Below are 72089 nucleotides of genomic sequence, written 5' to 3'. Positions count from 1 at the left end.
AGACTGGACGCTGTGCCTAGGGCCGACACCCTTGGGAAAACCAGCAGCAGCCGGGACGCTTGTCCAGCCAGAGAGGAGATTGGGGAGGAGTAGGGTGGCCCGGAGGTAGAGAGGACCTTTTTCCAAATGCCTTCCCGATTGTAACCGGTAAAACTGTTACCATAAAGTATTTGTACAAAAATACCTTTACAGTGGAGACTTGTTGAGGAAAAGATGTTCTCTGTAAATATCTAGCAATGTGTTTGGGGTTTGAATGTAGAATATACACTTTGCTGCTGATTGCGTTGTTTACTACAACTTTTTTTTAAACAAATTGTTGCTTTGCCACTGACTTACCATAATGTAGGAAAGAAGCAAAATTACTCAACCGGGGCCCAGGCCCTCACACACGAGCACACACACACACACACACACACACACACACACACACACAACACGAGATTCTGGTCTGTGACTCAAGACAATAGTTCCAGGCTACCTTTTTACAAGCTAAAGTATTCTAAGAGTTAAAGGCAAAAGAAAATCCTAGATACAGCAGTTCATGAGTTTTTATGTCTATTTTTAATCCGATTTTGATAGTACTGTATCTGGCTACCTATATTTCCAGATCTAATTTAAGATGTAACTTAATCACTGCATTTAAAGTCTGCCTCAATTCGGATAGGCCTGGACTCACAGGGCCTACCATTTTCATTTCATGAATGTCCTAGCAAGGCCTTTTGTTCCTGGGTCCAATTGTCTGAAAGACCAGTTCACTTTTGGTCTGTTGGTATGTGTCTTGGGCCTTCACCTCAACCTCGCTGGGGCTATAAATACCCATCGGCTTCATTTCTGCTGTAATCCTTTCATTTTTTTCTTTCAGCTCTTAAACTCAGGCCTCTATGCTGTGAGTCTTATGCATAAGAAGCACATGTTTTGTAGTCCAATGTCTGCCCTGCTCTTCTATGAGACAGAAGTTGACTTTACCCCCCCCCCCCCCAAGTATTTAGGTTTGACTAATCGGTTTCATGAATTATAGAGCTTTTTTCAAGTTTGACATTTTTTTGGCAAAAAGAAAAAGTGGTTTTAGCATCATGTCATAAATAGAGATAACCAGGACATCAGTTCCATTTTAATACATAGCGGGGGCCTTATGTTATAGATGAAGCTTGCTGTTTTTAGCAAGTGATCCTGGGTTTCACATTCATCTCTAAATGCATTGGGTAGCTCCATACATTTCATAACACACTCTCTTTATTTGTATGCAAAAAAGTAAATACTGTATTATTAATAAAAAGCAGCATTTTTGTAACAGACCTGTTGGAGCTATTTGGTGCTTGAATGTGACTGTCCTTTTTACTTTTGCTAAGCCTTATTTAAATTTTGTATACTGTGGAACATGTAGAATTTGTCAGATAATTTTATTAGCTGATGTACTTTGTTTTGTTTGGTTCTTTTTTTGTTTTGTTTTTGTTTTGTTTTTTACTTTTGAGGAAAAAGCACTTGATGAAACAAGTACTAAGGCACTAAGGGAAAATCGACACAGATAAGTATTTTTAAGATGCTTGGGATTGATATCACAATATTTTTGCTCTTTTTTTCCCTACTGAGGAATATGCCCTCCAAGAAGTAATCAAGTCCCTCATCCCTGATGGGGATTTTTTATTTTCTCCAGATGATAAAAATCATTTGTTCAAAGCACAGTATAATCTGATGACCCAGAAATGTGTCTGGCCAGGTTGTGAACAGGGCTCTGAAAACAAAAGCATGACCCAATTGGTGTTCTTGGGTTTGCCTCATTCTGATGAATTGCTAGTGGATAGGAGAATAATCACTTTCCCATCCCCTTAATTTTTCACAAGACATGGCCAGTTCCTGTCCTCCCTTCGACACTTGTAAAGGAAACAAGCATTTTCCCTTTTTTACTGGTTTCAAATTATGGTCTCAACGTTTGCAATATGTATCTGTGTTTGGTGATCATAACCCCAATACTAATGCACTCAGATGTCATGACACTTTGATCGAGGAGGTATTTCATAGTTTACAGCCCTTGCATTTTAACTGTCCTATTTCCTTTAAAGCACAATTAGCTGCTTGTTTACAATGATATCCTTTTTATGTATATTTTGTATAGTGTGTTATCATTTCTGCCAAATATGGTTTTGCATTTTGGATGAGTAATGAGTAAATAGGGTTGTGTTCATGTAATACCTGTTTGTTGGTGTGAAACTCTCCAATCAGCTGGTAGAAATCTTCCTGCTAACTGTGTTCTATCCGGTCAGTCTTTGTGTGATTGTAAGATGTGCTCCTTGGTAGTACTCCCAGCTGTAGATTTACCAGCTTAAAAAAAAAAAAGTTTGTTAGGCTCTGTGCAATAAAGTGTTTGCAGTCTGATTTTCTGGAAGAAATTCCCTATGGATGTCATAATTGTTGTATATTGAACAAATATTTATACATATGCAATTGCATAACATTGAAATAAAAATTTAGCATGAAAAGATTAAGACTGGTAGGTTCTTACCTGCTCCCCCTCTCCCTGTCTCCTTCCTCCCCCAACCCCCCTGAAAGAAAGTTGCCAACTATAAAAGAAGTTGTTAAACATAGTTATAGGACTCTAGAAACTACAGAATTCTATAAATTTGTTTTATCAAGAGCAGTAAGGCTACCAAAAGAACAAACAACTAACCAAGAAATTGCTTGTTGAGATACTTCTTTAAATTCCCCAAACAATTCATTTTCTAAGAACAAGAAAGGAGAATTCTAAGATGAAATAATACACTCTTGGTCATGGTCAATTTTTGTGTTTATAAGGATAGTTACATAGGTTATTCTCTGCTTAAAGAAAATCTACACTTCTGGAAATAATTATGATACTGACCCTTTTGTGGTTTTTTGTTAATATGGTATGTAGGACTCATGATAAAGGATTTTCCAAGGATGTTAAAGACACATTCAGAATACACCTCACAAAACTGATCTCTTCATCAACCATTCATCTGGCAGTTATTAGCTCTTCCGCTGTGCCAGAAATTGTGGGAAGTGCTGGAAATACAAAGATAAAAATAAAACAAAGGCCATCCTCAAGGATCTTCTATAAGATGTTTCAGCATGAACATATGCTAGTATATGTTTTTTTTTTTTTCAATTTAAGATAGGGAGTTACTGGTGGAGGTAGAGGGAGAGGATCAAGAAAGGTTTCAAAAAGAAAAGTATTTAGCTGAACTCTAGAAAAAAATAGGTATTCTTAAAAAGTTGAGGGAATACTCCAGACACAGGGTAAAGACAACCTGTGCAAAGACAAGATGGGAGATGAGGGGTATGTTAGGAAGAGCAAGAATATCACTTTGGCTCAACTGGAGACTTTGTGAAATGGGAATAATATATAACTATAGCTAGCAAATATTGATTGATGTTGAAGATGCCCCAGAGCAGGACCTCCCTGAGAGGCAGGCCTCCCCCTAGACCAAGGTCTCCTGGCAGGGGATCAATAAAAGGACAGTTTATGGTTGAATGGCTGTCCTTAGGTTCAGGTCCCTCTATGTCCCCCTGAAATGAGAGTCCTCTTATCTGACTGTGGATAATTTAACTCAAGATAAATTAAATAACATATAACATATATGTTAATAATATATATATTATATGTTAACATATAATAAAATAAGTTTGGATCAGGAAGCTATCAGGGTAGAGGGAAGAGGGGTTCCCTATACTTTTTCCCAGATTGGATTTGAGTCTCTCTCAGCTTTTGAACTGAGGCCAGGCCTCACAGGCTGGTGGAGGGTTTCTTTTATTCCTGTCTATGCTAATCTGTGCTAGTTTTCTTAAGTTCAAAGTCTTAGCAGTAGATAGCAAGAGGAAGAAAAGGTTCTGACTTTCAGAGCTGGTTGGGCCTGTCTCTTCAGGCTAGCGCCCCTAAAGATCAGCCTTACAGTTCAAACTGTTCCCCTTAAATCCTTTTGTTTGATGACATGATCACAGGAATCCAGATGGAGTAAACAGTTGGTAAAAATCTGGAATAGAGGTACTTCTAACCTGATATAGGAAGAGAAGAGAGAACTCCTTCCAATCTGAGGGCCAAGAAAGAGTCCCTCGAAAGCAACTGTCACTCTCCCAGTCGCCCCTCCCCCTACCAACTGTCATCCTTGTCAATATCTTCTCCAACATTCCAACTGCTGTCAGTTTCACTTGAGAGGCAGAAAGGCCCAAAGTTTGATTCAGTTTTCCTTTCCACAGGGTCAACTTCAGTCCAAGTTACAAGATCTTCAGTGTTAATATGCCCACACATGACTATAAATTTCATTAGATTTTTTCAAATAGATTCAGAGCTGGAGTGGACATCCATAGAGTGTAACAACAAGCATGTACAAGGACAAGCACTAAGGCCACTTTGACTGTGATATCACTTCAGGAAGTTCCAAATCACATTAGGAAAATCCCGAGACACCTAGTTCTCTATTCCCTTATACCCGGGTCATTAAAATCCTTCTTGGTTTTAAATTGAGAATTTGTGGATGGGTGAAGAACCATCAGACAAGAAAACTAATCATTCCAAGTAATAGTATTCCTTCTAATTAATCAACAGGCAATTACCCACTTAATATATTTGGTTCATAGCACGGGAGAAACATGAGAGAGCTGAGCTATGTTAATTATAGAAATTTGCTCCCTGATGTGTAGGCCAGCCATTAAGCAACCATGGGATGGTTCCTCCATACATATAGTGCTTTTATTGGAATATTTTCTCCTTGAGGACCAAATCAACTTTATATAGTCTCCTTTTCCTTTACTCCAATTATGATCACCATTGAAGCCAACAAGAGGAGGTGAAGGAGGCTCAATGAAGAGAGAGTTGGGCCCAGAAGAAACAAACCAGAGTTCAAATCCTGCCTCAGATTATAAGTCTTGACAAGTTTAACATCTCTGCCTCAGTATCTTCATCAACAAAAATTGAGTGTTGTGAGGATCAAAATAAATATCTAAAGCACTTTGCAAACTTTAAAGTACCATATTAAAGCTATTATTTCATTCAGTCATTTTTCAGTCATGTCTGACTCTGTGACCCCATTTGGGGTTTTCTTGGTAAAGACACTGGTCTCTGACTCATTTGACAGATAAAACAACTGAGGCAAATGGGGTAAAGTGACTTTTCCAGGGTCATACAGCTAATAAGAGTTTGAGGTCAGATTTGAACTCAGGAAGATGTCTTTCTGACTTCAGGTTTGGAGCTCTATCCACTATGACACTTAGCTGCATGACGGTATTAGCAGCCCTTCCTCACACTGCTTCTGTCAAATTGCTTCCATCCTACAATCTAAACTTTTTATAAAGACCTCCTAGAGCTGCATTGGTGAAGGTTTTCAAGTTTGTGTGCCCAGACTGCAATTTCAAGCTGCTTGTGAGCCCCTCCACATTACCCCAAAGAGTAGAAGGAAGAAGTGCTTGCTTTGGGCAGCTGGACAGAGGTGCAGGGCATGCAAAAAATGTCCTCAGGCACTGGGAAGAGGGGGCATAGAGTAACTCCCCCACATGTTCCACAACTTTGCTAACACTGCCCTAGAGTTTTCAGGTTCCTAATCTTCCTCCCAGAACCAAGCCCTGGGAAAGAATTATTACAGTGCACTAGGATGCCCCACTCTTTGGCCATGTGTATAGCTCAGGATTTCAGTGGGAAGAATACAGTGGTACATTGTGGTACAATAGGAAAAAGCACTGGATTAAGTCATCAAACCCAGGTTCAAAGGCCACTTCCACAATACCTTATTTTTACATTGAAGAAGCCTTTTAGCCTCATCACTCCTGAGGTTCCTCACCTTGGACAAGACAACCTCTGAGGTCCTTTCCCCTCCAAATCTGGAATCCTATGAACCGCCTGCCCCCAACTATGAGTCCAATGCTTTTGCGATGGCAGGGTCATAAATTCAGAGCTGGCAAGGACCTTGGAGGTCATTTAGTTCAATTTTACAAATAAGGGAATTAAAACCCAGAGAGAGTTAGTGGTTTTCCCAATGTCTGCTTGATAAGTAATAGGGAGAGAGCTAGAATTTGAACAGTTTGAACACAGAGCTGCTCAACTAATCCACTGTTCTTGCTTCTCAACCAAGATGTTTCTGCTTTCCACAGGAAAGAGGTAGGTGCTTCAGTGGGTAGAGGACCAGCCCTGGAGTCAGAAAGACGTTTCTTCCAGAACTCAAATCCAGCTTCAGACACTGACTAGCTATGTGACCCTGGGCAAGTCACTTATCCTGTTTGCTTCAGTTTCCTCATCTGTACAATGAGCTGGAGGAGGAAATGACAAACCACTCCAGTACCTCTGCCCAGAAACCCCCCAATGGTGTCACAGAGAATTGGGCATGACTGAACAACAAAATAATAAGGCAAAGAGGTCCCGATTAGGGTCCTCTAAAGGATCAGGGGCCGGCTGGAGGTTGAGCGAGCTAGAGCTGTAAAAGGTAGAAAGTCTCTCTTCACAGCCCTTCCCATCCAATGAACCACTGCCATTTGGCTCCCTCTCCTCCGGTTACTGTGCGTCTATCTCCTGCGTGCTTAGCAGCATCGCGCTCGCTGGGCTCACGCTAGGCTTCGCTACCTTATGCATATTTGATGGCCAGCGTGGCCTTCGGTTCAAATCCATTAGCGCTTCGGTCACCTCAGGCATTTGTACAGGCAAATGGGACTCATTAGCGACGGCGCCTCGTAGCGTACACACAGCTGCGGCCCGGGGAGCTCGGCACCGGGCGTCCTGAAGAACAAAATCACCATATCTTATTTATAACACCACGAGGCGATCTTAGAAAGCCATCTCTGTACTTACTCTACATTTGACTCTGTAAGCCATGCCTTTCACTGCTTTGCATGAAAGCCCTTCAGAAGGCCGATTTGTTTCGGAGGCGGAAGCCCCGCCTCCGCGGACGCTTTGACACGCCACCCGGGGCCAGACCTGACTTCCAGTTGTTCCACTTGTCATTCTCTTCGTGGAAATGGATGGGAGGGGAATCTGTTGCATGCAGTTACTAATTATGGCTCCCCTCATGTTTGTTTTTCTCTCCTAAAAAAACCCCAACCTTATTAATACTATCCGAAGCTTGGAAAGCCTTCATAAATATTCATTGCACTTATCAGCCAGTCCCCGTTGGGAGACGACTGTGACCCTGAGGGCTGACGGGTGTTGATGTCTCTGGACCCTAAGCAGGCACCCAGCATCTACAGAGCCTTCATATGTCACTCTGGCTTCAGCATCTCCTGGGGTCCTAACCTGTCTAATCAAAATCCCTCATCTGCCATTTCTCTGCCTCCAGAATCTACATACGGTGATAAATGATGTTCTTGGGGAGCCATTCATGAAACTGAAAGATTCCTGCTCAGTTTGGGTCTGTGGCTAGTCCCGGGGCAGCCCCCATCTCCTTGGGAAGTGGTCATCCATAAAAATACACGGCTGGGAAATGTATTCGAACAGACAGCGCCCTGGAGACGAAATGTGGCCATGTTTACCAACACGATGGAGGAGGAGGAGGAGGAGGAGGAGGAGGAGGAGGAGGAGGAGGAGGAGGAGGAGGAGGAGGAGGAGGAGGAGGAGGAGGAGGAGGAGGAGGAGGAGGAGGAGGAGGAGGAAGGAGGAGGAAGGAGGAGGAAGGAGGAGGAAGGAGGAGGAGGAGGAGGAGGAGGAGGAGGAGGAGAAGGAGGAGGAGGAGGAGGAGGAAGCATTTTAAACAGCTGGCAGCATCTTTATTTTTAAAACTTTTATACAAATTGACACTTCCTTGGTTGGATTTTGGCATAAATCCGGGTTGTATATCTTCAATGCCTCTGTTGTGAGTTGTTGCAAATACCAGTTACAGTCATAGCTGGGGGTGTGCAGAAGGAGGTCTGAGTCTGGCTGATTTAGATGGGCATCTCTGAGAAAAATTATTTCTATACAGGCCTCACTCAGGACTACGCTGTGTATACCCGGGGGCCAAGTGTAATAACAGATGGAGGATGGAATGATCCATAGCTCAGTTCAAAGAACAGAGCTAGAGAATCACTGAAAAAGGCTCAAAAGGTTATCTTGTTCTCTAGCGACTTTAAAGGTTACTGAGGGCCAGCGACTTGAACCATTTGCCACAAAGCTGTTAACCATTTTTAAAAAAATGCCCCCAAATATAAGAAATAATTATAAATTTCTAGATGAGAATAAAAAGCCAGTTTGGGAATTCAATGGATTGGGGATTTTCCTTATGAATGAAGTGGATTCAAATGATTAAAAAAGCAGTTTTATTACAAGTTCAGACTAAATTTGGTTTCAGTCATGCCTGACTCTTCATGATTCCCATTGGGATTTTCTTGGCAAAGATAATAAGAATACTTTGCCATTTCCTTCTCCAACTCATTTTACAGATCAAGAAACCGAGGCAAATAAGGTTAAGTGTCTTGCCCAGGGTCACACAGTCAGTATATGTCTGAAACTAGCTTTGAACTCAGGAAAGTGAATCCTCCTGAATCCAGGCCTGGCACTCTGCGCATTATGGTGCCATGTAGCTGCCCTCAGACTAAATACAGAAATTTGTAAAGTGATGCAAAGTAGCAAATTGAAGAACTGGATTCCAACAGACTTGAATTCAAACTCTGTTTAAGACAAGTCATTAGCTGTGTGACCCTGGGCAAGTTATTAAACTTCTCTGAACTTCACCTCCTTCATCTGTAAAATGGCAAGGATTAGGGGTGGGTTTGATGTTCTCTAAATTCCCTTCCAGATCTAAATCTTTCATCCTTTGGTCTTGCCTTGGAATTAAGGGCCATTTGTTCTTTTTTTGGTAATTTTTTTTTAGTTCCAAATTCTCTCTCTCTCCTCTCTCACCTAAGGAGAAGGCAAGCAATATAATATGCATTATACTTATGAAGTCATACAAAACATATATCTATATTAGCCACATTGCAAAATATTAAATAAAAGAAAGTGAAAAATACATCCTGCAATCTGCATTCACTTCATCATTTCTCTTTCTGGGAGTGAATGGCATTTTTCATCATGAGTCCTTTGGGATGATCTTGGATCATTGTCTTTATCAGATTAGCTAAGTCTTTTACACTTGGTTATTGTTATAATATCGCTGAGACTATGTATAACGTTCTCCTGGTTCTGCTCACTTCACTCTGTATCAGTTCATACAAGTCTTCCCAGGTTTTTCGGAAATCATCCTGCTTGTCAGTTCTTATAGCACAATAGTATTCCATCACAATCCTACACCACACTTGTTCAGCCATCCCCCAATTGATGGGGATCCCCTCAATTTTCAACTCATTGTCACCCCCCAAAAGCTAATATCATTATGTACATCCAGGTCCTTTTTTTTCCTTTGATCTCTTCAGGACATAGACCTAACAATGGTATTGCTGGCTCACAGGATGTGCACAGTTTTATACTTTATAGTTTTATATCTTATTTGGTCCTAGTTCCAAATTGTTCTCCAGAATGGTCGGACCAGTTCACAGCTCCACATAAAGGGTATTGGGAGCAGTATACATCCAAGGCAATATTGATAAATAAGGTATCACTGGCTGAGGACTGTGTTTGCAGCTAGATTTAATCTTCACAATGCATAAAGAGGATTTGAGATGCACCTAATAAAGGCAGCAGTGACAGTGTGATGGAAAGAGTAATATAACTAAAGTCAGATCATTCAGGTTAAGTCCCTGCTCTGCATGTATGACCTTGGGCAAGTCACTTAACTTCTATGGACCTCAAGGTCCTTATTTATGAAGGGAGAGGGCTGTACTAGAAGGGCTAGAGGCTTTCTTCCAGCTCCAGAAGTAATAGAATCCTAGATGTACACTTAGAAGAGACCTCAGAGACTTCCTAGTCCAGCCCCCTTCTTTTACAAAGAAGGACATTGTGTCCCACAGAGGCTATGATTTACCCAAGATCATACAGGTAGCCAGTGTAGAGCCAGGGTTTTAATGATTGTATATCCAGGATGCTTTCCACTGTCCCATTCACAAATCAATGTGACCTTAAGGCCACTCTCAAGAGAATTGGAATACACACAGAAATAATTAGGGGAGAAGCAGAAGGAAAGGAATGGTGTCAAAAAGGAGAGCCTAACTAGGACAAAGGGGCCATTAGGTGGCACAGTGAATAGAATGCCAGGCCTAAGATCTGAGTTCAAATTTGAACTTGGACACAAGCTACGTGACCCTGGGTAAGTCACTTAATCTTTTTTGCCTTAGTTTCCTCATCTGTAAAATGAACTGGGGAAGGAAATGGCAAATCATTTCAGTACCTTTGCCAAGAAAACCCCAAATGGAGACATGAAGAGTCAGAAATGACTGAACACAATAGAACAAAAGGAACAAGGCTGAGGAAGAGTATCAGTATCTACTCAGGCTTGTGGGAAGTGGTCATCCCCAGAAAACTTGGAAAGAGTAGCCTTCATCCCTTGACAAGATGCACAAGAGGGGGTGAAATAATGCCATACTGAATGCCTACTTATGCCACAAATCCTTCAGCTGATCCCCTGTGGCCTTGACCTTGAAAAGGAGGGAAAACTAAGGACTGATCCTTTCCTGTCAAACACAGAACACTCCATTTAAAGGACAAGGACAGATCTCTGACATACTCTGCAGTCAGGAAACGGAAACGTGCTCCAGAGGCTGCTAGCACATAATGTGTTTTTTTAAGAATTTAATTTTCACGTAAACCTTTAAAATGCAGCTTCAAGCATCATCTTCCATATGAAGCCTTTTCTGATGCCCTGAACTGCTAGTACCCCCTCTCCTAAACTACCTTGTACAAAGAGTGTTTATTCACTTTATGCTGCCACTATTGTTGTTTGCATTTCTCTCCCTCATTAGAATGGGTGTTCCTTGCAAGTAAGGATTTCATTCTTTATCTTTATATTCCTGGCACCTAGCAAGTGTGAGGCACATCATAGGCACTCAATAAATGCTTGCTGATTAAGAATTAGGACAAAAAAAATCAACCAAACCCCTTCAGTTCCTCTAAGCTGATTCTCTGTTGCCTTCTGCTACATTTCCCTTCAATCACAGAGGGCAAATGAGTTGCTTAAAACATCATAGAGAATTGTTTTATAGATCCTCTATACAACTATAAAATACTAGTGGCGCTATCACTACCCAAAGACGAAGACTTTCTTGTTGCTATCTAATGCAATTGGCTAAAAAAAACCAAAATAAATAAATAAAAATCTTAATTTATCTCTTAGTCTGCAGCGATGGATGGAGAACAGAATTGTCTTCCTGTCCTTCATCTCACCTCTGAGGGAATATACTTGGGGAATGAAAAGAACAGACTTGAAAAGTGGTTTCTTCTGTGTTTTGGCAACCAAGAAATTTTCAAATGAAACTTACTAGAGAGCTGTACAAAGCCAAGGTGATGCCGCCATTTTTCATTTTTAAATGTTGAGACTTCCAAAGAAAAATGCACTCATTCCATAATTTGCTATTGAGTTATTAGTGATGAATGGAGATCTTGGGATGAGCAGAACTGGCTAGCTCACTCCTGGGTGCTGCAATTCATTCCTCAAGTCTCCTTGGATGGAGGCTGGCCAGCTTTTATGTACTACTGTGTTATTTGCTCAAACTCACTATGAAATGCAGGGTCAGCTCACTGAGCTCTGGCACACAATAATAACACATTTTTATAGGAGTAACTTGTCAGGGCCAACAACAACATGTGATACATAAAACCAATAAACACACCGAGTATACAGATTCTGGCCTCATAACCAAGATAAAGCAATAAAATTGACAGCAGCCATCAAAACACTCCCATTCTGACTTTGCACTGTGAATTTACTGTTGCTTAAAACAGAGCAGCTGTCATAAAATATTAGATTAGAACAAAGTTATGGAGTTACAAGTACATACAGTGGGCTGGGCACTTGCATGGTAAATCACATCATGGCGGAGAATTATAGATTCTTCCAAACTTGGAACACTTTGACACAAGCAGGATATTAAATCACACATCCATGCATATATATTATAGCAGCATTTATAATATATGTGTGTGTGTGTGTGTAATTTTTTCAAATTAAACTTAAAAAAACTATCTATTAAGTGGTGGAAACATTTTTAGTCTACTTAGTGCAAGAGGACAATTTCACCAATGGAATTATAGATCCTGATGAGTCTTGGGAATGTAAATAATGATTCCTCTTTCTAGTTTTAACTTCAGCAGGAACACCAAGTACATTAAAAACACATTCAGAATTCCTGAGTTCAAATCCAGCCCGAGACACTTATTAAATGTGTGACTCTGGTCAAGTTACCTAATGGCTTTGCCTCAATTTGCTTAGTTATAAAATGAAGATAATAATAGCATCTAGTAGGGCAGCTGGGTGACTCAGTGGATTGAGAACCAGGTTTAGATACAGTAGGTCTTAGATTCAAAATCAGACCTTGGAAACTTCCTAGCTGCATGATCCTGGGAAAGTCACTTAACCCCCATTGCCCAACCCTTCCCACACATTATTGATTCTCAGACAGAAGGTAAGGGTTTAAAAAAATGATATCAGCTAGCTTCATATTTTTGTGACAATCAGATAATTTTTTTAAAAATGCTTAGAACAGTGTCTGGCACATAATAGATACTATATAAGGACTTATGCCCTCCTTCCCCCTTTTCTTTCCATCTGAAGTCCAGTCTTCTTTTCCTCTACCTCCTATTATTCAGTTCTGGGTCTGGGCTTATTGTCCAGTTGTAGCAATCATCCCAGTTTTATTTGCCAGAACGTAATTCAATGGATTGACCACCCAATGGTATGCTGTAGTCTGAACAACAAGAATGTTCTTGTTTTCTTTTGGGGATTTCAAACTCCAATATTGTTTGCTTGCCCGGGAACTTCACGGAAGAAGTTCTACAGCTTTCCAGGAACTCATGCACCCAAGACAATGTCGCCCACCAACGGGAGCACCTGGAGACCCTCGGCATCTCTTAGAAAGCTTCTCATGGCAGGGGCGATCCCCTTTTGTGTGCATTCCTCTCTTGCATACTTTGCTCATCTTTGCTGATCAGAGGGTCAGTGGTTAGTTCTGAACTCCATTTTCAATCCAGGACTGTTTGCAAGCTTCCCCTAAGACAAAGGGATCGTCAGCCTTTTACAGGAATATTATTCTGGGGTAAGAAAACCCAGGTGCCTTTGAATGGACCAATGTGAACAGATCAGAAAAGGATAATTAGGGGGCAGCTGGGTAGCTCGGTGGATTGAGAGCTAGGCTCAGATGGGAGGGCCTGGGTTCAAATCTAACCTCAGACACTTCCTAGCTGTGTGACCCTGGACAAGTCACTTAACCCCCATTGCCTAACCCTTACTGCTCTTCTGCCTTAGAACCAATACACAGCATTGATTCCAAGACAGTAGGTAAGAGTTAAAAAAACCCCAACAAAAAACGAAAAGGATAAGTAGTGGTTGGTTGAATTCCTTAGGTGGCAGGACCTGTGTTGAATGAATTTGTTAGTCATTCAAGATTCTTCCTTCTTCCTTTCCTCGTGCTCTAGCCCGTGGGAGAAGGAGCCCTGTTTAAGCCACTCACTGTTGCAGAGAACCCGGGAGGACCCAAAACAAGGTGTCCTTCCATTCCTGAAAATTCACGACTCTCTCCCAGCCTCCTTTGTGGCTGTTAACCCTCTTCCGATGATTTTTCTGTGTGTTGGATTCCCCATTAGGTTTTGAGCTTATGCAAAGGCGTGCTTGGCACATAATAAGCAATCAGTATTTGTGGGAGTTAAATCATGCCGGAACTTAGGTCTGGGTGGTCCCAGGAACGTCCAGATCAGAAGCTAAGACACAGGGCTGCCACCTACTATGAAATCACAGCTAAGCAGGCAGGAGTCCAAATGAGAGGAAGAACAGACAGGTATTGAAGGTCTAACCAGGCAGGCTGGAGTCACTGCCGGAGAGGAGAAGGCAGCAGGAATTACAAAGTTAAAAGGAAGAATCCAAGACTAGAGAACAAAGCTAAGGACCAGGGCCAGAGGTCTGGGCAGCAATGGTTTCCAGGTAACAGGCCTGGGCCGCCAGCTGCAACTAGGGAGCCCAATACCAAGCTAAAAGGTTGCCAGGGGAAAGGCTCATCTTATGTTTGCCAGCCAGGACCAGGACTGACCTCAGAGAACACAGGTGAGCCTGGAACAGAGAGAGGGGCAGCAGCCGCCGACCTCCATCCACAAAAGTAAAATTGTTCTTTTTCCCAAATGAAACCAAGCTTTCCACGTGTGTGGGAACACCCAGAAAAGCCCCCAAAGCCCCCCAATTTCTGCTTTGGGCTCGCTATCTTGTCCGGACAGGAACTGTTTATATCCAGGCAAGATAAACTTAATTTGCTGATCAGGGGGTCCTGGGTCAGCTCTGAACTCCAGTTCCAATCCAGGACTGCTTACAAGCTTCCCCTAAGACAAAGAATCGGCAGCCTTTTACAGATACATGATTCTGGGGTAAGAAAACCAGGCGCCTTTGAATGCCCCAAAGTGAAGAGATGGGAAAAGGCTCATTAGAGTCGGGGCGAAATGGAGCCTGTTCTTGGGGTCAATTCTAGCCTTCTGAAAAATGTAGAGTTTGCCTGAAGAATTCAGTCACAGCAGTCATTAACATTATTGTGTTATATATATAACATATAATAACGTACTACGTCTACATAGGCTGGGCTTAAAATGAAAGGGAAAAGGCTGGCGGTAAAGGTCCAAAGGGCAGAGGAGGGCCACAACCCAAGAGCATTGAGGTGGAAGGCATTTAAAAAAAAATTTACAGGTGGTGGAACTGAGTTGCAAAAGCTTAGTGATTTGCCTGAGATAACACAGTACAAGTCTGAGGCAGGATTCAAATTCTGATCTTCCTGATTCCAAGTCCAGGGTTCTACCCAGTGTAGACTTAGCTGCCCCAGGCAAAATAGCACCATGGCTTCATCTCTAATAATAGCAAAAAGCTAGCCTTTGAATTGTGTTTTAAGGTTGGTAAAGTCCTTTACAAATAGTGAATCATGTTATTCTCACCACAGCCTTATGGTGAATGCCATTATTATCCCCATTTTACAGATGAAGAAACAAAGGTGCAAAGAAGTTAATCAACTTGTTGAAGATTCAGTCTCTGGAGCTAGATTTGAACTCAGGTTTTCCTGACTCCAGGCTCAGAAATCTACTAGGTCACCTAAATCTTGTTTTGTTGGTACCATAATCAATTCCAAGGGTACTGGGAAACATTCAAGAATTTAAAGAGAAGATTCACTCAATCAGCAGTTCTGAAGTGCCTCCTCTGTGTCAGGAACTACAGGGGCCTCTGGGACTACAAATTTTAAAAAAAAGGAAGAAGATGGTCCATTTTATCAGGGGAAATCGAACTTAAGTTGTTTTAATCTTAAGAGTATGTGGGGACCCCTAGGCTGGAGTTGAGTAAGGAAGACAAGGGTTCAAATCCAGCCTCAGAAACTACCTGGCTGTGTGACATTGGTTAAGTCACTTGGCCTCTACCACTGGAGAAGGAGATGGCAAACCAGTCCAATATCCTAGCCAAGAAACCCAAGCGTTGGACATGCCCCAAACGACTGAGGCACAGTCCAAGATGGAAAGTCCTCTAAAGCTTTACTCTCTACCCCAACCAGGCATTGAGGTGACCCTGGGTCCTCACCAACAGTGGAGACAAGCTTTGGCCAGCCTAGCAAGCTGGGAAGATGTCCATAGAGTCCTGGGGATCTATCTGTCCACCAGAGACCAGTCAGCGCCAGCCCCGAAATGACTGAGATCGTGGCTCTTTTGAAGCACCCAGGCACCTCGGAGCGGTAATAGAAGCCTGCACTGATCTGGCGTGAGAGGGCAGAACGGGGAGAGCACAGCCTGGAAGCCTCGGGGCGTTCAGGACGGCCGGAACTTCTTAGGGGCGCAGCTTCATCCGCAAAAGAGAAGGCTTCAAGCCCAGGGCACCGGCGGCTGAGGTCGGGGCTGAAGCTCTCGCAGAAGGGGTGGAAACGCTCAATTCTTTAGAAGGAGGGCTTTTGTTTGCCCCCGAGCAAAGGTTAAGGACTGAACTAGGGCTCCCCGCCTGGCCAGTTTGGGGAATCTCGTCTAGTGAACCTGGCCAAAGTCGTAATTTGGTCAGCTGCACACACTCTGCTTCTCTACTCCTGGTCCGTTCTGGGTCCGGGAGGGCGGCGGGGGGCGCGACGCACTGCCTTCTCCAGGACCGCGCCAGGACAGACAGACTCTACTTTTTCTCGATAAATCTAGACCAACTGCCACCATCCAAAGCCACAATTACATCATCAAAAGAGGAGTCACTCCTTCGCGACCTACCTCCCCAAACCCCAAGCAAACCCTTCGCCTTTGTTTCCGGAATTTAAGCCCCTTCCGGAACACAGAAAGAGACAAAAAGGATAGAAATGGAATCCGTGGAGTTTTTCTCTGAGGCCAAATAGGCAAGGGTTTCCTGTCTTGCCCTGCGTTCCACCAGCTGCCTCGTTATATTTTTCCAAGGCAATAACGACATGGGGAAGGAGGGCCAGGCTCATAAATGTGCTTTGGAAAGTGCTTTTGAAGTCAGATTGAAATGAAATGACAAATCAGGTAGTTGTTAGGCGACTCTAGGTTGGGAATGAGGTCTGGAGACAGGAGGTCCTGGGCTCAAATTTGGCCTCACACACTTCCTAGCCATGTGACCCTGGGCAAGTCACTTAACCCCCATTGCCTAGCCCTTACTGCTCTTCTGCCTTGGAACCAATATTTAGTATTGATTCTAAGGTGGAAGGTAAATGTTTTATTTTATTTTATTTTTTAGTGGAAAATTTTACTTAATTGAAGATAAAGGTTTTAAATAAAAAATGAAGTAACCATTTTAAATACTAAGAGTCTTGGGAGTTAGACACAGGCACCTGTGAAGAAGACCCCAAAATGAAAAGTGGCTGGTGTTCTTGCCCCTTCCCCCCTACACCCCAAGCAACCAAACTGATTATATTGATTGGGGACCAGCATTGGCAAAGGTCAGAAGTGCCAACAAACATTTATTAAGCACCACATGTGTGCCAGGCACAGCCAGAGATACAGAGAGGAAAGAGAATTGTTCTTGTCCTCAAGGAACTTACATTCTTGCAGGGGGGAGATATGTTCAGCAATAATCAACTAAAAAACAAAAAACCACAATATCCCAAGAATTGAGGGGAGGGAGGGGGCACTAGCAACTCGGATATCAGGAAAGGCTTCTTGTAGGAGGGGGTACTTGAATTAATCCAAGAGGCATAGGGGGGTACTTGGGGACAGCCTTTGCAAATGCAGAGATGGGAGGGAGAAAAAGACTAGATTGGTTTGAATATAGAGCACCCAAGAGGTAAGTAGTGTTCAGTTGTGCTGGAAAGTGATTCTGGAAATGATCAGCTTTGTCCCCCTCACATCATGCACACACCATAGTTGTCTTTTCCCTCTACCTCTTATAGATTCTAGCTCAGTTAATTTCATCCACGACTATCTCTCTTTCTCAGTACAAATTAAAAAAAAATCTTCTCCTTCCCCATTCTCTTCTAACTCTTGTCCAGCTAGTTTGTTGTCATATCTAACTCTTTATGACCCCATTTAGGATTTTCTTGGCAAAGATACTGGAGTGGTTTGCCAGTCCTTTCTCTGGCTCATTTTACAGATGAAGAACCCAAGGCAAATAAAAAAGATTTGCCCAGGGTCACACAGCTAGCAAATATCTGAAGCTGGATTTGAACTCACAAAGAAGAGTTTTCCCAATTCCAAGTCCAGTGTTCTAGCCACTGTACCACCTATCTGCCTATGGTCCACTTAGTTACCTCAGGAAAAACCTCTCTTTCTCTCTGTCTTCTTTCTAGTTGACCTTCGTCAAAGCCAAGAAATCTAAGAAAAGAACTAACAGCACCCCTGGGTCATGGAAAAGGAATGCTATCAATTTCCAAGCAAAATTAAATCAAGTAGGAGAAAAACAGTGAGGCTCACTCTAAAGCCCTGAAAAGTGCCCAAAGATCCTTCTAAAAATACTTTCCTAGTCCTTCCTCTATCTGCCTTTTCATTTTCGGTAAAGTAAGTGTTCTTATCCGCTAGTACTAAATATAAACAAACTTTTAATCAACTGTATTGTTTTTTTTATTTTATTGGGCAACTAGTATAGCAGCAATATTGGTTGGGGGCCATATTCTTCACTGTAAATGTCTTTCAGCTTCAAAAATTCAAGGAACCGTAACTCCATTTCCTTTGGGGATTAAACAGCTTGAGGAGATGATGGCTTAAGAATCTAATAATAATATTAGTTCTATGAGAAACAGTGCCTCCAGGGCCAAACGTGGCCTCTGGCAAGCAAAAGGCTGCCTGGACTTGGAGGGCTAGAATCTTGGTTGGGAAGCAATGTTCCTCATGATGTCTGGAATAATTTAAAGAGCTGGCCCTAAGATCAGCAGTGCAAGGAGGCTCATAACGAAACTGGCTTTCCACCACCGTAGAAGACTGATGGAGTCTGAATGCACACTGAGGCATGCCCTTCTTCGCTTTATTTCCTCCAGGAGTTTTTTACTAGTGTAAGTGATACGAGTCTTCTTTCACAATATGAAAATCATGGAAGTATGTATTGTATGATACCACATGTTCAACTTGTGTCATATTACCTGCCATCGTAGAGAGCAGGAAAGGTGAGAGGGAGGGAGAGAATGAACATGGATTACAAAATGTCAGAAAATGATTATTAAAAATTGTATGTATATATATATATATATATTGATAAGCAATTCCACTGGTATACATATATGTATATATATGTATACCAGTGGAATTGCTTATCAACTCCAGGAGTGGGAGAGAGGAGGGGAGGGAAACAACAAGAATCATGAAACCATGGGGAAAAATTTTAAATAAAATAAAATTTTCAAAAAATTGTTTCAACCTGTCAACTGGGAAAAAAAAACAATTAAAAAACAAAAGACATGATTAGAATCTTCATCCTCTTTGGGCATTTTACACCCTGGAACATTATGTCCTCCTGAGGGTATGAGTAGAACCCTGGAACTTCCTGGATAACAAGTTCCTATCTGTGACTTTTTCTTTGTATAGGACAATAGACTTAGATGTAGAACTGGGGGTGTGGGGGGAAGGGAGGGTCAGAGATCATTTAGTCGAATATCATCAATTTGTTGAGAAGGAGTCAGAATCCTGAAGAAGTAACATGATTTGCCCAATTGGGGTCATACAGTCAGAAGTGACAGAATCCTGTGATTACAGACTTAATTTTCTCTCCATTATTCCAAAGAGGCCTTTCTTTTAGTTGGTTGTGTTTTTCTAATTGAAAAGAAGTATTAAGGTGGGGAGGGGTAGCTGTGTGGCAACTGGGTGGCTCCCTGTATTAAGAGTCAGGCCTAGAGATGGGAGGTCCTGAGTTCAAATCTGACCTCTGATACTGCCTAGCTGTGTGACCTTGGTCAAGTCATTTAACCGCCATTGTCTAGCCCTTACCACTCTGCTGCCTTGATTCTAAGATGGAAGGAAGAAAATAAAAGAAAACAAGAGAAGAGAACAGAAGAGAAGCACTGAAGGTTATGGTTGTATGAAAGATGAATTGGAGAGGGGACAGATTGGAAGCAGGGAGCCTCATTTAGAGGCTATTTCAATAGTTCAGGAAGAGACCGAACCAGGAACTGACCTGGGCTATTATTGGTGGTGTGAAGAGAGAGACGGGGGAAGATGCCAGGAAATATTGAGAATGTAGAATCCAGAAGGCTTGGCAACTGATTAGATATGGTGGGTGAAAGAGAAGGATAGAGGCTGACTCCAAAGTTATAAACCTTAGCAACCAGAACAATGATGGCACGCCGACAAAAATAAGGGAACTAGGAAGAAGGATGTTTTTAGAGGAGAAAATCATGACTTTCTTAGAGTACATTTTGAAGAATGAAGAACTATTCAGGAAGGGATAGCAGTAGGCTGTTGAAAATTTAGAACTGGAGGTCAGGAGGAAAATAACCACCAGATAGTCAAGTCAAGACTGACTTGCATCAAAATGATAGTTGAATTTGTAGGAGCTAACGAGATAGCCCAGGAAGAGGGCCCAGGACAGGGCTCTGGGATACATTCATCAAGCAGAGGGTGGAGGACATGGGTGACGCTTTGGCAAAGGGGAATGACAAGTAGAAAGAACCATGGGGTGGTCAGAAAAACCCAGGGAAGAGGGAATAAGCAAGAGATGATCAACAAGCAAGTCTCTTTTATCATGAAGACAATAGCAGAAATTTTGAAGGTTTTTGAGCAGAGAGGGATCTGGTCAGACCTGTGTTTTAATTGGTACAGATGGTTTTAGCATCTGTGTGAAGAATGGATTGATGAGAAGAGAGAAGCAGCGAGGAAGCCAGTTAAGAAGCTATTTCTACAGCCTAGTTGAGGGATGATACAGTACTTTACCCACAACCGGTCCTTAAAAAATGTTTCTTGCATTGTTGAAGCTGAAAAGGTCTTGAACTAAGATGGCGGCTCTGTGAGTAGAAAGAAGGGAGAGGATAGAAAAGATGTAGTGAAGGTAGAACTGGCTAGACTTGTTAAGAGACTGGATACAGAGGAAGTTTAGATGAAAAAAGTTTCAAGCATGGATGGCTGAGAAGATAGTGAAGAGAGGAGAAGAGGCAGTTTGGGGTGGGGCTCACTTTGGGACATGTTTCATTTAGGGTGCTAGGGTGAGTCGTCCAGGTGGATAGGTTTAACACACAATTTTTTAAGGATAAGGACCTAATAAGGTTCAAAGAAGAGCTTACACTTGGATCTACAGTGAAGTTATTTGTGCAGACGTGATAATGCAATCTATGACCGTGGACGAGATCACCAAAGAAGAGAATATGAAGGAAAAAAAAGAAGGACCAGGTTAGACCCTTGAAAGGGACACCATTTTGTAAGGTCAGGGACAGGGGAGAGATAAGCGGAGCAGAAAAGATGAAAAGGCAGAAAAGGCAGACGAGTGTTCTAGGGAAAGGAGAAGAATCAGGAAGAATAATGTCATGGAAGCCAAGGGAGGACAGAAACAGTAACCAGGAAGAGGAGAATGGCAAAAGCTGCAGAGAGGTTGAAGAAGAGGAGATCTGAGAAAAGGCCCCTGGATTTAGCAGTTAAATTGTAGTGAGTAACCTTGGAGTAGAATCAATAGAGCAGAGCAATCAGAAATCAGATTATAAGGGCTTTGGGCATAAATTGGTAGTGACATAAGCTGGTCCTGGTTGGGGTACGGGTAGGGAAGTTCTGCCTTTATTTTCTGTGTTTTAAAGATTTTAAAATTTATATCACTTGGATATAACAGGAAACATATTGGCTCTCAGATTTATGGAAAGGAGAGGAATTTATGAGTAAAGAGATAGAGAGCACTGCAGTTATAAAATAGATGATTTTGACTTCATTAAAATGAAAAGTTTTGAACAAATAAAATAAAGGTTGCCAAGATTAGAAGGAAAGCAGAAAGTTAGGGGAAATTTTTCATAGATAATTTTCATAGACCTCTCAGATTGAGGTCTCTTATCTAAACTATGTAGAGAGTTTTGTCAGATATATGGGAATAAGAGCCATCCCCCACGGCCAACTGATAAATAGGCAAAAAAAAAATTAACAGATTATTTTGGGATGAAGAAATCAAATCCATATATAGGTATATGAAAAAATGCTCTAGATCACTACTGATTAGGGAAATGCAAACCAGAACAATTCTGAGATAGCATCTCACACCCATCTGGTTGGCTAAAATGACAAAAGAACAAGATTACAATGCTGGAGGAGATGTGGAAAAGCAGGGGCACTAATACACTGCTGGGGGAACTGTGAACTGATTCAAGCATTTTGGAGAGCAATTTAGAATTATGCCCAGATAGCTATAACACCCATTGCAGGATCTATTTCCCAAGGAGATCAGGGAAAAAAGTAAAAGAACCTATATGTTCCAAAATATTTGTAGAAGCTCTCTTTGTGGTGGCAAAGAACTGGAAAGGAAGGAGACACCCATCAATTGGGGAAAGATTAAATAAATTATGGCACATGATCATGATATAAAAATACTGCACCATAAGAAACAATGTGCAAGCTAATAAAAAAAAAAACTTGGAAAGAGCCACACTAGATAATGATGAATAAATGAGTAGAATCAAGAGAACATTCTATACAGCTACAGATTTAATATTTGAAGAATAATTTGTGAGACGTTTACCTCTAGAGAATGAACTGAAAAAAAAATGTCAACATGAAAGCCAATCTATATCTACATATCTATTTGCCAGATGATGACTTCTGTGGTGTGCGGAAAGGAGGGAGAGGCTGAGATACCTGGAAATAAATTATATTAATAAAAATAAATCATATCCCTGGATTCTATTAAATCTCTTTCCCCTAGGAAAGGATGGGAGGGTTAGGAGAGGAAGAGAAAGGATCTGATAACACGTCAATATAATGCATGAGTGCCAAGTGCTATGGAAACAGTTTGAACAGAGAGAGATGCTCATTGTTCTCTGGCCCCAAGATGTCTGTTATCACATCCCTATGAATGAGGAGGGAAGCTAAGTGAAGTGAGGGAATAGGAAAGGCATGAATTTGAACAAGAGAAAGAAAGTCAGTCTGTTGGGCATGAGGATTCGATTTTAAGGATGGAGAACAGAACATGGCAGCCTTGCCCAATGGTCCCTAGTCACATGATCTCCAAAGAGGCATAGACTCAGCCAATCTGGTTGAAAAGGTAGTTAAAGCAAAGAATAGTAACATTAAATTTGGCTAGCAATTGTGAATTTGCTTCAGGTCAATGAACGGGGCATAGAGAATGGATCAAAAGAGAGAGCGGGAGAGAAAGACAGACAGACAGACAAAGACAGAGATTGAGGTCATTGAACTGCCCAGAGGATGAAAAAGATGCCATAAAATTCACTATTAAGGTCTGAAAGATCTTTAGAGACCAGATAGGGAAGTTAGACCATTTCTTGTCTAACATAACAACAGGCTAGCACACGGTTTCCACAGGTTTCTGGGTTATAGGGAGAACTAGAAAATATGATACTAAATTTGGGTTAAGAGATTGTGGTTTCAAATCCTGCTTCTGACACTTATTTCTTGTTTAAAGAGGGAGTTGGATTTGATGGCCTCTAAGGTCTCTTGTAGCTAACAATGCCTTCTAGGATCCTACGAGCTATTATCCTAGGTCATGGGACTCAAGATCTTTTTAAAGTACAATAGTCATTTGTGGTGACTTTTGTAACTTCTCTCCCATGTCCCCTCATCTCTTCTGACACTGACCACTCTGCTATAGGCCCTCATCCCCTCATGCCTTGGACTGCTGGTTACTGGACTTGCTTCAAATCTCTCCCCATTCCCCTCCATCCATCTTCCACTCAGTCTCTAAAGTGATTTTCCTAAAGCAGGTCTGACCATGTCACTCCCTCATTAACCAATTCCAGGGACTCCCACTTATCTCCGACATCAAATACAGAATCCTTTGGCTGGCCTTCAAACCCTTCCTCACCTAACCCCCTCCTGCCTTTCCAGTCTTCTCACATCTTGCTCCTCACCAGATATTCCTGGATCCAGTGACACTGGCTTCCTGGCTGTTTCACCAGCAGAAATTCCATCTCTTGGCTTGGGGTACTTTTTCGCACTTGGAATCCTCGCCCTCCTCTGCGCTACCTCCTGGATTCCTTGACTTTCTTCAAGTCCCATCTTCTACAGGAAGCTTTTCATAACTCCACTTAATCCCAGGGCTTTCCCTCTCATTTCCTATTTATCTTGTATATAGCTGGTTCCTACATATTTGTTTGTTATTTCCTCTATTAGATTGGGAACTCCTTGTGGGCAAAGATAGCATTTTGTCCATTTTTTGTCCCCAGTGCCTAGCAAAGTGCCTGTCACATAGTAGGCACTTACTGAATTTTATTTTTATTTCAAAAAAATACTTGCTTTCTATCTTAGAATTAATACTTTATATTGATTCCAAGGCAGAAGAGTGGGAAGGGCTTGGCAATGGGGGTTAAAAGACTTACCCAAGGTAACAGATAGGAAGTGTCTGAGCTCACATTTGAACCCAGGACCCCCTTCTCTCTGCCAATATTTATTAATCAATTGATTGACAGTTGGGAAAGCCAATCCAAATCTATTCTATAGAAGTCTCAAATCTGAGTCAGTTTAACCCAGGAAAACCTAGGCTAGCTAATTCCCAAGATAAAATAGAGAATGAGTTTCGGTCACAAAAGAAGGGAGGACTTTGTGAAGGTTGAGGTCTGTATTCGAAGGATATTTGCAATAGATCTGAGATTTACTGAGAAAAGAAACTTGTTACTTTTCCCTATCATCTTTTGTATATTATAATATCACCTGCTGGGGCTGTCCCTGTAGCTCTTAGCAGTGAAAACTAAGCAGAACAGAAACTTTTAAAAGGCTGGAAAGTGGGCTGTGTGCTATTTAAATGGGGAGAAGAAGAGAGCTTGGGGAAAAAATGTGCTTCCTTTCCTGAAACAAAGCCATGGAAAAATCAGGTTTGGAGAGAAGTGGGGCAATGAGAAACCAGCAGGAGGAACCAAAGAGCCACATCTTGAGCCTCACTGGTGGAAGAAGAATGGGGGCAAGATGGCAGCCGGCCAATACTGCTTTATTCTCTAACTAGTATCTGTCCAGCTCACCCACCACCAGCCCTCCTGGATATGGTGGTTCCTCTTATGGGTTCCTCTTATGGTCTAGAGCACAGGAGCTCAACTGTACCACCACTACCACCAAAGAAAGGGGAAACCAAAAGTACCCAATCCCCACTGGACTCAGGAACCAAGCTGAGAAGGCTGGTTAGTTAGGGGAAGTGGGAAGTGGACACCCTCTTAGGGGAAGGTCAGCCAGTGTGGCTGCCTGTGTTGGAAAGCTTCAGACCTAAATGTTTTGGTATTTTCTAACTACATAACGCCGGGCTATGACAATGAACATGACTATAAGCATTAACACAAAGAACACCACAAAGAAGATTCCCACCCCTGAAAGAGCACAGGAGAGGGTCACAGTGGACAGCTTCGCCCCTCTCAGAGGTGGTGGATTGCCACACGTTGTCTCTTCAGGATCTGAAATTTTTTGTAGATTTTCCCTGAACCACTTCAGAAAGTCCATATTGGAACAAGTACAGTCTAGGGGGTTGTGACTTAAATCAATGATGCTCTGCTGGGAGAAGGCCTTTAGAAGGCCAGGTGGAATGATTCGGATACTGTTGGCTGCCAAGTTGAGGTGGGTTCCCTTGAGCTCGCTAAGAGCTGCCAAGCCAGACTCTGTTAGGTTGTTGTACTGCAGGTCCAGATACTGGAGTTTGCCAAGACTTCCCAATGCTTGCTGTTCTAGGGCTGTTAGACCACAGGATGATAGAATGAGGACCCCCAAGCTGGCCAAAGGCTGGAGCAGGTTGTCCTTTGGGAGAATCCCAGAGGGAAAGGAATTCCCACTCAGGTCTAGATGCCAAAGGCCTTGCAGACCCACGAGGAGCCGAGGATTGCTGGTCTCCACGAGGCAGTTGGAGAGATTCAGGACCCTGAGGAGATGGAGATTTTGGAAAGGACTTGGGGAAGCATCCGTATGAAGATGGGTAAAGGCAAAATCCAACAGCTCCAGCTGAGGGCATTCTCTGAAAGCCTCAGCTTGGAGAGAATGGGGGTCATTATAGCTCAAGTTCAGGTGCTGCAAATGAGCTAAGTTCCTCAGCTGACTACTACAGCAGGCCACCGACTCAACTTGACTGTGGCTTAAATCCAGATGCAGGAGGTGTTTTAGTTTCTCTAAGCAGCCGTTGCCCAAGTCCAGCTTCTGGAAGTTGCCTTTAACATAAAGATGAGTCAGGGAGGGGAAGTTGGCAGCATTGATTTGGCACAAATTGTCCATTTGGTTTTGATTCAACACTAATTTCTTGAGCTGATTCATTCCCTCAATGCCAGTGGGCAAACTGTCCCAGTGACTATGAGTCAGATCCAACTCTTGGAGTCCAGAGAAGCACTGAAAGATGGCAGCTGAGTCTGAGAAAAAGTGGGTCTGGAGGTTGAGGACTTCCACCGACATATTACAGAGCCCCTGCAGCATGGCTGGGCTTATATCTAGATTGTCTACATCTTGAAAGGTCCCAAGCCAGAGAGTATGAATGGTAGAATTCTGCAACCCATTTAAAACTATGGAAACATCATTGATCCCTCCAAAATTCAAGCTTTGGAAGGTCATGGAATGGAAAGCCCCATCCTCAATGTCCCAAATATTATTACCCTTCAAGTTAAGGGTTAAGTTGGTTGCCTGTTTTAAGGATGCTACATCCTTTTTATTGATGTGATGTATGGCATTCAGTTCTAAGTCCAGGACTTTCAGATTATGGGTGGGAAACGTTGAAGGGAGTCCAATAGATGAAAGATGATTGCTACCAAGATGGAGGGTTTCCAAGTTTCCCAAATTCTGCGTTGGAATAAATGTGACACTGGTCAAGCCTGTTTGGGTGAAGGTGAGATGCTTCAGGGCCTTAGGACCCTCAAAAGCTGTGTCTGCTATAAATATCAGGGGATTTCCAGTCAGTACAATGGTGCTCAGATAATCATTGTTTTGAAAAGCATCTTCATGAACCCAGTTAATTTCACACCTAAAAAGATGAGGAAGGAAAACAGAATAATTAATTCCATTTTTTATTTAATGGTGCAAAGATACAGACTATAGGACCACAAATTTGGAGCTAGGAGGGAACTTAGAGTCTATTTAACCTAAGCTTTTCATTTTATAAATGAGAAAACTGCGCCCAGAAACATTAAATAACTTGCTCAATGTCTCTCAGAGAAATAGCAGACTCTTTGTGACCCCATTTGGGGTTTTCTCAGGATTCAAACTTAGGTCCTCTGACTCCAAGTTCAATCCTTCCACTCTATCATGCTGCCTCCCAGACTAAAATAGTCCCATAGGTACATACTGAAGCATACCCACCCCACTCTCCAAACCCCACATAGGGAACTTGTCTTGTTCACTGTACAGGTGCCTGACTCCCTTCTGAACATTCCAAGTGCATGCTCTCCTCAAATGCCTTTCCCTTCTGCAACTTGAATTTGCTGGAGGGTTTTTGTTTGCTATCCAAGGTAAAGAAAATGTCATAGTCATATAGGCAGAAAAGAAACTTGTTGGAGGATTCAATAAGGTTGATGAGTGACACTAGGAGACTGCTGGAACAGCAAGTCATTTGGTAACGCTTTTATGTTTAAACAACACTTAAGTCAAAATAGTTAAATCCAAAGTCTCAAAGAAAAATATGAATTGGTCTCAAGACCAAAAAGAATTCCCAGGAAGAACTCAAAAAGCATTTTCAAATCAAATAAGAGAGGCAGAAGAAAAATTGGGGAAAGAAATAAGAGTAATATATGAGAGTCATTAAAAAATGAGCCAACAGTTTAGTAAAGGAAACAACAACAAGCAAACTTAAGACTCTGTGAACCAGGGAAACAACTCCAGAAGTGATCTACTAGGCCTAGAATTAGAAAGGAAGGTCTATAAGCCCAAACGGAAATAACCACCCCAATATGAGAGGATATGAGCTTTAAGGAGATAATAACTGGAATTTTCATTGCCTTTGAAAATCTTTGAAAAGCGTTCTATCAGCATTATTTCACAGGAGTTAGCTAAATGCTGAAGATATGATTAGTTCCATTTTACAGATAAGATCACTGAGACTCCTTCTGGTCAAACAGCTTATAATTGTAGTAGGATATGATTTATTTCAGTTCCTGTATTCTTTACATAGACCATTTTATAGATGGAAGGGTCAGTTCTATCCCAAAGCAAATGAGCATTAACTACTATTTTTGAAAAAATTGAAATATCAACCTGTTAAGGAAAGTGCTTTTAGTTTTATTGCTCTTTTCCATTTACATCACTAATAGCTCTTTTCCCAAGTGTGGTGATATTTTAACTGAAATGCCAGAGTAGTTATCTTCTTTCAGATCTCATTGTTTTGCTTATTCCACTTATCAAGACACTCCCATCTCTGGACTCCATCCTGACTCCAGGCCATTTTCATTCACTGACTCCCTTCCCTGGAATGTTTTCTTCCTTCATTTCTACCTCCTGGTTTCCCTTAAGTCCCAGAAAAAATCCTACCTTCTACAGAAAGTCTTCCCTGACCCCTCCATTCTAGCCCCTTCCCTCTGTGGATTTTTTCCAGTTTATCCTAATTGTAACTTCTTTATACAGTTGTTTTCATATTATCTCACCCATTGGACTGTCAGCTCCTTGAGATCAGGGACTTTATATCCCCTTTAGTACAGTTTTTTTTTTTTTAAGTACAGAACTTTAGTACAGTTCCTCACACATAGTAGGTACTTAATAAATGTTTGCTGACTGACTGATTTTCACACTTAGCGTTACTATCCCTATTATCTAGATGTGTGATAAACAAAATAAAAAAAGAAACAATAAAACTCATGGAAGAGCTTCAGTAGTCACAGGTTAGAAACCCAAAGAAAGATAACAGAAAGTGGAAAAGGTTTGATTTACATGATTTATTTGGAGGTAGGACAGCTTCTACTCATAATCTGAATGGCCAAGAGCAATGGCCTCTACCTGACCTTCCTTATTTTTTTCTTTTTGCAGAAAAAATTTTCCTTGCAAAAGGAAGAGATTTGTCATGTGGAACTTGTCTAAATGCAAGCATTGGCCTGTTTGCGGATGGGCTAGGCCAGGTATGGAGAAACATTTAAAAAGGAATACTAATTTGAAAAACACTTTTTAAAGAGTTAATTGAAGATAAAACACTTCTTTGCAAAAGCTTCATTACCTGAAGCATGTATGAATTCAATTAGTGGACTGTCTATCAATTGGCACTACCTAACCAAGTGCAATGAAGAGATTTCTTTTTAAAGGCTCATTTTAAAAGCTCTTTAAAAGTGCTTTTTGTGATAATGTGATAATGAATTTTTAAAATGTTTTGAAATGAAATAGATAAAGTCACTTTCTTAGAAATAAAATTTTTAAATGAAAAGTGTAAATGAATGTAAAATGAAAATAAAAATATATATACAGATGTGAAAATAATGTGTATACACATCTGCATACATATCTGTACATATATATGTAATTCAACTAAGAAATAACTATAGTAATATTCTTCTTTTCTTTGTTTCTTTGTCTTTGTTTGTTTATTTATTTTTACCCTTACTTTGCCTTAGTACTAGGCAAATGGGGTTAAATAACTTGCCCAGGATCATGTATCCAGGAAGTGCCTGAGGCCAGATTTGAACCCAGGTCCTCCCAACTCCAGGCCTGGCTCTCTCCATTGTGCCACTTAGCTGTCCCAGTAATATTTTTTCCAACTTGGTTTGTGAGTTATTCAGGGATTAGGTCAACTTTTTTGCCCTGACTCTGCATTTCAGACCTATATGCTCTCTGCCATGTCTGTTTCTTGCCAATTTACCGTGCAATTTTTGAGTATGCAATAAACAAGTTATCTGTCACACTGGGAATGCTGGAGAAAGAAAGCTGGGGAGCTGTTTCGCTCATGTTTCCATTCTTCCTTAGACTATTCAGTATTACCTGGTGGTGAGGAATGATGATAATAATAATAGTGATGATGATGATGATGATGGTTGAATTTTGAGGTTTGCAAGTGCTTTATCTAAATGATCTCATTTTGTCTTGACAACAACCTACAGAATTCTCTTTCTTTACAGACTGTTCTGGTGCAGGGACCGAAGGAATCATCCTGTCTGAGAACTTCCTTTTGGAGTTGAGGCGATTGAGGTTCTTGGAAGGGAAATGACTTAGTTGCTCAAAATGGCCAAATCTGACCCTGGCTCCTTTGCCTTTGACCAAAGTCCAGGTGCTTTTCATTACACCTAAGTTCCTCTCTCTACACCCCACTGCCTCTGTCCTTGTGAAGCTTGATGCACTAGTCAGTGCTTAGCAGGGCTTTTTTTTTTTTAAATAATGAAGATGAAAGTGATACCCATTTATTCAGCCCCTGAACAGAGTGGGTCAATCCTAGCACTAGGAAAAAAGCTCAAGACTTGATACTGGATGTCTAGATTTGAATGTGGCTCACAGAGCTTTCGGCTGTGTAAACCTGGACAAATCACTTAACCTCTCTGATCCCTAATTTCTTCATCTATAAAATAGAGCATTCTACTTCCCTTGCAGGGCTCTTACGAGTAGAAAGTGACCAACTATATGTCAAATGCCTTGTAAGTCGTAAAGGGATGTAGAGATAAGAGTTGTTGGTAATATTGTCCATGTAAATTCCATAGACTTAGGAAGAAAGTACAGGAAATTTAAAGCATATTTCAAGATCTTAGAAGATACTTTTCTTGCCACTTTAGGAAGGATTCATAAAGTGTTCTGAGGTATGAGGGAGAAAAAGGCTTGAAAAAGAAACACAGACTAGTAGTATCGAACTCAAATAGAAATAGTGGCTTCTTGGGGGTAGCTGGGTAGCTCAGTGGATTGAGAACCAGGCCTAGAGAGGGGAAGTCCTGGGTTCAAATCTGACCTCAGATGCTTTCTGGCTGTGTGACCCTGGGCAAGTCACTTAACCCCCATTGCCTAGCCCTTACCATTCTTCTGCCTTAGAGCCAATACATTGTATTATTTCTAAGATGTAGGGTAAAGGTTAAAAAAAAAGAGAAATGAATGGCTACTAAGCCACAGATAAGGATCCCTGTAGACTGCATGTTGACTTAGAAAACCACATGTGAGCATTTTCTATGTCCTATTGCATTTGTATTTATTTTGCTAAATATTTCCCAATTAGATTAAAAAAAAAACAACCTTACTTCTGTCTTAGAATTGATACTGAGTATTGGTTCCAAGGCAGAAGAGGGCTAGGCAGTGGGGGTTGAGTGATTTGCCCAGGGTCACACAGCTAAGGCAATCGTGAGGTCAGATTTGAGTCTCGGACCTCTGTCTCCAAGTCTGAATCTTTATCCACTGAACCACCTCACTGTCCCTTTCCCAATTATATTTGAATCTTTTTTGAGATCTGCCATTTAATTGACACCTCTGCCTCTTGGAGTCAGAAAACCTAGATTCTAGTCTGAATCCTACCAATTATTTACTTCCTGACTTTGCGGCAAGTTGCTTAATGTCTTTGGGATCTCAGTTTTCCTGTCTGTAAAAATGGGAATAATAATAATAATAATAATGCGGCACCTAGGTCATGCAGTGGATAAAGCACTGGGCTTGGAGTTAGGAATACTTGAGGTCAAATTTGACCTCAGACACTTCTTAGCTGTATGATCCTGGGCAAGTCACTTAACCTCTGTTTGCCTTCATTTTATCATCTGTAAAATGAGCTGGAGAAGGAAATGGCAAACTACTCCAGTGTCTTTGCCAGGAAAATCCCAATAGATCACAAAGAGTCAGACATTACTGAAAGGGCTGAACAACACTGGCTGTATTAGGCATAAGAGGTAATAAATATAGGGCAGCTGGGTGGCTCGGTGGATGGAGAGTCAGGTCTGGAGATGAGAAGTCCTGGATTCAAATCTATCCTTATATACTTCCTAGCTGTGTGACCCTGGGCAAGTCACTTGACCCCCATTGCCTAGCCCTTACCACTCTTCTGCCTTGGAACCAATATTCAATGTCAGTTCTAACACAGAAGGTAAGGGTGGGTCTTACTGAAAGCCAGATCTTGCGGACTTTCGTACTAGCAATTTAGCTGCTACTTCATGCTGCCTCTCAAGGCATATACACTGGTCATTCAGGACAAATGTGTATTTACCTGGTTAAATCTAAGTAGACAAGGTCTCTGAGCCTACTGAAAGTTGAGTTTTGGAGGTCAGGTAGAAAGTTAAAACTGAAGTCAAGAAATTTCGTGGTAGATGGAAGACTTTCAGGAATCCCGTTAAGTCCCAGTTCTCCACAGTTGTAGGTTAGGTTGGCTGTGACCTGTTGCAAGAAAGAAGAAGTCTCCATGTTTGAATGAGAGGACCCAAATTCTCTATACAGACAGTCCTCTTTCCAGGATACTATGACATCTTCTAATAAGGAAGGTGGGGGGAGTCATTTCCATTCTGCCCAGGTTACATTTAACATTTCGTAATTAATAATTGTGTTCTGTCATTTTCAGTCATGTCTGACTCTTCTTTTTAAAAATTATTTATTTATTTAGAATATTTTTCCATGATGACATGATTCATGATCCTCACCCCATTTCCTCTCCCCTCCCCAAGCTGACAAGCACTTCCACTGGGTTATGCACGTATCATTGTTCAGAACCCATTTCCATGTTATTCATATTTGCAGTAGAGGGATCTTTTAACACCAAAACTCTAATCACATCCCCATAGAACTATGGGATCAATCATGTTTTTCTTCTGCATTTCTGCTCCCACAGTTCTTTCTCTGGATGGGGATAGTTCTTTTTCATAATTCCCTCTGGATTGTCCTGCATGTCCGACTCTTCTGACCCAACCAGGGTTTGTTTTTTAGCTCTTATCTTTCATCTTAGAATCAATGCTGTGTATTGGTTCCAAGGCAGAAAAGTGGTAAGGGCTAGGCAATGGGGCTTAGTTAAGTGAACACATGGGGTTTTCTTGGCAAAAATACTGGAGTATTTTGTCATTTCCTTCTCCAGCTAAGTGATTAATCATAGGAACATATTTAGAGGAGAAAGGGAAGTGAGTGGCCATGGAACCCAGACCCTTCATTTTATAGATTAGGAAACTGAGGCCAGTTCCATTGAGAATCATCTCCTCATTGTGAATTTTAGATTTACTCCACCCTGCTTAGTCTTTAGGATTTTAGCAACCAGGAATGTATACACCCCTACTTAAGGATTAACTGTGGGGGAAGAAGGTCTATGACTCATGTGTGCTAGCAAGTGACAAATCAGAAACAACTGACTGACCCCCTGGATGGTCCAAAGCCAAGTTTAAGCTACCATTGGTACATGTGAGACACAGGAAGTGATGTTAAGAACTGCCTATATATTTCGTGCCAATTCCTGTGAGAGGACTTTTGGTGGTAGTACTTGACTTAGAGGGTTGGAGCGTGGGACCTCAGACTGTTTCGTGAGACAATCCTGTGGTGAGTGTTAAGGCTGACTCTCCCTTTCCTTGGCTCTTTCTGGAGGTACTAGCCTCCAAGGAGGCCCCTCAGCTTGGAGGAGGCCTTGTGACTTAAAGACAAGCTAGATTTAATCTTCTGGGAAGGCCCCTTAGCTGAGGCCTCTGAAGTCCCCCTAGCTCAGACTAGGCTGCAGCAGATCTTCCCTTTTCCCTCTCTCTCCCTCATTATTAATTTCTTCCTTCTATTGTAAATAAACCACCATAAAATTCCATTCTGACTTGTGTATTTCATTGGGATTTGGGACCAACTAAAAAATATATTCAGTCTCAACCCTAAATTTACCCTTAACAACATCACATGAATTATATGTTTAAGTCCCAGACACAACCAAAATAGAACAGTTCTGTGCTTTAAGCATCAATAAAAATGATTGTATCTACCCCAACACAGGCACTTAAAAGTATGTCCCTAATAGGACATAATGTACTAATGATTCTGCATCTTGAAGTCTTCATTCTCTCACCACCATGTCCAAAGAATTGCCAAGTCCATTCAATTCTACCTGCTTAATATCCTTCATATATGCTCTCTTCTTGCCACTTGGAAGTCAGTGCTCTAGTTCAAGCCCTTATCAACATCTCACAGGGACTATTACCCTCAGCTCCTAATTGGGTTTCCTCTAATCCAATCCATTCTGCCTTCAGTCTCTCCTCCATGTAGCTGCCAATTTTCTATTCCTAAAGCATTGATATAAACATTTCACACTCTTACTCAAAAATCTGCAGTGGCTCCCAATTCCTCTGTAAAATATGAATAAATACAAATTATATTATATAATAAGTAAACTCATTTGGATAAAATACAAATTCTGTTGGTATTTAAAATGCTTTACAATTAGATTTCAGGGGAAGCTCAGTAGTACAGTGTTTAGAGGGATAGAGAAGACTCATCTTCCTGAGTTCAAATCTGACCTCAGATACTTACAAACTATGTGACCCTGGGCAAGTCACTCAATCTTATTTGTCTCCGTTTTGTCATTTGTCAAATGAACTGAGGAAGGAAATGGCAGAGAAAACTCCATATGGTGTCACAAAGTATCATACACAACTGAAAAGATTGAACAACCATCTGGCTACAAGGTTGATTATGTGATACTTTCCCTCGGAAACTATGCTTTACCAAATTAGTTTTCTTGCTTTTTTTTTTAAACATATGATATTTTATTTCCTGCCTTTGTGTTTTTACCTAAGTTGCCACCCCTCCCCCCATTCCTGGAATACTCTCCCTCCTCTCCTCTTGGTCCCCCTTGGAAGGCCTATCTCACCTCAGAGCTCAGTTTGAGTCCCACGTCCTATAAGTGGCAGTGTTCTTCCCTGGAAATTCTCTTTATTACTTTCCATTCATTTAGGATATATTGTATTTATTCTCTGGGTACATGCTATTTCTGCTCAGTAGAATAGAAAATCTCTGATGGGAGGGATTTTCATTTTTGTCTTTGTATCCCCAGAACCTAGGTGCTGGATAAAATGAAGGATGAATTGGACTGAATTGACTTCAATCTATAAACTGAATTTGGGACCCAAAGAATTCCAAGGGTCTGGAGTCCTAGTCAGGAGAGGAAACAGAGGGGTAGAGAAAGAAGAGAGAACAGGTCAGAGAGGATGTGGCAAAATACAGGACTTGGATCAGATCTTCCTAATTGCAAGGTCAACTCTTGGTCTTCTACACTTGTCTGAGGGAGCATAGACTTAGAAATGGAAGGGAACTTAGAGACCTTCAGATCCAATCCCTTCATTTTATGAATGAGGAAGCTGATGCACAGATTAGTTAAGTGACTTGTCCAAAGTTGCACAGCCAATAAGTGACTGAGGTGGGATTTGAATTTTCTTAACACCAAGGCCACCACCCTATCCATTAAGTCATGCTAATTTCATTCTGACATGACCAAAATAAGAATTATAATACTTTTACTTAAAATCATTTTTTTTTAAACCCTTACCTTCCATCTTGGAGTCAATACTGTGTATTGGCTCCAAGGCAGAAGAGCTGTAAGGGCTAGGCAATGGGGGTCAAGTGACTTGCCCAGGGTCACACAGTTGGGAAGTGTCTGATGCCAGAGTTGAACCCAGGACCTTCCATCTCTAGGACTGGCTCTCAATCCACTGAGCTACCCAGCTGCCCCCTACTTAAAATCATTTTGAAAATGAATAAGATTGCCTGCCACTCCCTTTTTCTCTTCTTATTTCTTCACTATTTTTCTTTGTCTAATGTAAAATCTCTTTTGTTATTTAATTCCATTCTCTTTTCTTTTGCATATGGTAATTACCATTCTTGATTCCTGGACACATACATACATACATACATAATTATTTCCCACTTCATTTGCAGAGAAACAATGTAGTCCCTAGGCTATAAGGGCTGATCTAGAAGTCAGGAAGGGCAGCAAGGTGGTACCATGGGTAGAGTGCCAGGCCTGGAGTCAGGAATATCTAGTTGTGTGACCGTGGTCAAGTCTCTTTACTTCTAGGTCTCCCTAAGTCTCCTTATCTGTAAAAGGAACTGGAAAGGGAAATGGCAAACCACTCCAGTATTTTTGCCAAGAAAAACCCAAATGAGGTCGCAAAGAGTCAGACATGGCTGAAAAATGATTGAATGAAGAAGTCAGAAAGTCTGGAATCAGGTTCCACTTCTGACCTGTCCTGGCTGTGTGATTCCAAAGAAGTCATTAACTACCTGCCCCCAGGCAGAATTAACTCTCTAAACTATAAATTGCTCAACAGTTGCTGTTGGACATTGATGAAGGGAGTCTTCCCGCATAGGAGCCTCCACACACACACACACACACACACACACACACACACACACGCCAGAGATACTGAAGGCCAAATATAATGTGTTCAGTTCAGAGGTCTTGTGCTAATCTGATTAGAACTTGACCCAAGACTATCCTCAGACCATGCAGTCCAGTCCAGTCCTGCAATACTGAGATAGATGTTGGTGGTGCATGTATTCTATCCTATCCCATGTCTTGGAGGTTTGGGTGGGGTGGGGGCACAGTACATCCTTTGAGTAAGTAAATAAGCTACTAAGTATCTGATTCAAATTCAAATATTCTTGATTTCAGGCCAGGGGCTACCTAGTTGCCCTAAACAAGCACAGCTAGTGACAGACAAAGCAAAATGTGAGATTACAAGGCTGGAGACAAGTGGGACAGTTCACCTAAAGGAGGTGAGGCAGAGAAAGCCCATATTTGAGACCTCCCTGCTCAGATGAGAGGCAAGTAGGGATGGAGCCAATATGGTAGAATAGCAATACAGAAAGCTGGAACCACTCTGAGAAACCTCTGAAACCAATCTTTAAACAGTGCCTCAAAATCAATACTGGAGTCATAGAACCAACAAGGGGAAGGAGGGCAGTCACTCTCCTGCAGAAAACAACTGAAAGGTAGGCAGAAAGGGTCTATTTCATGAGCTAAAGTGGGGAACCAGAAGTAAAATCTTGCACAGAGGAGTGTAAGCTGCCCACCTACTACTTACGGCACCAGGTTCTGAACCTGGGCACAAGTCAACTTTGAGACCCTGGGACGTACTTAAGCCAACAGCAGAGCACCCCATGTCCACCCCTTGAAGTCCTAAGCCCTGGCACTAGCCTAAAATGAGGCCCCAAGACCAATGTGCCTGGCCTGTTCAAGCCTGTGGTGAAGTCCCTAACTCCAGGGCAAGGTAGCTCATGGTGTTCTGAGTCCTTCAACGCATCAGCAGTCCTTGGAGGAGATTGAATCATCATCAAGAGGTGGCTTTCAGAGAGCTCTCAGCTCACAGATTATCATCCCACTTCATAAAAATTGAAACTTGCAGAAACCCAGAAATAGACCTAAGGAAGAAATTAAGGTGGCTTAAGAGTACACTCTCTAACATGAAAATAGAACCCACCTTATAGGTAAAGTAAAAAAAAAAGACTGGGAAAATGGGAAAACAGAAAAAGAAATACCTAACCAGAGAAAAATCTATGGAGACAAAAAAGAGCAATGTACAAACTCAGTAGGGGATAGTGAGAGCAAAGCAGCCATGTGATAATCTTCAAAGAAAAAATGAGGATTAGTCTCAGGTACTAGAAGAACTTAAAAAGGAATTAAAAAACTAAATAAAATAGGTAGAAGAAAAATGGTCAAAAAATAAAAGTAACACAAAAAGGAAATAGCTTAAAAAGCAGAATTAGTCAAATGGAAAAAGAGGCACAAAAACCCAATGAAGAAAAGAGTTTTTAAAAAAGTAGAATTTACCAAATGAAAAAGGAAGTTCAAAAGGTCACAGAAGTAAATTATTTTTTTTTAATTGGTCAAATAGAAGTTAATGGCATCATGGGAAATCAAGAAAGAATAAACAAAAACAAAAGTATGGAAAAAATAGAAGAAAACATGAAATATCTCGTTGAAAAAACAACTGACCTGGAAATTAGATTCAGGAGAGGCAATCTAAGAATTATTGGACTACCTAAAAGTAATGATTAGATGAGAGGCAAGCAGATGATGCCAGAGGAGGCAACCAAAGGCAAAGCTATAGTTGAGACTGGCCAGCTCATCCCAGAGGGAGGGAGAGAATAGGCATTTAGGAAGTTCCTATTCTGTGCCTGTCATGGTGCTAAGCACTTTGAAAATATCTCATTTTCCCCCTCACAATCATGCTGGAGAATAGGTGGTATTATTATCATCTCCACTTGATAGTTGAGGAAACTGAAGCAGACAGAAGTTAAATAACTTGTCTAAGTCACATAGCTGGTAAGTAAGTACAGATTTGAACTCAGGGTTTCCTGACTCAAGGTCCAGCATTCTATACATTCTATACTCTGTACCACTTTTGCTCTAGCCTACAGAGAGCTGCTCTTGAAGTCAGAGCACCTAGATTTAAATCTTGTCTTTCTGGTGGCCATTAAAAAGCCAAACAAAACAAAACCTTACCTTTTAGAATCAACAGAACAATACTGTGTATTGGTTTTTAACATAGAAGAGTGATAGGCAATGGGGGTTAAATGACTTGCCCAGGGTCACAAAACTAGGAAGTGTCTGAGCCCATATTTGACCCCAAGACCTCCTGTCTCCAGACCTGACTCTCAATCCATCAAGTCACCTATCTGTGTCTAGATCTGTCTTAATGTAAAAAGAAAAATATGAACATTTACCAACTGGACACTGACCTTTTAGAGATTCACAGTTCAACTCCTATTAGCCTCAACATCAATATTGGTATAGAAATCCATAATCCTACAGTTCTCTTTTCCTCTGTCCTTCCCTTCTTCTTCCTGCCCTCTTAACTCTCCCTCACCCCCTCTCTCGTCATCCTTTCCCTTCTTCCCCTTCATTCCCTTCCTTTTCACCATGATATGAGTTGATGAGTTGCAGGTAGTCCAGGAAAGAATTAAGAAGCTAACTGGCTCACCGCATCCCCTTCCCCATTGCGCATTCCCAGACCAGACAATGACCTGCTCCAGCTTCCTGTTCCCCAGGGCTTCAGACCAGCATTTCCCCCCATGATCATCTTGAGATTACTCATTCCCTGAATGCATGAGCTCTTGCTGGAGAGACCAGGTCTGCCATGCTAATTGCCTGGCAGTGTAGCTAGCTCACTCTTAGGGGTTCCTGCTTCTCTGGGCCCCTCTACCATGGGAAATGAGTGTGCTCACAGAAAGCAGAAGTCGGATTTTCTTCCTAAGTGAGCTGGCTGCGTTATAACTGTCACTAATGAAAATTGTATATTTATATCTATTTGTAATTCATTTGTCGTCTTGCCTAGACCCCCCAGTCCTCTAGGGAACTCCACAAACTCTCACCCTGTTTTTGAAATGCATACTTTGCATTTCAAACTCTGATTTGGCTGAGTGACTGCTGGGAGGCAACACATGTGGGTAGCAGCTCCCAGGTGCCACTCCTGCATGCACAGGGAGCCCTGCAACTGCTGATGATACCCAGCTGCTGCCCCAGCTGGGCTGCCCTAGTTCCCCCTGCCCCTGCCCAAGAGGGGAGCTCTGCTGCCTCAGCTGGAAGCACTCTCCGACACCCTGAAACAGGAGCAGGAAAAGGTATGGCAGGATTTTTCTGGCCTCATTTTGGCCTTGCAGCTGTAGGCTTTAAGGAAGCAGCAATCTCCTTCTCCTCTTGAATTGGTAAAGGCTCCAGGGCCGAATCCTTCCCTGAACTATAATACTAAGTCTTTTGTGGCATTAATGGGATCCAGAGAGGGGAGCCGGGAAGATGTGCCCAGACCTCCAGTGGGGTCAACCAGAGGGCCTGGGTGCACTGGGGACAGTGGCCAAGTAGTCAAGAGAAGTCCCCATCCATAGCCAAGGCTACAAAGAAGGCAGATGAGACTCAGCTTCTTAAGAGCGATGGGGAGTAACAGGAAGTACATAGAGATAGGCAACGGAATGAAATTAAATCCAAGTAACTGAAAATACCCCAATTTAGCAGCCCCCCCCACTTTGTACTCTCTTTACCTTTTGTCTTAGAATCAATACTAAGTATCAGTTTCAAGGCAGAAGAGCGGAATCAATACCAAATATCAGTTTCAAGGCAAAAGAGCAATAAGGACTAGGCAATGAGGGTTAAGTGACTTGCCCAGGGTCATACACCAAGTTAAGTGTCTAAAGTCATATTTGAATGCAGGACTTCCTCTCTAAAGGCTTGGCTCTCTTTCCACTGAGCCATCTAGCTGTCCTCCTTGGACTCATTTTGAAAGGGAGAAAAAGAAAAGTCATAATATCATGTAGGGTATCCTGCATCTAGATTTAGACATGACCTAAGACCATCTAGTCTAAAACCATCATTTTACAGATGAGGAAATGGCCTCATGGGAGATAAGTGAGTTGCCAAGGTCACCATAACAGGATCTTGGGATTGTAGGACCCAATCATCCAACCCAACAACCTCATTATTAAAAAAAAAAATGACTGACCCAAAGTCACACAGGGAGTAAACATGATTGCTATATCAGATTCTACCTTTTCTGACTCCAAATCCAGTTTGCAGACCACTATACCACTGTGGTCCCCCAAATAGGCTAAAAGGATAGGAATAGCAAAAATAAATAAGCAATGCACCCAAGATCAGTGCCCACTTGACATGACGTAGGGGCACGCCACATTAGACTTTTAGTCAAAAGATCTGGATTTGAGTCCTACCCTGGCTCTCATAATTACTGACCACATGATTCTGGACAGAGAAGATGCTTAACTTGCTTACAGTCTCATGGTCCACTTCTATAATAATGCCAGCCTTGAGCGGTGGCTTGTGAGCTGTGGTTTGGAGAGGATTATTACCCACAAAAGACCTCGACCCTGAAGTAGCCCAGAATTAGTCTCTCACATTACATTACAGTCCTAAGTGGTATGGTCCACTTAGTTTTGCATGTTTCCATGGTTACCCAGATAGTTGTTTCACAAATTCATGGCTCCGTAAGCAATAAAATGAGTAAGTGGAGGCTTACGCTAGTCAATTTAAAAAGACATTTAAAAAAAGAATTACAAAAATATTAGCTAGAGCTTAGTGTGCAATAATTATTGGACCTCTGAACTGTAGCAATTCTTTCTTACCCATTAGTTCTTTAGTAGCCTGAAGATTGATCCTCTGCTGTCTCTGGACCACTTCTTGGATTACCCAGTTATTTACATATCTTCTGTTCCATTATAATGTGAGCCTCTTGAAGGCAGGGACTATTTTTTATTTCTAGTGCTTTGCACCCAGCATGGTCCTTGATATAAATTTAATAAATGTTTTTTGACTATCAGACTTCGTACCTTCACAAATATGGTGGTCATAAGAACAACTCACATGTTCTATAGGAAATAGCCCTTAGGGATAAAAACCAAGAGGCAAGAGTGGTTCTGCTTTGAACTGCCAGGTGATGGAGGCCAGCCCAATGCAGCTCTAAGAAAGAAAAAGAGGCTGGGGTACAGGATTTGGGCAGCATGGGATTGGGGTGTTTGTACTACCCGGAGGTTCTAAGTTTGATATATTGGTGGAGAAAAGTTGTGTATTCAAGGAACACCTATTTTTATTTTATTCATTACATCTGGTGAGTTGTAATATTTCCTTGGGATTGGACAGTTATCATCTTCAAGGAAATGATTTTGGTCTAAAATATTGCAAATTCTTCATGTGTAACAACCACTCTACCCCAATTCCCATCTATTAACCCTTCGTTCCCTTGAACTTTCATGTTATTGGCCTGCTAACCTTCAGTTCGAAGTGACTACCACCACCAGATTGCTGTGTTCCTGTTTCTTGTCTGCCCAGAATCCTTGGAGAGAACAATGAAATCATGATGATTTCACTTGCTATAAATTTATGGAGTCTAACTTCATTGGAACCCTCATGGCTGCAGGACAATCTTTCATTTTTTAACGCTCATTGATTTTCTCTGTCATTTCCCACAGGGCTATTTCAAACCTTTCCCTCTCTCCTAAAAGCTGTAACATCCCTCACCTTTTCCACACACATCAGATGAACTAGACTTCTATTTTACTTGGAAGACTGAGGTCATCTAAAGTAAGCTTCCTCGACACACCTACTCTGCAAAAGAAAACTTTCTCCTTTCTTCACCCATTCATTCTCTCCTTCTTCCCTCTTATTTTAGGATAAAGAATCCCTGTTCCTTACCAAAATTAATTCCTCTGTGCTCTTGATCTTAGACCTTCTGCCTCCTCTTGAATTATACTCTACTCACCCATCTCATGACCTCTAAAACAACTTCCATCTTTCTCTCTTCATTGGCTCTGTGATACTTGCATAAAAACATGCCTGGGTCCCCAAATTATTGTTTAAAAAATCTTTCCTTAACTCTCCTGACTTATTAAATTGCCATCCCACTCAATAGTCACCAACCTTCTTGAAATGGTAGTCTACAATAAGATGAGGACAACTGATGTGAGAGGAGTTTTACAAAGACAAGATGCTAACATATTGGTGGAGATTTAAATTAGTCAAATCTTTCTGGGAAATAATTTGGAATTATTCAGAGAAATTATGTATTTATTTTTATTATTTTTTATTATTCATTAATAAATAAAAAATAAATTAATAAATGATTAAAGTACCCATCCTCTTTGTTTCAGAGATCTCACTGCTAGGCATATCTCCCCCCCCCCCCATCAAAGTTAGAAACAAAGGTCCAATATATAGTAAAATTTTATAGAAGTACTATTCGTAGTAAAGCAAAGAAACAGAAACAAAAAATTCACTGAATGACCAAATAAATTTTAGTATATAAATATGATCTGCCTTGGGAGGAACAATGAAATAAAGACTATGAGGAAATATGAGAAGACTTATATGAATGAGAAGACTTATATGATGTAAAAGGAAGTAAACAGAACCAAGAAGATAGCCAAGTAAACAGAAAGAAAAACAATAATAATGGTTGTTCAATTTGAAAATGGAAACTGAAGGCCATAATGGGATTATAATGATCCCAAGAGAAGATATGAATGGGGAGCTCTGGATTTGAAATGCTACACATTTGAAATGTTTTCTATTGGATTGGGTTCAATGTCTTGGTTAGATTTTTTCAGAACAGCTTTTTTTTCTCACTTTTTATTTGCTGGAAAACATGATTCCCTGGATAGAAGAGGGGAGGGGATATATTAGAACATGAAGGCAATAAACAAAACAAAACAAATCAATAATATCTATAAAAAGAAATCATAAAGAAAATTTAGTTTACATTTTATATCACTTCCTTATCACCCAGCCATTTCCCAAATTCTTTTAGTGACCGAGTGAATTTACTATTGAAGGTTAATATCATACATCTAATGCTGAAAGTTATTGTAGAGGTTGTCCAGTCCAATCCTCTCATTTATAGATGAGGAAATGGAGTTCTAGAGGGATCAAATGATTTACTGAATGTCATGTTGATGAAAAGCGGCAAAAGACCCCAGATCCTCTGGCTCCAAATCCAGTGACCTCCCCACTGCCCTATGCCTCCAGATCTTTCCCCCATTATCTATTATATTTTTTGACATCCTTATTTTTGTCCATGATGTCATCATTTGCCCCATTTCCCAAAGGTGAAACTGGAGTATTATCTTGGATTTTCCCCTTTTTTAAAAAAAATATAATATTTTGTTTTCCCAATTATATGTAAAAATAATTTTTAACATGTTTTCTAAAATTTTGAGTTCTGAATTCTCTCCTCTTTATTCTCCCTTCTTTAAGATGGCAAGCAACTTGATCTAGGTTATACTTGTGCAATCATGCAAAATGTATTTCCACATTGGTCGTGTTGTGGAAGAAAAAAAAAAGTCATGAAGAAAAATAGTATGCTTCAATCTGTATTCAGACTTCATCAATTCTTTCTCTGGAAGGAGGGATCATTTTTCATCGTGTGCCCTTTGGAATTTTTCCTCTCTTTTAAAAACCACTTGTCAGATCCCATGAATACTGTAGAGTGTCTTGAACTGGTCCCCACCTCTCTCTTCTGTGATTATCACCCAAGATGTCATTATTCCCGCAGCCATCTCCCCAGCTCAAGCCCCTATCATCTTTCACACTCTTCCACTCTGTGTCCAACTCAGCAAAACTTGACCACTCACCATACTATCCCATCGTTCCACCTTTGGGCTATGGCTCACATTGTTCCTTCCTCATCTCCATCTGTTGAAATCCTACTGAATTGTTGGCTTATCTCAATGGCACATCCTCGGGAAGCTTTCCCTCATCCTTCCGGTGAATCATGATCCTACTCTTTTCAGACACTCAATAGCACCACGTTAATAGATCGGTCCTAGATCATTTTATATTATGGGTATGTGTTGTGATAATAAAACATGCATATGGTGCTTTGAGGTTTACAAAATATTTCATATACTCTATCTCATTCTATTCTCAAAACAACCTTATAAGGTAGATAGAGTACTGCAGCTATGATCTCCATTCTACAGATGAGGAAACTGAGGCTCAGGAAAATTAATTAACATATCCACGATCACACAGATAAGAAGTATTGGAGGCAGAATTTAAACTCAGGCTTTTCCTATTCCATCTACCAGACTGTCCTGCTTTTCTATCTGATCATTTAACTCCCCCAACAAGATCATGCATTCTGTTGAAAAATGTTTATTTAAGCTCTGGTTGTCTCTGAGGAAGTGGTATCCTATGGTGATTCTCAGAGAGCTGATTTACTAGTTTAGTCAGAGATCTGGGTTTGAATCCTACCTCTGACACATGACTATGTGATTCTGGATAAGTCACCTAATTTTTAAGTTCCCAAGTCCCGAGAATCTCCAGGACTCTAAATTGCTCAATAACTGCCAGTTGACATTGGAGAAGGAGTTTCCTTTTTGAGAGGAAGGAAGGAAACAAGCACATCTGTGCTATTTTTGATTTTATAAATATTACCTCATTTGATCCTCACAACAATCTTGATTTTTTTTTGTCATTTTGTCATTCCCATTTTACAGTTTAGGAAACTGAGGCAAACTGGTTAAGTGACTTGAAGGATCACTTGGCCAGTAAGCATTTGAGGTAGAATTAGAATTCAGGTCTTTCTGACTCCAGGTCCAGCACTCTAGCCACTGTGCCACTTAACCAAAATCACATGTCCAAACTACTTTTCTTCCCTTCCCTAAACAAAACAAAATTCTCTCCTACTACTTTAAGTAGAGCAACTACAATTATTCCTTCCACATCTCTACTTTCCTCATCATGGTTTCAATATATGGCAGGCCAGCAGAAGACATTAAATGGGAGTTTGGGGAGAGTTTTGCAGAAGTTGCAAGATAGTTGAAAGTCAACAGATGACATAGAAAAAAGCTTAGAAAATTCATTTTTCCTTAATGTTGACCTACAAAAAGCTTATGACCAAATTTTAACCTAAATTCTATAATAAGGTACCGTAAACACCCCAAAAAAGAAAAAGAAAAGAAAAAATTCAGACTTCTCGGGTGCGAAGGGAGGGCCAAAAAATGTTTATGTGGATTTTCCAGACAGAGGGGGTGCTGAGTTTCTAACCCCTGAAATGTGGAAGGGATACCTGCTCTTGTTTAGTTCTTTCAGGCAAGTCTGACACTTCATAACCCCGTTTGGGCTTTTCTTGGCAAAGATCCTGGAGTGGTTTGACATTTCCTCCTCTAGATTATTTTTACAAATGGGGAAACTGAGGCAAACAGAGCCACCCAGTAAAGGTCTAGGCCAGATTTGAACTTAGGCCTTCCTGAATCCAGACCTGGGTGGTAACAAAAGCAGAAAGTGCTGATGGATGATGATGCATGGATAAAAGGAGCGAACAGCCCTTGAGTAAAATTCAAAGGATGATAAATTGGAATGTGATTTCAACACAAGCAAGCAGAAAGAAAAGACAGATGGATCTAAAGAGAAGTTAGGAACAGAACAGAAGGGGGAAAAAAGCGAAATAAGGTTCTGATCGAAAAATGCAAATGAACCCCCATGGGGACTGACAATTGAAAATCCAGATGCAGCACTTGGCCAGTGAGTGATACTTTGGGTTTAAAAAAGCAACATCAACCACCTGTGATCTGAGATAATCTTGGAGAAACTAAGAGCAAAGTTCCTAGCTGCCTCTCAGAGGGAGGGCAGGTTGCCATGGATACCGGGTGGCCCTGCCCATGGTGGGGACCACAGTCAGAGCCTCTCCTGCCAAAGGGCTACATCCTGTTTATTCCAGCTCATTTCATTAGGAGCCAGAGCAAAGAGACCAAGTCAAGAGGGGACCCAGGGGGAGCAACCAAGAATAGACAGAGGAAGTCCCCAGTTACATTTAAAGGAGGCAGCATTGCCAGTGGCTGACCAAAAGGCAGAAGTAACTTCTGTGGTTGGGTTTCTGCCTACATTTTCAGTCTGTACTACTAACCTAAATTTGACTGTGCTGGAAACCTGAGCACCTTTCCTGTCTGGCTCTCTGGGACTGGGATCCCTGCTTCCTTTGAGTGACAGAAGGACCAAAGTGTTTTATTATGGCCTTTACTGAGTCAGTGAGGTTGTGCCATATTGTTTAGAGCACCAAAACTGGAGTCAAAGAGACTAGACCCAATTTTTTCAGTTCAAATCTGACCTTGGATGCTTCTTAGCTGTGTGACCCTGGGCAAGTCACTTAACCCTGTTTGCCTCTGCTCCTAATACTTTCCTTTCTAGAGGGCTGTATCTGAATTTTCCAGGTAATTTACCTTTCTATTAGCATCTCTGTTTAGATCTCTGGTGCCTCCCTATTCAATGGTAAATCACTTGAGGGCATGGACTGCCTTTCTTTTCCTTATTTGTATTTCCAGAGTGTAGGGGCAGCTAGTTGGCACTGATAGAGTACCAGGTCTGAGTTCAAATCTGGCATCAGACATTTCCTTGGTATGTGACCCCGGGCAAATCACTTAACCCTGTTTACCTCGATTTCTCATGTGTCAAATGAGCTGGAGAAGGAAAAGGCAAACCACTCCAGTATCTTTGCCAAGAAAACCCCCAAAAGGGGTCATGAAGAGTCAGACGAGACTGAGCAATCAAATTCCCAGAGCTTAGAACAGCGACTGACATGTAGTAAGTGCTAAATAAATGTTGATTGAATTGAATGGAATTATTGAAAGACTTGTGCTCTCTTATGGAAAAATGTCAAAAAATAGAGGATCCTCAGAGCATAGACTTGGGGCTGTGAGTAACTCAATGCCTGGTGTACAGTAAACCCTTAATAAGTGCTTGTTGATGGGATTTGACTTGGAAGAGATTTCAGAAATGGACCACAAGTTCAATCTCTCATTTTACAATTGAGGAAACTGAGGCCCAGAGGCTGGGAAATGATCCCTTCAAGGTCACAAACATGGAAAGTGGCAAAGCCGGCATTTGCACATAGGTCCTCTGATCCCCAAATCCAGCACTCTCTCTACTTCCTTAGGGGAAGGAGAGAGAAAAGACTGGCCGTTGCAGGTCTCTAAAATCTCATTGTGAAAGTGGCTATTTGGTTTTAGGCTGGCCATGCTTGGACAGAAGCAAGTCTTTTATTCATTTGGGCCCAGGAGGATCGGGCAGGATGATACACGCTTGGTGCACCTTCACTTTGAACAATTATTGGATAATTGAAGGGTTCACAAGGTTATTTGAGGGAGTATTTAATGCCAGACCATTTCTGAGGGTAGTTAGAGTAGGATTAGCCTGGATGACCTCATTTAAGTTTTCCTACTGCCTCTAGGATAAAACATAAACTCCTCCATGGGATTTTTGTTAAGCCCTTCACAATCTAGCTGCAATCTAGTCTTCCAGCTAAACTGGCCTCCTTACTGTTCTCCCATCTTCCTATTCCAACTCCTGCCTCTCTATATATTTGGGCAGAGACTTGGCAGCATCCCATCCCCAGATGAAAGTTATTCTGTCCCTCCTTCAATCTCTTAGAAGCCTATGTTGCTGTTTAGTCATTTTTCAGTGACTTCATTTTGTATTTTATTGGTAAAGATATTTCAATTCCCTTCTCTAGTTCATTTTACAGATGAGGAAACTGAGGCAAAGAAGGTTAAATGACTTACCTAGAGTCATACAGTTAGTGTCTGAGTTTGGATTTGAATTCAGAAAAATGAGTCTTTCCCAGTGCTCCAGTTTTCTTCAAAGCTCAGCTTAGCCCACCTCTTGGAGGAAGACTTTCCTGCTCTTTCCTCCCTTTCCCCCTCAAGCCTAGTGATCTGGGAGTCCTCCAATTAATTAGACTTTATTAATTACCTTTAAAATTTTTTTGAAACCCTTACCTTCCATATTAGAATAAAGACTGTATTGGTTCCAAGGCAAAAGAGTGATAAGGGCTAGGCAATTAGGATTAAATGACTTGCCCAGAGTCACCTAACTAGGAAGTGTCTGAGGCTAGATTTGAACAACTCCTGTCTCTGGCCCTGACTCTCAATCCACTGAGGCACCTAACTGACCCTTATTTACTCATCTTTTATACTTTGTGTACTCCACCACTGGTAGAAAAAGAATCTATTTGAGAGCAGGAATTTTTACGAGATTTTTAGGGACCACCGAAACCCCTTCTTCTGTGCCTAGCACAGTGTGTAGTATATATATGTACAGATGGCACAGTGGATAGGGAGCCAGAACTGGAGTCAGGAAGACCTGAGTTCAAATCTGGTCTTAGACACTTCCTAGCCTGGGCAAATCACGTAACCTTATTTGTCTCAGTTTTCTCATATGTCAAATGACTTGGAGAAGGAAATGGCAAATCATTCTAGTATCTTTGCCAAGAAAACCCCAAAGGAGGTGTGAATTTTAGATTTACTCCACCCTGCTTAGTCTAACAAAACAGGAATGTCTACACCCCTACTTAAGGATTAAGTATTGAGAAGGATGGCCTATGACAGACATGTGCTACAAATGACAAATCAGAAACAACTGACAGACCCCTTGGGCTGTCCTAAGTCAAGCTTAAACTACCATTGGTACATGTGAGACAAAGGAAGTGATGTAAAAAATGGTCTAGGGGGCAGATGGGTAGCTGAGTGGATTGAGAGCCAGGCCTAGAGATGGGAGGTCCTAGGTTCAAATCTGGCCTCAGACACTTCCCAGCTGTGTGACGCTGGGCAAGTCACTTGACCCCCATTGCCTAGCCCTTACCACTCTTCTGCCTTGGAGCCAATACACAGTATTGACTCCAAGATGGAAGGTAAGGGTTTAAAAAAAAAAACGGTCTATATTTTGCATCACTTTGTCTCTTGGCCTCTTTTCGTGGAGAGGTGGCTCTGGTAGCAGCATGCTGAGCATCTTGGTACCTTGGCGTGTTTGCAGCTATTGTCTGGGTTTGGCGGTGAGTGTTCTCTTGGAGTTTAGGCTCTTTATTAAATGTTTATTGACACTCTCTCTGTTATATGAAATTTTTTCTCCACTATCTTGATTATTCCCCTGGTTCTTGCACAAGCTAACTAGAAAAAACAAGAATGCTGCTTGGTACTTTCAGATTTATTGGTATAGGTCCTTTTATTTAATCCCTTTCCTCTAACAAAATAAATTATCAAAGGTCCGTAAAATCTTTCTTACCTGGGGTCTCACAGAGGCATTTCATAATTTTCATTGCTGCTCTTCGGGTCCCTTACCATTTAGCCCCCTGTAATTCTGCTGATGTGAAAGGGTGGCTCCCTCGAAGACCTAAGGGCCCCTATCATTCTCCTGGAAGACTCTTGCTATCCATCACCTTTGCCTCATTTTGTCTTACTGCAGTTTTATCCTACCTCTGATTAGAGCCCATGAATGTGTCAACAAGGTAGCTTTACCAATCTTTCCTCGAAGCAATGAAAGAAAATGATTGCTTGGGAGGGATGCCTAGAGCATCTGCCTTCCCCCAAAGGCAGTGTAGTCTAATGGAAAGAGCCCTGAATCTGAAAACAGAATCCAAGGATTTAGAACTGGAATGAACCCTATCCATCATCTAGTCCAATTTCATTCTTTTATAGAAGAGAAAACTGAAGCTAAAAGAATGAAAGCTATTAGTTTGGAGGTCACAGGGATAAGGACTATCAGAGTCAGGACTCAAATCTAGGTCTGATGTATAACTCATCTGAACAAGGCCACAACTTCAACTGACTATGTGACCTTAGATAAATCATGGCAATGAATGAAATTTCATTTTCCTTGTCTATAAAAAGGGGCTAATGGGGGAAACTGTGTGACTTAGTGGATTGAGAACCAGGCCTAGAGACAGGAGGTTTTGGATTCAGATGTGACCTCAGACACTTCCTAGCTGTGGGACCCTGGGCAAGTCACTTTAACCCCTTCTTACCCCTTACCATTCTTTCGCCTTTGAACTGATATACAATATTGATTCTAAAATGGATGGTAAAGATTTAAAAAACAGTGTGTGTGTGTGTGTGTGTGTGTGTGTGTGTGTGTGTGTGTGTGTGGTTCATGATGCATTCATTATGTAACAGGGTCATTTTGAGCAAATAAGATAAATTATGTAGAGCATTTGGTCATCTAAAACACTAAAGAAGGGCTTCTGGGTAAACATGGCAACAGTCTAGATGCAAGACTCTTCATCTCATTAGTACCCACTGATATAGACTACCTCAAAAGACCAAAAAAAAAAAAACAAATTTATAAGAACAAAGGAACTCTACAGCAGGGCACAGCATTGAAAGTACATGGGATTTGGGCATTTCTACACTCTAAAGGGGTGAAAAAGCTCCCACGAAAACCGAGAGCTGATCTACCCTCCCCCACCCCACCTACTGAGCAAGAGTCAGAGCTAGTGTGCGCTAGAATCAGTGAACGAGGGGCACCTCTGAAGTGAGTAAGGGGAACCTCTAGATCCTACCTAGGCCTGCCCCTGAGAGCAGCTACACCTGAAACCCCAGCAGGCTGAAGAGCACAGACCGTGGATGCTCACAGGAAAATAGCACAGAGAAGGGCAGCAAATAGCAGAAGCTGTGGAGACTTGAGAGCTTGCCTCAGGCAAAATCCATGCTCCTTAGCTCCATATACAGAGATCCTGCCCATCTCACTCAGATTTCTGACTAAAAAGGGAAGGAAAAACCTCCACAGTGATGGCAAATTGTACCCAGGAGCAACAACCTCCCTCCAAGACAAACAGGAAGAAGGGGTTGACTCTGGAAAAATTTTACAGAGGAAATTCAATTTATAGGGGGAAATTCAAATAAACCCAAAACCTTCCAAAAAAAATGGAAATTGTCTACAAGCTCTTGAAGAATTTAAATTGGAGCTTATCAAAAAGATGGAAGCCTTCTGGCAAGAAAAGTGGTAAATAATTCAAAGAGAAAATAACAGTTTAAAGGACAAGAACTCCCAATTGGAGAAATAGCTGGAAGCCACGAAAAGCAGGATAGACTAAACTGAAATGGAAAATCAAAATATTATAGTGGAAAATCAGTCCTTAAAGACCAGAATTAGGTAACTGGAAGACAATGATCTTGCAAAACAGCAAGAATTAATAAAGTAAAGTCAAAAGACTGACAATATAGAAGAAAACATAAAATATCTCACTGACAAGATGACAGATCAGGAAAACAGATCACAATGAGACAATTTGAGAATCATTGGTCTACCTGAAAAGCCAGAAATAAACAGAAATCTTGACATCTTACTAAAAGAAATCATCCAAGAAAACTGCCCTGATGTTCTTGAACAAGGGGGCAAAATAGACATTGAATGAGTTCATAGAACACCCTCTATAATAAATTCTCAAAAGACAACTCCCAGGAATGTAATTGCCAAATTCAAGAGCTTTCAAGCTAAGGAGAAAATTCTATAAGAAGCCAAAAAGAGACAATTCAGATACCAAGGAGCACCAATCAGGATCACACAAGACCTGGCAGGTTCCACCCTAAAGGACCACAAGACTTGGAACATAATATTCAGAAAGGCAAGAGAATTGGGTTTTCAACCAAGGATCACATATCCATCAAAACTGACTATATACTTCTAGGGGAAAGTATGGGCATTCAACAAAATAGAAGATTTCCAAGTATTTGTAAAGAAAAGACCAGAACTAAGTGGAAAGTTTGATATCCAAACACAAAGATCAAGATAAACATGAAAAGATAAATAAGAAAGAGAGGGAAAAGGGGGGAAATGATTTTTTTATTCAAACTTTCTTCTATAAGGGCTACAATTAGATCAAATTATATATATATTAATATATAGGGAAAATGTTATTTGTAATTCTCAAAAATTATATTCACTATTATAGTAACTAGAAAAATCATTCACAGGAAGAGATTGGGGTAAAAAGTGCTATAAGATGAAAAACAAAAAAAGAAAGAGGGAGGGGGGAATTGAATATGGCACCAAGAGATACTTGAAGAAATAAAATAAATAGGATAATCTTTATCACACAATGATACAAGTGGGAAGGGGAGGGGAAGAATACTCTCCTAAGGAGAGGAAGAGAGTGCTAATAGGGAATACTTAAACCTTATTCTCAGTGAAATCAGTTCTGAGAGGGAAGAACATCTAGATCCACTAGGGTCTTGAATTCTATCTTATCCTACAAGGAAAGTGAGAAGGGAAAACTAAGGGGGGGGGTAGAGGGGAGGAAGTACAAAAAGGGAGGTAAAGAGAGGGGGGAGGGAACTTAAAATACCCTAAAAAAACAAGAAGGGAATAAAAGGGAGGGGCCAGAAAGGGAAGCATATCAAGGGAGAGGATTAGGGGGATTGTTTAGAAGAAAACCACCTTTAAAAGGCTATAGCAAAATAAGAAAAGACAGAACTAGGAGAGGATATCAAAATGCTGGGGAATACACAAGTGACAATCATAACTTTGAATATGAATGTAATGAACTCACCCATAAAATGAAAACAAATAGGAGAGTGGATTAGAATCCAAAATCCTACCGTATGTTGTCTACAAGGAACACACCTGAGGTGGGTAGATACTCAGAAGGTTAGAATCAAAGGTTGGACCTCAACTGACAAAAAGAAGGCAGAAGTTGAAATCATGATATGTGACAAAGCCAAAGCAAAAATAGATTTTATTAAAAGGGATAGAGAAGGTAAATAATCTTGATTAAAGGGAGTATAGATAATTAGGAAATATTAGTAATCAACATGTATGCACCAAATGGTATAATATGCAAATTTCTAAAGGAGAAACTAGTGGAATTGAAGGAGGAAATAGATAGTAAAAGTATACTAGTGGGAGACCTGAACATATGACTATCAAATTTAGATAAATCAAATAAAAAAAAATAAGAAAGGGGCAAACAATGTGAATGAAATCATAGAAAAATTAGAGTTAATAGATATATGGAGAAAAATAAATAGGGAAAAAAGGAATACACCTTCTTTTCAGCTGCACATGGTACATTCACAAAGATTGACCATGTACTAGGTCATAAAAATCTGACAAACAAATTCAGAAAAGCAGAAATAATAAATGCAACCTTTTCAATCATAAGGAAATAAAAATAATGATCAATAAGGGTACATGGAGAGCCAAATAAAAAATTAATTGGAAATTAAATAATATGATTCACCAAAATAATTTAGTTAGAGGACAAATCATAGAAACAATAATTTCATTGGAGAAAATGACAATAATGATCCTTTTAAACTCTATGGGATGCATCCAAAGCAGTACTCTGGGGAAAATTTATATCCTTGAGCTCATATATTAATAAATTAGGGAGGGCAGAAGTTAATTAATTGATCATGCAAATCAAAAAACTTGAAAGCGAACAAAATAAAATCCCCAGAAGAAAACTAAATTAGAAATCCGAAAAATTAAGGGAAAAATTAATAAAATTGAAAGTGAAAGAACTAATGAACGAAAAAATAAGACTAGAAGCTGGTATTTTGAAAAAAGAAATAAAATAGACAAAGTACTGGTTAATCTAATAAAAAAAAGGAAAGAAGAATACCAAATTAACAGTATCATAGATGAAAAGGGAGATCTCACCTCCAATGAAAAGGAAATTAAGGCAATCATTAAAAACTATTTTGCCCAATTACATGGCAATAAATATGCCAATCTAGGTAATATGGATGAATAGTTACAAAAATATAAATTGCTTAGATTAGCAGAAGAAGAAATAGGATTCGTAAATAATCCCATATCAGAAAAAGAAATTGAACAAGCCATCAAAGAACTCCCTAAGAAAAAAATCCCCAGGGTCTGATGGATTCCAGTGGAATTGTGCATCGGCTACAGGAAGGGGGGGGGGAAAGGGGTGAGGTTATAGACTATGATTTTTGTAGCCAAGGAATACGGTTTGGAATTGACAAAAATAAATAAATAAAAGAACTTTGAACTAAATTAAACTCTGTTAATAATAATAAAAAAAACAACCCCAACACTAAAGAATAAAGAGTCAACCTCCACCTCCAATGCAGTAAGACTTGGGGTCAAGCCTCACCTCTGACTGTGGCACACCTAGTTGTATGACTAAGGACAACTGCCTTCACCTGTCATTGCTCTAGATCAGTGGGTCCCAAAGTGTGGCGTGAGATCCTTAGGGAGGTTCTGTTGCCCTTTAAAAAATATCAATTTATTTGTTTGTTACAATAAAATTCCTCAGTATATCTCTTCCTCTCTCCCCTCCTCCCACTGGAAAAGGCAACATTTGATAAACAAAAAGATACATGTATATATAAATTCATGTCTGTCTTGTTTCTATTTATTAGTTCTTTTTCTAGAAGTAGACATACGCAAGATCTTCTTTAAATGATATATCAGGGAAGGGGGGGTGGAAGTGGCAGCTGGGTGGCTCAGTGGATTGAGAGCCAGGCCTAGAGATGGGAGATGCTTGGTTCAAATCTGGCCTCAGACACTTCCTAACTGTGTGACCCTGGGAAAGTCACTTAACACTCCACCCCTGCCTAGCCCTTACCACTCTTCTGCCTTAGAATCAAACAATATTTCTGTTGCTGCATATAATGATCTTTTGGTTCTGGTCATTCCATTCTTCATAATTTCATTTAGTTCTTTGCATGTTTTTAAAAAATTAACCTACTCATAAATTATGATACTATCGTATTCCATCACAATCACATGCTACAAATTGTTCAGCCATTCCCCAGCTGGTGGGCATCCCTTCCATTTCCTCTTCTTTGCCACCACAAAGGGCAATGCTATAAATGCTTTATATTTATTTGGCATATAGGTTCTTTCCCTTTTTTCCTTGATCATCATGGGAAACAGGCCTAATCGTGGTATTGCTGAGTCAAAGGATATTCACAGTTTTAGAACTCTTTGGGTATAATTCCAGATTGATCTCCAAAATGGTTGGATCAGTTCACAGTTCCACTACAGTGAGTCCATGAAGGCAAAACTATTTCCATAGAAATACCAAGACATTTTAAGTTCTAATTTGGAAAATATATGCAGATGGAACCCACATAAGCAAAATTTCTTAGGGATCCCCAATATTTTTTCAGTGTGTAAAGCAATCTTGAGACCAAAAAGTTTGAGATTTGTTGCTATTGCAGACTATAAGTTGTAAAGGTCCTGACTTGACCTGGTAAAGAGTTTTCTTCTTCTGCAGGTCCTGGAGTTAATGAAATCACAGAGCAAGCCCCTATATATATAAGACATTTGTTACTTTTTTAAACCCTTACCTTCCATCTTAGAATCAGCACTGTGTATCAGTTCCAAGGCAGAAAGATGGTAAGAGCTGGGCAATGGGGGTTCAGTGGCTTGTCCAGGGTCACATAGCTGGGAAGTGTCTGAATCTAGATTCAAACTCAGGACCTCTCATTTCTAGGCCTGGCTCTCGATCCATTGAGCAACTTAGCTGCCCCTACCAAATACTCTGATAGAAGACTGCCAAGAGAGAAATCAGAGGGAGAGAGAGTAGCTGACTGAGCCAGGGCAAAATGACTACCGAACCAGCCTTTTTTTCCTCCTGTGGATGGTAGATGGTCAACTGGATGGCATGGTGGACAGAAAGCTGCGTGTGGAGTCAGGAAGACTCATCTTCCTAAATTCAAATCTGGCCTCAGACACTAGCTATATGATCCATGACAAATCACTTCACCCTGTTGCCTCAGTTTCTTCATCTGTAAAATGAGCTGGAGAAAGAAGTCGCAAACCATTCCAGTATCTTTGCCAAGAATACCCAAAATGGAGACACAAAGAGTCAGACACAACTAAAAAATGACTGAACAAAATAATAACAGTTTTAAACAGTTTAAACTGTGCAAAATGCTTTAGAATGAATAATGGAGGAGGGATGGAAAAAGGGGGCAAATCATTTCCCCTCTGGGCCTCAGTTTTCTCCTCTGTAAAAAGAAGTGATTAGATTAGATGATGTCTCAGGTGCCTTCTCACTCTACATTATTGCATCCTGACTCAGGAGTCAGGACTCTTTCCATTGTCTTGGGTATTGCCTTTGGCAGGGGAGAAGGTGCTTAGGAGCTTCCAAACAGTCATTTTCTTTCATTGCTCCAAGGGAAGATGGTGGTGAGGATGCCTCAGTGACATATTCAGAGGCTTTATGAGTAGGCAGCTGAGACTTCAGGGAGATAAAACTAGGGATATGTCTCCAAATGAATGAAAATTATGTTCAACATTTGACTTTTCAGCTTGAGTAATAAGTTGGCCACCACAAATGAAATCCTTTCAGCTCTTTGGATGTAAAGTCTTTAGAAATTTGTGTTAATGCAGAGACTTGGAAATTATAATTGGATCATAGGTTTTTAGATTTAAATTTGCAAGAGACTTGGGAGATCATCTGGTTCAACCTCCTCTGTTTTACAAAAGTGGAAATTGAGATCTATTGAGGAAGGGATAACAATTTGTCCAAGGTCAGTCAGGTAACAAGTAGAAAAGATGCAATTCACATTGAGGAAGGTAGCATAACATATTTGGAAAGGAAGGAAGGAAGCAAGCAGTTATTAAACACCTCCAATGTGATAGGCACATTACCCTCATTTTACACTTAAGGAAACTGAGGCAGGCAGAAGCAACCAATAAGGTTACACAGCTAGTAAAGATCTGAGGCTGGAATTGAATTTGTAGCTAAGATAGAGTGTTGGGTCTGGAGTCAGGAAGAACTGAGAGCAAATGTGATCTCCCCACTAGCTTGTGACCTTGGACAAGGCACTTGATCACCATTTGCCTCAATTTCCACCTGAGGCCAAAAATAGCACCTACTTCTCCAGGTTTTTGTGAGGCTCAAATGAGATAATAATTGTAAAATTCTTAGCAGTGGACCTGGCACATGGTAAGCTCTATCCAAATGTTAGTTAATATAATCATCATCGCTCTTATAATTCTTTTCCTGACTCCAGGCGCAATGCACACCATCTAGAATTGAAGCTAGATGACCAAGGTTCAGAGTTTATCACTATTATTTACTACTTGGCAAATCAGTCAGCCTGTATTTCAGTTTTCTGTGTTAAATGTGGGAAGTGGACTAGAAGATATTCAGGGCTAATAATCTGGCTAAAAATCTGTGATGTTGTGATCTTCCTCCATCAAATCTTAGAATAAGCCTCAAGTTTCTTACCTCATACTTCTCCTTTCCCTGTGGATGTTAATGAAATATATCCTGTCCCACTTGGACACTTTTATTTACTCAATGCCCCGTGACTTTTGGGGCCCAGAATTATGATTTCACTGACGTCAGAGAAGGAACTACATGGAAACTCTCCCTGCTGAAGCCAGGGAACAACTTCTCTTTAATTTATGTTCCAGAAGAGTTCCTTAGAATGCCACGAAGTTAAAGGAATTGTTCATGATCTCACAACTAGTTGCAAAAATCTTAGTGCAGTTTTAAGCTTTAATTCTTTTAGAAGTATTAATGCTACACACTTATTCTTAAAATTGTTTGGAAGGTTAACTATTTAAATTTCTCATACGCTTGTTGAGTTTTGTGAATTTTGAACAATAAATTTTAATCTGAACAAGATGGAGCACCCTGTCATTATGTGTTGTGTATGCTGACACTTTCTCAGGCCTGAGGATTAGTGGAGTGGATCCTCTCACTTGTCTACCTCAGTTGCCTCCAATAATCTTTTTTCTTGTTGCGTTGGCAGAACTGTCATGGATGCATCAAAACCTTGTTCTTTGGATAATCCAAAGGCTAAAACTGTAAATGCAATTGTTTCAGTTGCTGAGCAGCAGCTGATGAAAATTTCTACAATATTTGAAAATCAGCTAGAGTGATATTCAGCACAAGGTAGTGGTTTTGTGAAATGTTCATAAGAAATCGGTAAAAATTTTAATAATGTGATAATGTAAATAATTTACCTTTCCCTTGTATTTTCTAAGTTAGTGGCATTAGTAGTTCTGAAGTTATTGTAAGTTTAAGTTATTATATAATATCATAATATTATATAATAACTTAAAGCTGCACTAAGACTTTTGGGACATGATATCAAAAGTAGGATTTGGACCCAACTTTTCTAACTATTCCCATGCAACTTTTCTATCTATACTAAAATCAACATATTTTCCAAATAAAAAAAAACAGCCTGTTATGGCTTGACAAAGCATGTTCCTTTGGCCAAGTAATATTATTATTATTGTTATTATTATTAATACCCTCTCCTTATATCTTAGAATCAGTATTATGTATTGCTTCCAAGGCAGAAGAGTGGTAAGGGCTAGGCAATGGGGGTTAAGTGACTTGCTCTGGATCATATAGCCAGGAGGTATCTGAGGCTGTATTTGAAGCCAGGTCCTCTTGTCTTGCTCAAGGCCTGGCTCATAATTCACTGAGTCACTTAGCTGCGTTTTGATAAGCATTAATAAAATAATTCTTTCTTCTCCTGAAGTTGCAACTGCTCTAGTGAATCTAGTGTACCTATATTGTCCATACACATATGCTCCCACTCTCTTAACAACCTCCAGTGTTGAAAGATCGAAAATTTATCCAGGGGAGCTAGGATAGAGTGGATAGAATTCTAGGACTTGAGTTGGGAAGATCTGGGTTTATATTTGGCTTCAGACACTTCCAATCAGTGTGACCTTGGATAAGTCACTTAATCCCATTTGCCTATACCCTGTTGTTATTCTGTCTTAGTATTAATTCTAAGAGCATTTTAAAATGGTTTAAAAGGTTTAAAGTTAAAAAAAAAGAAAAAAAAATCCCTCCAAACTTCACTATCCATCTTCAACACTTCTGCCATGAAATCTTCCTTGATTTCTCCTGATCAATGTTCCTCCCAGCTTCCCAATTAAGGTTTGTATTTGAGGGATGGCTGTATAGAGAGAGAGGAGAAAAGTGGAGACCCCCCCTTCTCAAAGCAAGGTTCAGGGGAGGCAGCAGATGTAATGAGTTGACTCAGAGAGAGGAGAGGGTGTTTGAAGATTTCCCCCCTTCTGCCTTCTCTCCTTAGCTATGGCTGCTCTCCCAGATTTGCCCTTGTCTCTCTTGTCCCCCCTCCACTACTCAAGACCAAAGAGCCTCCCCTTGATCTGTTCACTCACACTTGATTCACAGCTTAGGGGAAAAGATAACTATTTAATGTCAACTTAACTCAATCAGGATAATACAAAGAATAACTGTGAGGGAAAGAATGGAAAAGGAAGGTTGGAAAAGGGGGTCCCTGTCTCTATCTAAAACCCTTTTCCTCCCTCCTCGAATTTGATGGGAACTCAGACTTTGGCAGCCTGAGCCCCCTGAGAGAGTGAGGTTGACTCACCCTGGGTTTGGCCCCTTGGCCACAATTCAGACCCAGGGCAACAGGAGCTGAAGTAAAGTCGGACAGAGATTTAAAATGCCTTTCTCAGGTTTCCTCTTCAATAGTCTTTTCAATTAGGAAATGTTGGGGGGAAAGATTTCCAGTCACCAGCAGGAAAAGTGAGTAACCCTCAGGAGAAAGTCTTTTTCAACCTTCTCTCTTCAGCTGCTCAAAACTGAGAGACCAACTCTTCTCCCAGCCACTTCTCCACAAGATTCCAAACTCCTGGGCCCCTCCCCCAACAAGGTGATCAATTCCACACACTTCAGCCTGATACTTTTCTTATGTGCCCGCCTCTGTCACAGGTTGTACATCCCTTTTGAATTTTTCATGTCCTACTTTCTATTATAGCTACTTATCTGCACTCCTTGAAGGCAGGGTTTTCTTTTCTTTTGTCTATGTATCACCAATGCCTAGCATTAATAGATGCTTAATAAATGCTGGTTGAAATAAATTTAATTAAACCAAATAGAATGAATTCTCCTAGTATAGAATTTGCTCCCCAGGACACTCTTTTACCCAGCATTCTATTTACGTGCTCACACTGAGTGTGAACACTGTATGCGTACATAGGGAGGATATATTTTGGTCTCACCCTACCCATCCCCCTGCTCCCAGGAAGGTGATTGTGGAGGTTGGGTGAGAGCCAGGCAGGAGAATTTTACTCCTGTGGTCATACTTAAATTTTGTACTTCTCCTATTTCAAGTGATTATTAATAACTTTTATAAAATATAATATTTGGAGTTATTGGGCATTAATTTAAATCTTATATTGTTGGTGAGCCACGAAGAGAGAGAATCCTTGATCTTTTTTTCTTTTTTAAGATAGCCTTTGAGTAAAGATAGGGAATAGATTATTTTGAGAAAACCACATTTCTTGCCTGCTATGGCCCTGCACTCCTACTCAGGGGAACTCTCTTTATAGTCTTCCCAGCAGCAGAGACCCAAAGTGGTGTCTCTGTTCTCCTGCTTTGGTTTGTGGAACTTAGTCTGGGGGTACTTGTCAAGACTGGAGCCACTGCCAGCCTACCATGTCTTTTGAGTGAAGCGTTTTTTCTGCACAGAAAGTAAAGTACATATTTCCCTTATATTACTAACAGCTGAGACAGCCTCCAGCACAGATCAGAAGTGCAATAATCTGGATATCTTGGGCTTTTCCCATGCTGCCCATTCCATCCTCCTTCTAGCTTCCAGGCCATTTCAAACTGACCCTGGGGGTTTTCACGCTCCTGGCTGAGAGGATGGAAATTGAGGGCTTAACCCCCACCAGAGTCTCCTGTGCCACCCTCCAGATCCTAAAACCCAGCATAGCAGGGGGACAACTAGTAGTTCAGTGTATTGCAAGCCAGACTTTTGGAAATTAGACTCTGGTTTCCTGACCCAAATGTCAGGTGTAGCCTGAATTCTATATTCAAACACCCTTTTTTTCTCCCTGGCAATTTTGCTCCTAGATGGGAGGGAAAGGAAGATTAATTGCTCTTCCAAACCTCTAAACTTTACTCAGTACATACTAGGGTATTGCCACCTCCTAACAGGAAATAGAATTGCAACTGATTTAATAATTTGATTTAAAAGCATGGCCCACTCTATGAAAGAGCAGTGCATTACCACAGTTTTTGGATGTCTTTTCTTACTCCCATTCCTAGGAGTACTTGTACCAATGGAATACTTTGAGAGTTATCCATTCTTCCCCAAGAAAAAATAATTGAAATACATCTTGAGTAATTTCAAGACACAGAAGGAAGTTTCTCCCCAGTTTCTGTAATACGTCCAATATGGGGTTCTTCCACACTATGCTCAGTGCAGAAACCCCCCTCAGTATGGGGGACCCCAGAAGTATGACCAAAGGAATCTAGGTGGATGCTGATACTCTGAAGGGGAAGGAACCTCAATGAGTCTGGAGGTGAATTTTTAAGCCTTTTCAGACTCCATTGCCTTATTGATATTAACTGTTTCAGTTTGTTCCCCTCCAAATAGTGAAGAAGACTCTACCTCAGCCATCAGAATTGGACAAAAGGACTCTTGAACTGATTGCTCACATGCAAAACCTTCTATTAACACTGAGTGCCTGTATCCTGTCACACATTGTATTTGCTGATTGCTTGCTTTAAAACTTAATTTTGTTTTTTAAGTTCACATATCAATCTAATCTAATATCTTCTGTTACACTATGTCATTTTCAGCTATTGTGTTTTGTCCACTAGCTATATGTTCTGTTGCATTGTCTTTATTTGTACCCTCCCTCTATGACTGGACTGGAGAAAATACCATTATAAAAGTCCATAAACAACTTGGAGAAACCCTTTTCCATGGCAAAACTATAGGTCCTTATGGATACTGGGTTTGTCACCAGATCCATCAAGGTCACATGTTGCCTTAATGGACTTTTATTCCTTTTTGCCTTTGTTAATTGTCACATAGATGATGATGGATGGACGCCATCAAACTGGTTACAACCTGTATACTACCTTTGGAGAATTTAATGAGCTAGAAATCTCAATTGATTTTAAGGGGTCTTCAGAAGTGATTTTCAGATATTTAGTAGCACGACTACCTCTGACTATTCATTTGCCCACCTTTGACTTGTGTGTAACAAGAGGTAAGGACTAGATTTTGAAGCAGAAGGGAAATATCATTCCCTGGTCTGATTTTACCTTTGTTCTCAGGGATAGGGGAGCCAAAATGGTAGCCAAACTGAGGTACTTGGTAGAAGTCTGAATCTGGCACAAGGAAATCCTGTGTCTGAGAGTGTTAAACAGCTCTTTCCTCGAAACCCAAATCTCATCTAGGAGGTGGGAAGGTTTTCCCAGGGTGCTTGGGCTCTCTGAGGGAGATTTTCTCATGGAGCATAGTGGCTCCTGGATGGTTTTTATATTTGCAACTCTTCAGCTTACTCTATCCTTCCACCAGAATGATCTAGATTCTTGATGACATTTTAGACCCAAAAGGTTTTTATCAGCAGTATATATATATATATATATATATATATATATATATTTATATATTTATATATAATTTATTTTCGGGTTCTCCTGCCACATTTTGGAATGCTGTCAGTAATAGATTTTGTTAGAAATATCTTTGCCAATATTGAAATATTGATTAGAGTCTGGAGAACTTGTGACAAGTATCCATGGGATTCAAAGGTTTTTTTTAAAATGTCACACACAAGTGGCTATAGAGACTCATATGAATCCTAATGATAGTGCGTTTGTTTCTTGTCATCAACTGGGCTATTCTGCATCCTTTTTCTCTCTCTTTCATAGTATGGCAATTTTCTGTAGTTCTGGCTGCCAATGGGTAAGTGCTACATTGTTACAATTGAACTACAGGCTTATGGGACATAAATCATTTTAATTGGGTCCTGATTCAAAGATCTGTTATGGGCTTATTCTTCCTTAGAATTTTTACTCATGAGACTTTGATATTTTGTTTCATTCAGAAGTTACTTTTTTCTCTATTTGTTTTTTTTAATGTTTTTTACTTTCTTTTGATAATTGATTCATATACCTTCTATAGTTCCTTGTATGACATCTCCCTCATTTTAGAATGTGAGATCCTTGGGTCAGAAACTGTCTTTTATCCCCTAGGCATTTAGCACAGTGCCTGACTTAATAAATGCTAGTTGACTTTCTGGGTAGTCATCTTTTAAAAATCTTATAGAATAATTCAGAATAAGTTGTTTCTTCATTTTCATTACCAAAAAAGAACAGGACCTTAGAGAAGAGGAACATTTGACTTAAAGGATTTTCTCTCTCTCTCTCTCTCTCTCTCTCTCTCTCTCTCTTTCTCTGTGTCTCTCTGTCTCTCTCTCTCTCTCTGTGTCTCTCTGTCTCTCTCTCTCACCTTAGAATCAATACTAAGTATCATTTCCAAGGCAGAATATTGATAAGGTGTAGCTATGGGAATTAAGTGACTTGCCTAGGGTTATGACTAGGAAGTGTCTCAGACCAGATTTAAACCCAGGAGCCCTGGGGTCCAAGCCTAACTCTCCAACCACTGAGCCACCCATGTGCCCCAAGAATTATTCTTTAAAGGCAATAGTAATTAGAAATAACTTTGACATAGTCCTTTAAGGTTTGCAAAGACTTTACATCCATTATCTCATCAATAACCCTAGGAAGTAGATATTATTATCCCCACTTTAGTTTGAAAAATTGAAGTTCAAGGGGGTTAAATAGCTGTCAAACATCACAGAGCAGGCAAATGTCAGAAGTGGAGCAGTAGGGGTTTTAGGGAGAGTGGTACGTATACCATAGGAGAAGTTTCAAATGGGAGACTAGGTTGTTTCTATACTGCTTCTCATTATTCAAAATCTAGGTTTTTTTATACATGTTTGGGGCAGCTAGCTGGCACAGTGTATATAGTGCTGGCCTGAAATCAGGAAGACTCCTCTTCCTGAGTTCAAATCTGGCTTCAGACATGTAATAACTCTGTAACCCTGGGGAACTCATTTAACCCTATTTACCTCACTTTCCTCATCTGTAAAATGAGTTGGAGAAGGAAATGCCAAAACATCAATATTTTAGGCAAGAAAACCACCAATGGAGTCACAAAAATTGGATACAACTGAAATGATTGAACAACAACAATAGCCATGTAATGGGAAAGCCAGCCCCACCAAAGTATCATAAGAAGCCTTGACCATTTCCCAAGGTTGAATTTGGGGGAGGTTTGAGACTTATTTCCTATTTGTAAACAAATACTAGTATTAGTAATAAGGGTATGGTCCCAGCCAATAGTATTGTCCCCACTTCTTATGGAATTCCAAAGTTGGAAAAAGCATGATCCCCGAGTAAGAGGACCTGTCTTTGACCTTTGGTTTTAGATATCCTTGAGACCTTGGGAAAGTCTCTCAACCTCTATCACTTCATTTATAAAATGAGGTTTGCCAGAAAGCCCCCAGAATTCATTTTAGCTCTCGACCTAGGACTCTATGAGCTCTGGTGCTAAGATGCTTCTAGAACTCAGCCATAAAAAGACTCCCTGAATGTTGGTTTTTGTATTATGAGCTGGCAGTGCCAATGGGACTATTTTCTGTATAGAGGAAGGTTTTGCCCAGGAGTCCAGACAAAAGTAAGGATTTTTCACTGTATGCAGTTGTTTGCTTCCTCAGCCTTTGGAGATCTGAAAAATGAAGTTGCTCAGGAATTAGAGAAAAGTCTGAGATTCTTCAAGGCTCCACCTCTGTGGTGCCCACATGATTTCATAATTGCAGGAGGAAGCCTTAACTAGTGACTTCAAGGAGTATCAGATTGGAGCATGCAATCTCCTTGTTTTTCCCACCTTTCCTCCACCTAAAGTACAGTTAATTGAGCAGGCAAGAGTCAACAACTCTGGGCCTTCTGGTAATTGGTTCCACCTTCCCTAAATTATGCAGCCTGGTCCCCCAGGGTCAAAGAATCACAGAATTAGAATGGAAAGGGGGCTCAAAGGTCATCTAGTCCAGGCTTCTCATTTGGTTTTTATTGAAGACTGAAGTCTTGTGACTGAACTTGGACCCTACTATCTGGGGAGTTTTCTTGGCAAAGATACTGGAATGGCTTGCCATTTCCTTCTCTGGTGGATTAAGGCCAGGACTAAGAGACTTTCCCAGAGTAGCACAACTAATAAGTGTCTGAGACTGGATTGGAACTCAAATTTTCCTGATTCCCCTTCCAGAATGATATCCACTGAGCCATCCAGCTGCCTTTCATTTTTTCTATGAGGAAACTAAGGCTAGGAGAGTTTAAGGAACCTGTCAAAGTCACACAATTGACACATAGTGATAGTATTTGAGCCTTCTCACTCCAAGTTCAGAGTTTCTTCTAGCATCACACAGCCTTCTGTTCTTAGGAGTCATAAGAGCTACAAGGTCTGTTCACCCAAACTGTAAAGGATAATTTTAGCGTTGTGACCTAAACTATATTTAATTATTGGTGGCCATGGGATATCCCAAATAATAAAATACCGAAGTCAGCTGGAAATTATGGTGATTTTAATTAATACAGAGAGAAGGAATTAAGGAGAAGAGAGAGAAGAAAGAGTTAATTTAAACTGCTCCAGCTCAGGTTGAGCCAGGCCTTGTTCAAGTTCAAGTTCAAGGCCTTGGCCAAGGGGGCCTCCCCTGAGCACCAAGGAAAAAGGAAGTCAGTCATCACTCACCACTAGACCGTCTCAAGGAAGCTGTCTGAGGGAGCTCCTCCAGGCTCTAGTTCCAGGATCAAACTGGCGCCCAGGCCTGCTCATAGGAAGTCACCAGCCAGATCCACCTCTCCAGGGAAAGAGCTTGAAGAGAGGAAGTGACGCGCCCTATATAGACAGTTTCACGTCACTTTCCTGCGTCTTATCAATGGTAGCTTAGCTTGACTTAGGATAGCCCAGGGGTCTGTCAGCTATTTCTACACATGTCTATCGATACTTAATCCTGAAGTATGGGTGCAGACATTCCTGACCTTGTTAGACTAAGTAGGGTGGAGCAATGTAGAGCTCCCAAGACGTTCCTGATTCTGTTAGACCGAGTATCTCCATTGTTACAATCAGGAGGTAGCTAAATCAAATTTTCACACAACCCAGAGAGAATTGAACTGTTAGGGGTTACATTGATTGAGAAACGAAAAGAAAAACTAAATGCTAAAAAAACAAACAAACAAAAAAACACATGATGAGATTGTGTATCCTCTGCCCCAGCCAAAGTGCTGGCTTGCTAATTAATAGTAACTTTATGGTGGTATCTTGAATTGAAAGTTGATCTAACAACAAGAAGTGGTCATGGTGCCATGGATCTGCCCACTTAAAGATTGAAGGATTTTCCCTTCCCATAAATGTATGCATAGATTTATCAGTCTGGTCCATCTGTCTTTAAGGTTAGAATTTAAGGATTTCTTAGAAGAAATGTTCTATCAACACAGGCAATTCACAGTGTGGAAGCTTTCTTTACTGATGCAACTTGTTTTTAATTGAACTGACTTAGAGATTTTCTTGGAGCCCTGGGAGCTTAAGCTACTTGTCCAGGCCCTGAAGTTAGTATTAACCAATCAATTAGTCAACAAGAATTTATTAAGATCTTACTTTAAGGTCTGTGTGGGGACAGAAGTGGAAAAGGAGAAAGAGTCCCTTTCATTAAGGAATGTGAACCAATACATATACATGTAAGTACAGACTAAATAGCTTAAGAAACACACCAACAATACAAAGTAATTTTGTATTTTGGGGGAAGGAGATCACCAGTAGAGATTAAGGAAAAAGTGCCATGTAAGAGGTGGTGTTCAAACTGCACTTTGAAGGAAACCGGGGAATCGAACAGGCAAAAGGGAGGGGGGGAAGGAATGCAAGATACGGGGGACAGAGAGCCTGTGCAAAAGCTGAAATACCATGTGGGAGCCATCATAAGAAGAGCAGTTTGAGTATGTGAAAAGAAGTAATGGATGAGGCTGGAAAGGTAGATGGGGGCCAAGACTTTAATTGCCAAAGAGATGAATTTGAATTTGATCCTACAGGTAATGGGACCCTCCAGGGTTTATTGAGCGACATAATTAATTTGCTTTTTTTTAATTCTCCCTCTGCCTCTCTCTCGATATAAATATGTTTATGTTATATATGTTCCTGCATATATGTGGGAATAGATAGGTATATATAGGTATATATGTGTGTATATAGGTATATATAGGAACATACACATATATATACATACACACATACATTTTATGTACACATAAAACACATTTATATACATTTAAAACATATAGTTATATATACATAAAACATGGAGCTAAACATTCACATATATCAAGAATATATGTATACATATCTATATAGCTATAGGATATCTACATCAATATCTATATAGTTGTTGTTTAGTCATTTCAGTCATGTCTGACTCCCATGATCCTATTTGGTTTTTGTTTTTGTTTTTTGGCAAAGATATTGAAGTAGTTTGCCATTTCCTTTTTCAGCTCATTGTACAGATGAGGAAACTAAGGCAAACAGGGTTGAGTGACTTGCCTAGGGTCACATAGCTATTAAGTATGTACAGTCAGATTTGAATTTAGGAAAATCTTTCTGACTTTAGACCCAACTGTGTCACATCTCTCTCTCTCCCTCTCTCCCTCCCTCTCTCCCTCTCCCTCTCTCTCTCTCTCTCTCTCTCTCTCTCTCTCTCTCTCTCTCTCTCTCTCTCTCTCTCTCTCTCTCTCTCTCTCCCTCTCTCTCTCTCCCTCTCCCTCTCCCTCTCCCTCCCTCTCTCTCTCTCTCTCTCTCTCCCTCTCTCTCCCCCCCTCTCTCTCTCTGTCTCTTTCTCTCTCTCTCCCTCTCTCTCTCTCTCTCTCTCCTCTCTCTCTCTTTCTTTCTCTCTCTCTCTCTCCCCCTCTCTCTCTCTCTCTGTCTCTTTCTCTCTCTCTCCCTCTCTCTCTCTCTCTCTCTCTCTCTCTCTCTCTCTCTCTTTCTTTCTCTCTCTCTCTCTCTCTCTCTCTCTCCCCCTCTCTCTCTCTCTCTGTCTCTTTCTCTCTCTCTCCCTCTCTCTCTCTCTCTCTCTCTTTCTTTCTCTCTCTCCCCCTTTTCTCTCTCCTTTTTAAAATATGCATCTATCTATATGCATATCTATATGTATCTCTCTCTCTCTCAAACAAAAATACATATACATGAAGCAGCTCTACCTGACCTCAAGGCCTGTCCTCTGCCTACTACACTACACTGTCCTTAACAAACATCCTTGGTGCTGCTAAAATGTTAGTGAGGCCTATGGACTCATTCTAAGTATATCTATTTTTAAATGCATTAAAAAAATACAGAGGATTACAATGGGAGCCAATTATATAGAAATATAGTTATTGAAATTAAAAAAAAAAAAACACCAAAATCCCAAAACACAAGTTCGTGGACCCTGTGTAATGAAACTCTAGTCTGGTGCAGACTTCTCATGTTCGTCACTTCTGTTCCTAATCTCATCTCAATCTAAACCTCTTTTCCCTCATTTCAAACCATCTTGATTCCTGCTTCTGTGTCTTATTTCAGTCTTTTTTTTTTTTAGTTACTGTTATTACTAAACTCCTGGTTTTGGATTATGCTCTTTTTAACCAAGCCTGTCTTACCTGTCTACACCCCACCATCTTCAATTTACCAAACCCAGTACTGTTTTCAGCTCCTGATCTGACTTTCCTACTCCTACCTGGAATGTCTAACTTGAATTCCATCATGGATCTGCTCTTGGCTATTAATATCATTTCAACCGCAATCTACGAAGGCAGCTGGCTTGGTCCCATGTGGGCCCAGAGGCCAAGATGTAAGCTCATCCACCGTGGAAGCAGTTGTCAGACAGGTCCTAGGCTCTGGAAAAATAGATAGTTCCAGGCAGCCAATAAGGAAGAGCTGAGGAAGATGGCTAAGAAGGAACATTTGATCAGAAAAGGGATCAGGACTGAGCTTTCACTTCAGAAATGACTGTTTGAAAAATACAGTTTGAATCTACAAGAGTCAGGTACAATTTGACTCTTCTCTTATTTTTTTTTCTTTATGTCGGAATGGCAAAATGGGGAACTGTGGAAAACTCAGGGACCATGTAGAGGCATATAAATATCTCTAAATGAAAAATGAGTCACTCCTCATCTCCCCTTCTCTTAGCCAATACTCATGAGTACTTATTTGCTTATTTCTGCTTTGTGAGAATGAGGAAAAAGCTAGTGACAAGCTTTTTTAATGCCTTTGAGCCTCTTTCAGTGACTCTGCTATCCATGTGGTACCTTTCATGTTCACTGGAAAGAGATCATGACTTAATATGAGAAAACCTGGGTTCTAATGCTAGCTCTGTCATCTATTGGTTCTCTGATCTTGGGTTAGTCAGTGGACAATCAGTTTCTTAGTGTGTAAAAATGAGAAGATTGAAATGGATGAGTTCTAAGATTTCTTCTCATTTTAACATTGGGTGAGTGTGAAACAGAATTCTTTGAAAGGCAGGATTGCTTGAAGAAATCCGTGGCCTTTTTGTTTTCCTGACACTGAACCCACTTCCCACTTCTCTCTTCCCCACAGTCCTGTGTGTTTTGTCTGAAATATCTGGTTTATTCCCCATTAAGGAGACTCTTCCCCTGTTCCTCATTCTCGTTTTATTGAGGGAGATAAAATCATGGGATGCTTGAATTCAGGCCAGATTCCAAATTGGGCATCTGGATTTCACCAAGAGAAAGATCATTCTTCCCCCTCCTGTCATTCCTCCTTCTTTCAGAGTACTCACCTCAATGCACATCTTGGCTACAGACCCAGCTCCTACACATTGAGAAGTCAAGAGGCAGACCAGAAACAGGCAGCACATGTAGATTGCCATCACAGAGGCCATGTCCTCTCCAGCCCAGCTGGCCTGTCCCACCTCTGGAGTCAAACAGTGGCCATCAACCAAATGGACAGCAGGGCAGGAGGCTCAAAGCAGTGTGCTCTGGAAAAGTGAATGCATAGGTTAAAGATTTCACCCTTTGGGCAGTTTTTCCGTTCTCCCACAACAAAAAGAGGAAATCCCTCTTGGCTTGGGCCCCTCCCCACCCACACACCACAAAAAGTTTCGCCCTCCTGGGAGTATGCATGATTAACACAGCACTTCCTCATGGCAAACATGACTTGAGCTACCAACTAGATTAGGTATTCTCAACCTGGGATCTATGGATGGATTTCGCAGGTTCCATGAGTTTGGTTGGACAGACACACACACACTCACATACACACAGACACATCTTTATTAAGACCATAATTAGTTTTCTTTGTAATCCTATGGATTTTATTTTGTGCTTTAAAAGTGTTCATCTGAGAGGGGATCCATGGGCTTCACTCGACTTTAGGGGATGGGGGATTCGACGCAAAAAAGGTGTAGAATCCCTGGGCTAGGTCTAGGAGTGGAAGATGAAGTTGGTTCCCAAGCTAATAATTCATTTTGATGTGGATCCATTTTAGTCAAAACTGAGAACTTTCTGCCTCTGAAAGTGAAAGCAGCTAGGAAACCATAGAGCCAAGATGTAGAGAACTTTAATGGTTTGAGGAAGTTCAGATAGAATAATTTCTTCCAGCAAAGGGAAGGATGACTACAGAGTAGGAAGGGCAGAAGGATGCCCTGAGGTTTTGGGAGAAGTAGCATACTGAGGATGGAAGGATGGGATGGGGATAGGAAAAACTGGATTGGGTCATAATCTTCCTATGAGCTCTTACCCTATCCCCTCGATTCATCCATCAATTCTTCTTTTCGTCAATATTCTGGGTTTGCATGGTACTGCCCTCCCTACTAATTCTCTTCTTATTTATTTGGCCTCTCCTTAGTCTTCATTGATCCTAGACTACCTTGCCAGTTCCTCCTCCATTTTATTTTACAGATAAGGAAACGGAGACAAACAAGGTTAAATGATTGCCCAGCGTCACAGAGGTAGTAAATGTCTGAGGCCATATTTGAACTCAGGAAGATGAGTCTTCCTGACTCCACCTAGCTGCTTTTTGACACATAATATATGCTTAATTAAATGTTGGCTGACTGACTGATTTGATTTTTGACTCTGCTGATTTAGTTTGGAAACCTGCTTCTTTCTGAACCCGTTATCTCCTTGTAGTTGAATGTTCCCTTGGATTTTGCATTTTCATTGGCCTCACTTGGGGATCCTCTCCTTTTTTGGCATAGGTGCCTTCCTTGGCATCATCTCCTGTCCTGTCCAGGTTTTGCAAAACTTATTTACTTCCTTCTTTTTCATCCAAGCCTCCTTAGGAAGATTAGGATCACTCCAAGAATTTAAAAGTTTATGCAGGGGTTAATCTGGAGAAATATTTTCTGATTTCCCTTGATTTGTTGCAATATTTCCCATAATGTCTAGTTTTTCTGTCTTAATCTGCCTATTTAAGCTGGTCTGACTATTGCTGAATGGTCATTTTAAACAATGAAAGGTTCCTTAAATATTAAAAAAAATTGTTTTTGAAATATACAGCAACTTCCTTTAATCTTATTGTAGAAGGCAACTAGAGTCAGGTTAAATGAGAAGCTAATGCAATACACTAAGTAACCATTGCAAGGCAATAGTACCAATAATAAATGTATATTTAGTATTATTATTATTGTGTTTCTTTATATTTGCAATAGGATATTGGATTTTTTCTCTGTTCTTGCTTTTTTGTACTTGAAGTACATGGAATCAGTATTAATGTTTTTTATTTTGAAGGATAAGTTTATAATATCTATTATTGAGTTTAATAAGAGGTTTTGTTTTGACTTCTTTAATTGGGAAAACATCTATTTCTTTTTGGAAGAGATGATAATAGATTTAAGGCTAGACAGAACCATAATATGCTTAAACAGTTACCCTTAAAATGTGATGCTTTATGTTAATTTTGAAATTATTATATGATCATGTTTTAAATGAAGAACAGTTTTCCACATGGGCATTAAATACTTGAATATTTTCATTAAACTTGGACCTATTCCATATATTTGCAATATGTGAACAAACCAAGGGTAGCTTTACGCTAACATAAGCAATATAAATGTAAATGTTACAGAGCTTTGGGGTTGCTTGTTCAGTAATTACCAAATTGATAACAGGTTGCCTTTTAAACTCTCAGGATGTTAATATATGTTCTTTTTTGCTCTTCACCAATGTTGTGTCAGTAGTTCATTCTAAGTGTTAATAAGTTTTCTTTTCTTTTCTTTCCTTTTCTTTTCTTTTATTTTCTTTCCTTTTCTTTTCTTTTTCCTTCCTTCCTTCCTTCCTTCCTTCCTTCCTTCCTTCCTTCCTTCCTTCCTTCCTTCCTTCCTTCCTTCCTTCCTTCCTTCCTTCCTTCCTTCCTTCCTTCCTTCCTTCCTTCTTTTCTTCCTTCCTTCCTTCCTTCCTTCCTTCCTTCCTTCCTTCCTTCCTTCCTTCCTTCCTTCCTTCCTTCCTTCCTTCCTTCCTTCCTTCCTTCCTTCCTTCCTTCCTTCCTTCCTTCCTTCCTTCCTTTCTCTCTCTGATATAAAAAATAAATTTTTATAAAGTACAAGTACAAGCAATGCATCATTGCCCTGTATTTGGGAGTTAGCTGGTGTTCATAGCTT

The 72089-nt window shown here is 40.7% G+C and overlaps 2 protein-coding genes across 19 annotated transcripts in view; one reads left to right on the top strand and one right to left on the bottom strand.

The window, feature by feature from the left end:
• The window catches only part of MAST4 (microtubule associated serine/threonine kinase family member 4), an 818549-nt gene extending 816070 nt beyond the window's left edge, over nucleotides 1–2479 (top strand). For all 18 annotated transcript variants that reach the window (XM_056824832.1, XM_001381429.5, XM_056824829.1 and 15 more), the window contains one exon: nucleotides 1–2479. This exon is cut by the window's left edge and continues 3897 nt beyond it. The gene's annotated coding sequence lies outside the window, so the exon portion shown is untranslated.
• A 14463-nt stretch (nucleotides 2480–16942) lies between these two features.
• On the bottom strand, nucleotides 16943–69519 carry CD180 (CD180 molecule). The gene is made up of 3 exons (XM_007486410.3): nucleotides 69270–69519; nucleotides 31662–31828; nucleotides 16943–26546 (listed from the first exon to the last, which is right to left on the bottom strand). The coding sequence occupies exons 1-3, from the start codon at nucleotides 69369–69371 to the stop codon at nucleotides 24821–24823; spliced, it is 1995 nt and encodes a 664-aa protein (XP_007486472.1). The 5' UTR covers nucleotides 69372–69519; the 3' UTR covers nucleotides 16943–24820.
• Nucleotides 69520–72089: the final 2570 nt, after the last annotated feature.

Source organism: Monodelphis domestica, chromosome 3 (assembly GCF_027887165.1).
Source record: "Monodelphis domestica isolate mMonDom1 chromosome 3, mMonDom1.pri, whole genome shotgun sequence".
NCBI classification, from domain to species: domain Eukaryota; kingdom Metazoa; phylum Chordata; class Mammalia; order Didelphimorphia; family Didelphidae; genus Monodelphis; species Monodelphis domestica.
The sequence above is the reverse complement of the archived record's forward strand: the minus strand, read 5'-3'. Positions and strand labels throughout refer to the sequence as shown.

Excerpts from the sequence above, each read along its gene's own strand:
- CD180 (XM_007486410.3), bottom strand. The coding sequence starts at position 69,371 with ATGGCCTCTGTGATGGCAATCTACATGTGCTGCCTGTTTCTGGTCTGC. Across the intron at positions 31,829-69,269 it reads TAGCCAAGATGTGCATTGAG|GTCACAGCCAACCTAACCTA; the intron begins GTGAGTACTCTG and ends TTCTTGCAACAG. Across the intron at positions 26,547-31,661 it reads GTCTACTTAGATTTAACCAG|GTGTGAAATTAACTGGGTTC; the intron begins GTAAATACACAT and ends TCATCTTTTTAG.